The 60,948-nt window shown below is 44.1% G+C and overlaps 3 protein-coding genes across 3 annotated transcripts; 2 read left to right on the forward strand and 1 right to left on the reverse strand.

The window, feature by feature from the left end:
- Positions 1-4,781: 4,781 nt before the first annotated feature.
- On the reverse strand, positions 4,782-38,261 carry LOC146980510 (sulfhydryl oxidase 2-like). Its single transcript, XM_085787976.1, has 12 exons — positions 37,985-38,261; positions 24,414-24,514; positions 22,107-22,155; positions 21,891-21,996; positions 20,949-21,039; positions 18,295-18,440; positions 16,629-16,787; positions 15,267-15,396; positions 11,290-11,412; positions 11,049-11,199; positions 8,308-8,496; positions 4,782-5,555 (listed from the first exon to the last, which is right to left on the reverse strand). Exons 1-12 carry the CDS (start codon positions 38,259-38,261, stop codon positions 4,885-4,887), a joined length of 2,193 nt encoding a protein of 730 aa, XP_085644102.1. The 3' UTR covers positions 4,782-4,884.
- A 2,033-nt stretch (positions 38,262-40,294) lies between these two features.
- On the forward strand, positions 40,295-51,513 carry LOC146980511 (cilia- and flagella-associated protein 77-like). Its single transcript, XM_085785709.1, has 6 exons — positions 40,295-40,395; positions 42,073-42,179; positions 43,213-43,312; positions 47,705-47,957; positions 49,079-49,304; positions 51,384-51,513. Exons 2-6 carry the CDS (start codon positions 42,117-42,119, stop codon positions 51,483-51,485), a joined length of 744 nt encoding a protein of 247 aa, XP_085641835.1. The 5' UTR covers positions 40,295-40,395; positions 42,073-42,116; the 3' UTR covers positions 51,486-51,513.
- Positions 51,514-52,948: 1,435 nt separating this feature from the next.
- Positions 52,949-59,157, forward strand: LOC146980512 (barH-like 1 homeobox protein). The gene is made up of 3 exons (XM_085787977.1): positions 52,949-53,381; positions 57,262-57,475; positions 58,945-59,157. Exons 1-3 carry the CDS (start codon positions 52,949-52,951, stop codon positions 59,144-59,146), a joined length of 849 nt encoding a protein of 282 aa, XP_085644103.1. The 3' UTR covers positions 59,147-59,157.
- The last annotated feature ends 1,791 nt before the right edge of the window (positions 59,158-60,948 follow it).

Consider the following 60,948-nt stretch of genomic DNA (forward strand, 5'->3'; position numbering starts at 1 on the left):
GGACAAATGAACCACATGTTTGTTGTCATGCATTGCATTGACCTGGGCATTGTTTCTCAATAAATTAGGAAAACCTTTTCTATCATTCCCCTTTTCCGTGCATGGTTGAAGGAGATTGGCTCTACGCTCCACTCCCTCCTGCGCCGACATGTCCCCTTTAGTCACATAAACCAGTACGGGTGTGTGGAACATGTCCCCTTTAGTCACATAAACCAGTACGGGTGTGTGGAACATGTCCCCTCTAGTCACATAAACCAGTACGGGTGTGTGGAACATGTCCCCTTTAGTCACATAAACCAGTACGGGTGTGTGGAACATATCCCCTCTAGTCACATAAACCAGTACGGGTGTGTGGAACATGTCCCCTCTAGTCACATAAACCAGTACGGGTGTGTGGAACATGTCCCCTCTAGTCACATAAACCAGTACGGGTGTGTGGAACATGTCCCCTCTAGTCACATAAACCAGGTGTGTGGAACATGTCCCCTCTAGTCACATAAACCAGTACGGGTGTGTGGAACATGTCCCCTCTAGTCACATAAACCAGGTGTGTGGAACATGTCCCCTCTAGTCACATAAACCAGTACGGGTGTGTGGAACATGTCCCCTCTAGTCACATAAACCAGTACGGGTGTGTGGAACATGTCCCCTCTAGTCACATAAACCAGTAGGCTACGGGTGTGTGGAACATGTCCCCTTCAGTCACATAAACCAGTACGGGTGTGTGGAACATGTCCCCTCTAGTCACATAAACCAGTACGGGTGTGTGGAACATGTCCCCTTCAGTCACATAAACCAGTACGGGTGTGTGGAACATGTCCCCTCTAGTCACATAAACCAGTACGGGTGTGTGGAACATGTCCCCTCTAGTCACATAAACCAGTACGGGTGTGTGGAACATGTCCCCTCTAGTCACATAAACCAGTACGGGTGTGTGGAACATGTCCCCTCTAGTCACATAAACCAGTACAGGTGTGTGGAACATGTCCCCTCTAGTCACATAAACCAGTACGGGTGTGTGGAACATGTCCCCTTTAGTCACATAAACCAGTACGGGTGTGTGGAACATGTCCCCTCTAGTCACATAAACCAGTACAGGTGTGTGGAACATGTCCCCTCTAGTCACATAAACCAGTACGGGTGTGTGGAACATATCCCCTCTAGTCACATAAACCAGTACGGGTGTGTGGAACATGTCCCCTCTAGTCACATAAACCAGTACGGGTGTGTGGAACATGTCCCCTCTAGTCACATAAACCAGTACAGGTGTGTGGAACATGTCCCCTCTAGTCACATAAACCAGTACGGGTGTGTGGAACATGTCCCCTCTAGTCACATAAACCAGGTGTGTGGAACATGTCCCCTCTAGTCACATAAACCAGTACGGGTGTGTGGAACATGTCCCCTCTAGTCACATAAACCAGTATGGGTGTGTGGAACATGTCCCCTCTAGTCACATAAACCAGTATGGGTGTGTGGAACATGTCCCCTCTAGTCACATAAACCAGTACGGGTGTGTGGAACATGTCCCCTCTAGTCACATAAACCAGTACGGGTGTGTGGAACATGTCCCCTCTAGTCACATAAACCAGTACGGGTGTGTGGAACATGTCCCCTCTAGTCACATAAACCAGTACGGGTGTGTGGGACATGTCCCCTCTAGTCACATAAACCAGTACAGGTGTGTGGAACATGTCCCCTCTAGTCACATAAACCAGTACGGGTGTGTGGAACATGTCCCCTCTAGTCACATAAACCAGAATGGGTGTGAGCGCCACACGGGATTTACCTTTCAGGAATCAAGCGCTGCCTTCGTCTTTGTTAAGAACAATAACGCAAGACGCTTACGTCCATCTTCCTCAAAGTGAAGTCTCGTGGGGCGAGAATTATGGGATATCGCGAGACTAGATTACGGCTCATTCGCAAAACACCTTTCAATGGAAACACCCGCAAAATAGCAATTGCACTTTTTCTAAGTTTCAGAAATATCGCTTTTATTTTGCTAAAACCTGTAATGGAAACGCAGCTAATCACTGTTGTCATCATCAGTTTATTTACTGAAAATATTTATGTAAAAAAATAGACGTCACATTTTTTTTTTCCTGTTTCAACTGATTCTAATTAAAACATCTAAACAAAAAAAAACCTGATCAGTTTTTCATAATCAATAATACTTCCAATCAACCAATCAGGACGGTCCATGTTTCACAGTAAACACACACACACACGATGGAGGCGGAGCCTGAGAGGACGGGTGTCGTCTGTCAGCAGGTGAAACGTTTGGCACAAAGTGACTCAGAGACTCCACCCAGTCCGCTATCCGGTCCGTTCCAGTCCAGGTCTCACAATCCCATCTGGGTTTGAAGAGTTAAAGGGATAGTTCACCCAAAATTGAAATTTCACTCTATCTACTCACCCTCATGTCGACTAAGGGCTGGGAGAAGAACTGGTGTGTCTTCGTAACAAAAAGACACACCAAAAAACATCCAAATACCTCCATGCTGCTCGTCTGTAATGTCCGTCTTGTATTGAAGCCCCGACATGAGAAATTGTTCCGAAAAAAATTTAATAAGTCTATTTTGCAAGCTTGTTTTGTAGCGGAAGCTTCTCTTCCTGGTTCTTTTTGGGACAATTTCGCATTTCCTGGCTTCAATACAAGACGGACATTACATACGAGCAGCATGGAGGTATTTGGATGTTTTTTGGTGTGTCTTTTTGTTACGAAGACAGTTGGTATCCATTTGCAACCATCATATGGACATGCACTGCTCCTTAGTCCACATGAGGGGGAGGGGATAATGAGAATGAAATTTCAATTTTGGGTGAACTATCCCTTTAAAATAAATAAAATCCAGACCAGGTTCATAACGGAGTCTTTAGATTCATCAAATCCAGACCAAACACTACAGTTCAAAACCCGGACCAGTCCAGTCCAGTCCAGTCTGACGATGTGAGGTGCTGAACCTCGACCACGAGGACGGATGTGGTTTAGAGTCTTGGTGATGATCCCTCAGCGCTGAACTGATCCTGGGTTTTGTGTGTAAACCAGTCTGGTCCAATCCGGTCTAGTCCGGTCTAGTCCAGTCCAGTCCGGTCCGGTCCGGTCCGGTGTAGGTACCAGATCGGCTCGGGGTCCTGCACTTGCAGATGACGTCACGCATGTCACAAATCGTGATTGGTTGAAGCTCGGAAAGTTGGAAGAAACCATGGAAACACAAAATGTTTGTAGTAGGGGAGCGCCGGGTCGATTGATACACTTTTCATTTAAACGTCTTTTTCAAAGATGACGTTATGTAAACAAACATTTTTATCATGTGATCAACAACTCACATGTGTATTCTCTTAGTTACAAGTGTAATTTAACACATATGTTGGATGATCGCGCTGTTTTATAACTTTGAACGTAAGTTGACATTTGTCTCAAACGCCCCACCTATGCGGGTCGTTTGAGACACAGAGGAGGGACGGTTGAAACAGCGTTTTAAACAGAAACTACTGACATTACTCTAGTTTTTATGCAGCATATCGGACAACATACTAGTGTACTCGTTATTGCCAAAATGTCACATAATTTCTCACAATATAAATAGGTCAAATAAATATTTTTGTCCCGTGCGCAATTGTCAAGATCCGCATTTCGATTAAACTCGCCTTTCTTCTTTTGTACGAGTTGTTGGACGACTGCATTTTCATTTTATTTACTTATTTCCCTGTCCTAAGTCATGTTTATGGAGACACAGTTGAACATATTGTCATTTTACCCTCGGCATTTTCCCCTCACTTTGCTGAATATCTGTTGATTCATGTCATAAACACGTTTTGTTCATTAAAAATATGTGGTGTTTATTAAAAATACATGTTGTTCATTCAAATCAGTTGTTGTTCATTGTAGAACAATAGAGTATTAATACGGTGATTTATATACAGATATTGATCGCGCAGTGTGACCACAGTCACTACGCACGGAGGCGTGAGGGACATTTGAAACAGCTGCAGCGACTACTGACACTTCAACCTGTTTTGCCTCTAAACTTCAAAACTATGACATTTCATAGTTTAGGACCTGTTTATGTACGACTTCATCTGTTGTTAGGTCATATTATTATTGCATGAAACACACAATACAACTTTTGATCACAAAAAAACTACCGCACCTAACATTTTACTTTCCGTAGTAAAAAACAGGTTCGCGCTAATAACTTTTGAATGGTGTGACGTAATTTCACAAGCTTTCCCAGGATTGGTCGGTGTTGAGTGCTGAACATAGTGACAAAATCTGACGGCTCAAGCTGGTGTGGTTTTCGAGGAAATCGCTGTGTATCAATCGTCCCGTGTATCAATCGACCCGGCGCTCCCCTACTGTTGAACAATGTTTAATAAAGTTAGAAAAGTTCGGCTCGTGTCTATGCTCGTGGCTAGCACGAAGCTAACGCTACACGGACACACACACACACACACACACACACACACACACCGTACTACCCTTGTTCTTCGTGTATAATCATTTATGTGTGTGTGTGTGTCTGTGTTACTGTTAGCTCCGTGTTAGCACTAGCCCAACGTTAGCAGCGCTTAGCAACCACCGCTCTCCGACGATAATATAATACATCCATGCTCCGTCCACGAGCCAGTTTTGCCGAACATTTTGTGTTTCCATGGTTTCCTCCAACTTTCCGAGCTTCAACCAATCACGATTTGTGACATGCGTGACGTCATCTGCAAGTGCAGGACCCCGAGCCGATCTGGTACCTACACCGGACCGGTCTAGTCCGATCCAGTCCGGTCCGGTCCGGTCTAGTCCGATCCAGTCCGGTCCGGTCCGGTCTAGTCCGGTCCGGTCCGGTCCGGTCCGATCCAGTCCAGTCCGGTCCGGTCCGGTCCGGCTCAGACGTGGAGGCGGGAGTGTCTGAGCTTCCACCTCCGGGACCGGACTCTGAAGAAGAAGAAGAGGAGCATGAGGAAGAGGCAGGAGCAGACGTAGAGGACCACACACAGACTCATGTCCACGCTGTTGAAGCCCAGAGTACCCAAGATCCACACGCCTCCTCCTGCTGCTCCTCCTCCTCCTCCTGCTGCTGCTCCTCCTCCTCCTCCTGCTGCTGCTGCTCCTCCTGCTCCTCCTCCTCCTGCTCCTCCTCCTCCTCCTGCTGCTGCTCCTCCTGCTCCTCCTCCTCCTGTCACCTCCCCCTTCTCCTCCCCTCTCAGAGCCTGGTGGTGACGGTCCTCTCTTTTCTCCTCCTCTTCCTCCTTCCCCTTCTCTCCTCCTCCTCCTCCTCCTCTGTGCTCCTCCTTCTCCTCCTCCTTCTCCTCCTCCTGCTGCCCCTCAGGCCTCCTGGTCTGGACAGGATCGGGGTCAGGGGGAGGTGGGGGGAGGCGCGGGGGGGTGAGGGAGTATCTGGGGGACAGGTTGGCGGCTCCGTAGTGCTGCCGCAGGAACAGAAGGACGTTGTCGTAGTTCCAGACGTGGACGCCGTTCTTCTCCTCGTGGCAGGAGGCGCAGAGGGAGGGGCTCGGCCACGGCGCCTTCGGGAACAGCGGGTCGTCGCTCAGAGAACCTGGGGGGGGGGGGGCAGATTAGCTTCATTAGCTACGTATGTTATGTTGATTGTATAGCAGTTCACCTGTGCTACGTCACCAATGTTTTCATGTTTATCATGTTAGCCACATTAGCCTAGATTAGCTACCTCGGCCACATTAGCCTAGATTAGCTACCTCGGCCTCATTAGCCTTGATTAGCTACCTCGGCCACATTAGCCTTGTTGACTATTAGCTACCTCGGCCACATTAGCCTAGATTAGCTACCTCGGCCACATTAGCCTAGATTAGCTACCTCGGCCACATTAGCCTTGTTGACTATTAGCTACCTCGGCCACATTAGCCTTGATTAGCTACCTCGGCCACATTAGCCTTGTTGACTATTAGCTACCTCGGCCACATTAGCCTTGTTGACTATTAGCTACCTCGGCCACATTAGCCTAGATTAGCTACCTCGGCCACATTAGCCTAGATTAGCTACCTCGGCCACATTAGCCTTGTTGACTATTAGCTACCTCGGCCACATTAGCCTAGATTAGCTACCTCGGCCACATTAGCCTTGATTAGCTACCTCGGCCACATTAGCCTTGTTGACTATTAGCTACCTCGGCCACATTAGCCTAGATTAGCTACCTCGGCCACATTAGCCTAGATTAGCTACCTCGGCCACATTAGCCTTGATTAGCTACCTCGGCCACATTAGCCTTGATTAGCTACCTCGGCCACATTAGCCTTGTTGACTATTCTACCTCGGCCACATTAGCCGAGGTAGCTAATATAGTCGACAAGGCTAATGTGGCCGAGGTAGCTAATCTAGGCTAATGTGGCTGAGGTAGCTAATCTAGCTATATTAGCTACCTCGGCCACATTAGCCTTGTTAACTAGACTAACTGAACTGAATAAACTTTATTAATCCCGAAGGAAATTCTCGATGCCAGATGCCCTTGACAGGGCCCTCGAGTCCTCGACAGACTAAATAGATAACAAATACTTTAGAAATATATCTAAAATCGCTTGCTAATACTGATACTGATGGCTAAAAAGGTGCTAAAGGAGTGGATAAAAACAAAGTGCATAAAAATAAAGTTGAACAGTTTTGGGATCTCAGGCGCATTAGCTCCCTCGGCCACATTAGCCTTGTTGACTAGATTAGCTACTTTAGCCACATTAGCCTTGTTTACTAGATTAGCTACTTTAGCCACATTAGCCTTGTTGACTATATTAGCTACTTTAGCCACATTAGCCTTGTTGACTATATTAGCTACTTTAGCCACATTAGCCTTGTTGACTAGATTAGCTACTTTAGCCACATTAGCCTTGTTTACTAGATTAGCTACTTTAGCCACATTAGCCTTGTTTACTAGATTAGCTACTTTAGCCACATTAGCCTTGTTTACTAGATTAGCTACTTTAGCCACATTAGCCTTGTTGACTATATTAGCTACTTTAGCCACATTAGCCTTGTTTACTAGATTAGCTACTTTAGCCACATTAGCCTTGTTGACTAGATTAGCTACTTTAGCCACATTAGCCTTGTTGACTATATTAGCTACTTTAGCCACATTAGCCTTGTTGACTATATTAGCTACTTTAGCCACATTAGCCTTGTTGACTAGATTAGCTACTTTAGCCACATTAGCCTTGTTTACTAGATTAGCTACTTTAGCCACATTAGCCTTGTTGACTATATTAGCTACTTTAGCCACATTAGCCTTGTTTACTAGATTAGCTACTTTAGCCACATTAGCCTTGTTAACCATCAGTGCATTTACATGAACACAAAGAAACCTGGTTATTCTCGTCTGTCAAAATGAGACCACTGTAGCTTCTCGTGGGGTTTGCTACTTTTAAATTGTAAAATCGCGTTGCAAATCATTCAATTCATTACTGAAAGACAAAGCTCTGTTTCCTCCTCACTGCAAAAGTATGAACGGTTTGCTGCCGCCATGTTGGTTTTGGACACTAGTGTATTAGCTACCTCAGCTACATTAGCCTTTGGGTTTTCTTTAGTTTGTCGCCCGTGTGTGTGTGTGTGTCTGTGTGTGTGTGTGTGTGTGTGTGTATGTGTGTGTGTGTGTGTGTGTGTGTATGAATGAATGAATGAATGAATGAATGTTTTATTTTCGTGTCATGCCACCACTGTGGCCCATCCCATATGAGATTACAAGACACAATAACAAAAACAAAGACTAGACAGTCCTTCCTGTTGGTGTTACCTGCCACACAGGTGTGACATAAATAAACAGTTTAAGTTACTTTCAGTACTCATCTATACATCGCTCTTCGTCTCATTGCCCAAGCCTTTTCACGAAATAAAGAAAATGCAAAAATATTCAAATGGAAAAGAAGTTTTAGCTTCTCAGCATCGTCTAACCACACACATTTGTTATTTGGATCTACTTTACTAAACAGTTTTTGTCTTATAGAATCATAGAAAGGACAGTAGAACACAAAATTAATTTCATTCTCTTTAGGATGTCACATAAATTACAAATTCTATCATCTTCTGCTGTGCCGACACATCAGCCTGTCTCCATATGAAGACCAAGTTTACCAGCTCTCAATTGAGCACCCAGGGATCTTTTCTTTTTAGACAAATTATACAAAACATAGTTTTCTGGGCCAAATACCTGTTTTATTTCACAGTAAGTACGCAGCTTTGGTTTACCCCAAGTATCTAATGCCCATCTATCTTTACTTTGTTGAAAAATAATAATACATTAATCTCAACTTTCTCTCTATATGTGTGTGTGTGTGTGTGTGTGTGCGTACCGGCCAGTCTGTAGTTGACCATGTTGTGCTGGTTCCACAGCCACAGGATCTGCTGCTCGTGGTTCTGGACCCGGTCCAGTCCGGCCGCCGCCGCCTGCTCAAAGTGGCGACCGCACTCCTCACAGCCGAAGAACGTCCTGATGTACTGACGCATCACCTGCAGCACCGGCGCCGCCTCGCTCTCCAGACCTGAAAGTCAGAGGTCAGAGGTCAGAGGTCAGAGGTCAGGGGTCAGGGGTCAGAGGCGTCTCCACAGCAGCTGAACAGTTGTGCTCATAAGTTTACATACCCTGGAAGATGTTGTAACTGTGCACCATTCTTTAAAGGGATAGTTCAACATTTAGTCAAACTGGCCCATTGCCATAATCCCTATAGTCATAGCAGTAGGTTCGTTACCTTTAATTGTCGTTGCAAGCTGTTTTTAGAACGGCGGAGCAGAGCCGTGAGCTGCTCAGAGCTACGCTACGGAGGCTCATTATGGGATTTCTTGGTTTCCCTCATCAAACTCATCAAATACACAATCCAACAACTCCACAACGCTCTGGTGGACAAGTTGTGAGCTGCACATTCACCACGCTATGAGATAATAACACAACGTTACCACACAGAGTTGTTTTAGAGGGAAATTCATGTAAAACCGCTGATGCGCGTTGCCTTCAGGGACAGTTTTTCATCAACAGTCTCTGTATTTCCCTCTACAACAACTCTGTGTGGTAACGTTGTGTTATTATCTCATAGCGTGGTGAATGTGCAGCTCACAACTTGTCCACCAGGGCGTTGTGGAGTTGTTGGATTGTGTATTTGATGAGTTTGATGGAGGGAAACCAAGAAATCCCATAATGAGCCTCCGTAGCGTAGCTCTGAGCAGCTCACGGCTCTGCTCCACCGTTATACAATTAAAGGTAACGAACCTACTGCTATGACTATAGGGGTTATGGCAATGGGCCAATTTGCCAAAATGTTGAACTATCCCTTTAAGGAAAGCATGAGTGATCAGACAAAATAGATTTCTCTTATTTGTAAAGGGATTCAAAATAAACTGTTAAGACATCTAGAAATAACACAATCATTTATCATCAGAGAGTCTGACCAACAGATGTTTGATGGTACCAGACCGTGGCTTGGTGTCAACAGAACCTCAACTATAGGGGTGGGGGAAAAAATCGATTCATGTAAGAATCGAGATTCTTATTCTCTAAGATTCTGAATCGATTCATAATCTTCAAAAATCGATTTTCTTCCGTCTCAATACGCGCCCTCACAGCGCCGTACACAGCGCTGCAGCACGCCATGGCGCTAAAAGACGCTTGTTAACCGCCTACAAACGTTAACTGATCTTATTTAAATGCTCTATTGAATGTCTGTGACTAGGCTTGTGCCCATCAGCAACCGACCCTCTATTGAGGAGAGAGGGTGATCGCTGTTTTTTTTTGTTTTTGTTTTTTCCGTTAAACACACACGCGCTCCAGCTGAGCAGCCACATCCACTGCGCTGTGGATCAGCTGATCGGTGCTCAGGTGACGTTAGATCTTCACTGTTTTAAACTCATACAAAGTGCAGCCAAACACCAGGCTGAAGAGAGAGGACCAGCAGCAGCAGCTCCTCTGTGGACAGAGACAGGCTGCAGGTGAGCAGGCGTTTTTTTAGCAGCGTCTTTGTTACAGGTGATACATGTCTATGTGCATGTGCATGAGAACTGATTTTGAATCAAATAGACACCCAAATATTCACATCCCTTCAGTCCAGGCTTTTGAAAAGAGAGTAGCTTATAAAATCAGCTTCATGGAGCAGTTTTTTTTTAAGTATATATTTTTTGGCCTTTTCGCCTTTATTTGTGAGACAGTGAGATAGACAGGAAAGAGGGAGGCAGAGAGAGGGGGAATGACATGCAGGAAAGGTCTGCCCGACGCGGGATTCGAACCGGGGACACCCGCGTTGAGGACTGTAGCCTCGACATGGGACGGCCGCCTTAACCACTGCGCCACGCACCGCCCCATGTAGCAGTTTACTTTAAAATGGTTCAAATATATTGCTGCTGAATAAATCTGAAACATGTGATGTGCATTTTTTGGGGGGAAATATGGCTTCTGATATAATAGTCTGTAGACATCATCATTCAACTTTTTCACATGGTCTGGTGTTAATAAAGCAAACTAAAAATCGCAAAAAGAAAATCAAGAATTGGTTGAATGGAAAATCGATTTTGAATCGAATCGTGACCCTAAAAATCGGAATCGAATCAAATCGTGAGCCACCCAAAGATTCACATCCCTACTCAACTACCACTTTTATGAGGCTTGAACTCTGCTGATTGGCTTTCTCACATCTTTAGATATCTTATTTTATCCTTTTTCTGTTTTATAAAGTTGAACAACCTTCTCCTTCAGGACTTTAGACAGTTCTTTTGCTTTCCTCGTGGCTCAGAATCCAGCAGAGTCGTGCAGTGCAGCAGTGGAAGAAATGTGCAGGTGTTTGTCTCATTGACTCTTTATACACAGACACTAATGTAAACTGATGTAAACTTTTGATCAGGGCCATTAGGCATAATTAGGATTCAAAAAGATCAAACCCAGTTGTGTGATAATAAACGGCTTCGTCCAGCCACTAACTCTGAATAAAAAATGTTTTGTTGCATTATCAGTTATATTTTCTGAGATGGAGCCAGTATTTCACTAATTCTGTCAGGGTGTGTTAGCTTTAGAGCACAACTGTATGTGTGTGTGATTGTGTGTGTGTGTTACCTGTGTTTTCCAGTGCGGTGGGCGTGGCCTCATGTTGGACGGTCAGAACATGAAACAGAGTCCAGAGGGAACACGGGTAACCACGGAGACCAGGCCTGCTGCCCTGGCAACCAACCCATCGAAGCTCCGCCCCCAAGAACACACCTGAGATCTGCACAGGTGTCAGGGAGTTATTCAGCTGCTGCTCCCAGTGTGTGTGTCTGTGTGTGTGTGTGTGTGTGTGTGTGTGTGTGTGTCTCACCCCCATCTTGTTGTCCACCAGGTCCAGAACGGCCTGGTAGGGGATTCGCTGCAGCGGCAGACTGAGCAGCCAATCAGAGAGAGTCTCCATCAGCTTCACCACCGACCCTCCACCTGGATACAGCTGCACAGAGAGAGAGAGAACTTTTATTTATTTATGTTTATTTAGTCGGGACAGTGAGTACTAGAGTACCACAGTAAATACACCGGATTTAGCACTGCTGCTAAATTACATCCGTAGTCCCCAAAACAATACAACTATTAAAGGGATAGTTCAACATTTTGGCAAATTGGCCCATTGCCATAATCGCTATAGTCATAGCAGTAGGTTCGTTACCTTTAATTGTAGGTGTAAGCTATTTTCAGTACGGCGGAGCGCAGCAGCTGGCTGCTCAGAGCTACGCTATGGAGGCTAACGGAATTTCTTGGTTTCCCTCATTAAACTCATCAAATACAAAATCCCAAAACTCCACAGCGCTTTTGTAGACAAGTTGTGAGCTGCACAACCACCACGCTATGAGATAATGACGGAACGATACGAAACGGAGCCGTTTTCGAGGTAAATTCATACAAAACCGCTGATGCGCGTTGCGTTCAGGGACAGTTTTTCAGCAAGCAGTCTCCGTATTTACCCTGTATTTACCTCGAAAACGGCTCCGTTTCGTATCGTTCCGTCATTATCTCATAGCGTGGTGGTTGTGCAGCTCACAACTTGTCTACAAAAGCGCTGTGGAGTTTTGGGATGTTGAATTTGATGAGTTTAATGAGGGAAACCAAGAAATTCCCTTAGCCTCCATAGTGTAGCTCTGAGCAGCCAGCTGCTGCGCTCCGCCGTACTGAAAATAGCTTACACCGACAATTAAAGGTAATGAACCTACTGCTATGACTATAGCGATTATGGCAATGGGCCAATTTGCCAAAATGTTGAACTATCCCTTTAACATAAAGAGTCCATAAAGACGGAGGACCAGTAGATAACAGGAAGAGTACATTTACATAGTTACAGGGTTGGACATGATTCTTTCAATTGTAAAAAAATATATATATAATCTATATAGCTGGAATTAACATGATTCATTGAAATATAAAAATATATATCTATACAGTTGTGCTTGACATGATTTGTTGAATTAAAAAAAAAAAAAAATCTATATAGTTGTGACTGACATGATTAATTGAGCAAAAAAAAACATAATTCCACATGCTCGAGCTAGATTTACTTTCACCAGACCGAGCATGCTGACATGATTACACCCTGACTGATTAATGCACACATACCGGCCATAAACATTCACACATAGTAACTATACCTCCATTATTGCACACATACCGGTCATAAACATTCACACATAATAACTATACCTCCATTATTGCACACATACCGGTCATAAACATTCATGCATAATAACTACATATGCACATGTATGTTGCTGCATTAGCTCTGCTAGCTTCATTAGCCACATCGAGTGTTGAGTCACACGTCAACGTCGGCGCCATATTGGATGTGTCAAACTGGAGTAAATATAGACCAGGGGCCTCATGTATCAATGTTGCGTACGCACAAAAAAGTGGCGTACGTCATTTTCCACGCCAACGTTCAGATGTATCAAAAGTGAAATGACCGTGGAAAAGTACGGTGGCCCACGCCAACTCCATAGCTGGCGTACGCACGTTTCTACAGCAATTGTTCCTTTGGCGACACTTAGAGGTGAAGCTGTGAAACTGTTAATAATGTGAAAACAATTAGACCTCAGAGTAATGTGCACATCAGAGACATGAACAACTAACCCATCCACATGTTGCAATTAGATAAGTGGATAGAAAAGCATGCGCAAAGTGGTGCAGGAAATAGCATCAGCTTTAGTCTTAAGATATTGCAGATGGTGCAGTGCGAAGTGCACACGAGTCCCGGAGGGTTTTTTTGCACATGATGACTCTTTTGGTTTCCGAGGGCAATTCTCTTGGAACTGAGTGCAGTGCGCTGCGACCGGCCTGAGCGCGCGACACGTCGGGGAGCCATCGCCTCCATTCAGGTGCTGACCACACTGTGAACAGGAAGCATTTTTATACTATAAATGTACAGATCATATGTGATGCGTAAATGTATCACATATTAACAAACATTGTGGCGAGGTGGCTGGTTCAGCGCACGATTCATTCATTCAGCATAGTTGGGAACAGATTACAGGCTGGGATTTTATGCGCGCAAAGTAAATGTATTTGTTTAATTGTCCTATAACCCCCGATGCACACTGAGCATGTCCGCCCAGATATCACACTGTCAGTGACTTTCTTTTTGCTGGTTAAACTACACAGACTGTGTGAAGTACTTAATGTCAATAAACACATGCGTAAAGTTGGACATGTGTCTTTATCAGCCTCCCTGGCGCACTTCTGCATTTACTTACTACGCGATCTGTGTATAAAAAAAGGCAAATAAAATTGTAAAACCATTTCACATAATTTAATTAGAGTACATTGTCTGCTTTCATTTGGGATGACAGCGGTCCTCCGCTTCACGTTCACCTTTATATCACACACACACTCTCCCACCCCCTTTGTGATGGTGCCGGAGGACGGCAAAAAAAAAAAAAAAAAAAAGATGTTTACACGGCTCAACTTTATCGAGGAGCACCTTCAACTCAAATTTGGTTAAATTGCTGTTCCTCACAGTTTCTCATGGTGTTATCTGACCGTAAAGAGAAGGGAATCTTTGGTGCAGGCCTTATTTACATTGATTTTGCATATTTAAATGGAGGCGTGGACAGGGAGGAGATTACCACTTCTACATGTGCGCTCAATTCCACGTTGATTGGGATGTACAAAGGAAAAGTGCTTGGATCCATGCGTACGCACACTTTGATACATCAGATTTTCTTTGTGCGTACGACAGTTTCTGGATTTTGGCGTACGCCATGTTTCAGTATGAAATCCACGCAAGTATTGATACATGAGGCCCCAGGGCTTTAGGCTCATGTAGCCTGTACTGCAGCTGTATAGATACAGGTATCTACTGTGTGTTCTTCAGTGTGATTCTTTCCATACAGTCACTGGATATAAAAACAACTTATCTAAAAGGGGAACTATGCAAGTCCCCCCTTCCCTTAACTTTCACACTAAACCTCTGTAGTTCTGTTTGGGATTTCATTTCTGATGATGAAGAATTCCATAGGTGTGTATCTACCCTGCACTGAGAGCGATGATTGGCCAAATGTCGTCCTGCATCTTTGAATTTTACAGTTTTGCTTAGTCATGCTCCTTGTCTTTGTCTTACAGTCGTCTGTCTTAATAAAGACCTGAGACATCGCTTGTGGGGACAGTCCACTTAAAAACAACTTTCAGAAAAGAGAGAGTTGGTTTTAAGTGTGTAAATGGACCGGCCCCACATGGGTATTTGTTTTTAACAATGATGATGGTGGGAGGGCAGTGCGTGGAGCGGTGGATAGAGTTTTAAATACGTTTTATGACGTGTGTGTGTAGTCGTATGTGTCATAAACAAGGTTACAGGGCGGTGGGTCGGACGCTCTGATCTCCCATGGTTGGTTTTCAGGCCAAGGCAGAGAGCACGGATGAATGTGTGTCTTTGGTAAATGAGAGGCATTAAAGTAGCACTACTGCAAATACAGCAGTAATAGCAATAAAAAAACTTAAATATGCAATAAATAGGTCCAGGAGCCATACCTATCTGTACACAAGCCGGTATGGTGTTAAGGCGTAACGCTGTGTGAAGAGGACGAGGATGTTTAGATGTGATTCGCTGCACCACCGGCTCCATCTAGTGGCTGAACAAAGTACTACTACTGTAACTTTAACACAGTGTAGAAAGCTGTTTGCTACAGAGAGGGGGGGGGGGGGGGGGGGGGGGCATTAAACATTATTAAACAGGACTGAGATCTCACAGTAACCCTGTACAACTGTCTTTGTCTACATCCAATATGGCCGACACGCTGCCGTATCATAGCAACAGACCGTCTCTACCTTTGCCACCAACGTGACGAAGTCCTTGAAGATCTTCAGCTCCTCCCCCTCCAGTGCATTGTGGGTAGCCAGCTCCACCCTCAGCAGGTAGTGGAGGGCTGACTCCAGGTCAGCCGAGTACACCTTCGCCCTGCAGACACACACATTTATTTATTTTAGATTTTATTCATTTGCACAATTTAAGAAGAAAGAAAAACAGCATAAAAACAGCAAACCAGATGTGCAGGTGAGATTAAAGGTCTAGTATTATATTTATGAACATCACTATTAGTCAGAAAAAAATCTTTACAAGGTCTGGAGAATGATACAGGAATATAAACAATTTTATAAATGAAAGTACAAGTTTGATATATGTTTATAATATTAAAGACTGGTAAGATGTTGAGCTGTTTGAAGAGAGGAGCAGAGGGTTAAAAGTGGTTGCTATTGGTAGCAATTCTACAGAACTTTTTTTGTAGAATATAAAGCATGTGTAGGTGAGTGGGATAGGTAGCTCCCCAAATGACATTACAATATGTGAGGTAAGGATACATTAAGCTATAATAAAGGGTTAATAGGCACTTCTGGTGAACCAAACCTTTAATCTGGCCAATGACACCAACAGATCTGGATATTTTACTACAGACAGACTGAATGTGAGTCTTCCAGCTTGAGGTTTCATCAATTAAAACTCCAAGAAAGAGTGTAGATGAGACCTGAGAGACAGCGTTATTACCACTGGAGAGACAAGAGTTGGATATACAGTAGACCAACAGATCTTAATGTGGCCAGTTGAGGGCTGATTCTCCCTCTGGCAGTAGAAGTAGGAAGGTTTAACTCAGCTTTAACTACCTGAGGATGAAAGACTCTGCACATCATGTAATCTAAATGTAATTGAGGATGAACTGCATTCTGTGTTTCATTGTCCGTTATATGACGAAGCCAGAACAGGAAGTTTTTGGTTCAGAAAATGCGAAATGTGAAACCCGAGTTGTTTTGGGTTGATGATGATGATGATGATGATGATGATGATGATGATGATGAGGTAAAGTTGGAATGGTTCTTCAGAAAAGAAAAGAAGTCTTTACTAGAGCTACTTTCATAAAAAGTGCCTGGTCAAAAAGAAAAAGTGAATTATTGATGTGAACTCCACGTGGTTTCTGTTTCTGTTTGGTTTTGTCTGAGCTCTGATGATTTAGTTTGGTGTCTAAATATGATGATAATGTGTCTTGTAGCTAAGCCCTGATAGGCTGGTGCACGACACTTAAATAAATATAAATTCATTCATTCATTCATTCATTCATACAGTACACACAGTTCACTGACTAGACCGGATCAGACCGGATCAGACCGGATCAGACCGGACCGAGCTGAGGCTCTGACCTGTTGAAGTCCCTCCAGGGCTCGGTGCTGTGCTGGTTCTGGTCCTGGTCCTGCAGCGCCCCCCCCGGACCCCCAGAGGAACTGAGGGACGTGGTCCTCCGCTGGACGCCAGGCAGCGTCCTCAGGGAGGAGGAGAAGAAGAAACGCAGACGCTTCTCTCTGGAGGAGGAGGAGAAGAGGAGGAAGAAGAAGAGTTTTCAGAATAGATTTCATACAACTATGATCAGTTTCACACGGAGCTGCTGCTGCTGCCTCAGACCTCCATGTTTCTGTTGCTCCCAGGCACAGTTCTGTTACTTCATCCTGGTCTAGAATATAAAGTTTATTACCTGTACTCTTTTTTACTTTTACTTTTACTTATCTTTACAACACTTTAAAGTCCCTCCTGCTAACCAGTCAGTACTTTCCACATGGTCTGGATCTAAACTGGGATTACTTTATATTTTTTTTATCATATGTTTATCAAGCTTTTGTATTGTACAATGTTAAATCATGTTAAACCGTGTTTGTATTTATTATGTATAAACGGTTTATAAACGGTACTTCACAGATGTAGCTATGCTCATTAGCTTAGATCTGTAGTCGTAGAACGCCGCCCTACAAGCCTCTGGAGGAGTTTCAGCATTTCTCCTTCACAGTAGTTGCGTTTCCATCCACCTTTTTTTATTCGCATTTTCAAAAATTGGGAATAAATACTTGAATGGAAACGCCGGAAATTCGAAAAAAAAAGGCAGTAAATGCACATAAAAGTTTATACGCTTGGAGGGGGGGGGGATTTGTCAGCGTATCGATTAAAGGAAATGTGAGTTTTTGTGATGGAAACAGATGATGTGAATTGAGGAAGAGTTTGTGGTGAAGCTGCTGGACTTCACCCAGCGACGCCCCGGTCTCCCAGCTCTCCTCTCTGCACCGCAACACAAACACGCTCCGTAACCAGTAATCTTTTGTTTATGACGGTTAAGACGACACAATCACACGCCGTAACATTGTTATGTAACGTTATCCACCGCTACATTTATTGATTTTTCACCGGCTTCGTATGTAAACAGATGCACATGGAGGAGAGGAGCATAACCAAAACAGACTGTCACAGTTACACAGAAAGACAGTAGAACTACTGTCTTTCTGTGTAAATATCTCATGTTACAACATGAAAACCTGCAGCTTATATTCAAGTGCGGCCTATATATGTATTTTCTTTTAAAATGTAGCTGGTGCAGCTTATACAGGTGCGTCTATAGTCCGGAAAGTACGTAAATTGTCCATGATGTTGAGTGTCAGCTGAGTGTCAACTGTTGTCATGGATACATTCACGCTCTCTTATGACGTAATCTCACGGCGCACTCCTCCTAATCGCAAAACACTAATGAATGGAAACGGGCATAAATTTGCATTTGCTTTTTGCGCATTTTCACAAAATCCGCTCTCTTAAATTCGATACATTTGGATGGAAACCCAGTTACTGTCTTGGATTCTATTTGTTCTATGTTTTTTAACTATTTGATATGTGAAATAAACTAACAGACGACGCCACTGCTCTGTTTCCTCTCAAACTGATTCTGTGTCGTCAGGATTCAAGAAAAATGCAAAAAAACACATTTAAATCTGTGATTGTCTCACACGTGCAGGTGGACAGGTGTGTGTGTGTGTGTGTGTTTTAACTCACACGTGCAGGTGTGTGTGAGTCCCGTTGGGGTGCAGCAGGTAGACGGAGGGGAAGGTGGTGATCTTCATGGCGTCCAGCAGAGCAACGTCAGAGCTCAGAGCGCGTTTCACCTGCAGACCAGAGAACTGCAGCAGGTCTAGGATCACCTACACACACACAGAGACACACACACACACACACACACACAGAGACACACACACACACACACACACACAGACACACACACAGAGACACACACACACACACACACACACACACACACACACACGATGTCACACGCTGTATTCTCCAGTAGTGTAAAGCTGCAGTACCGGAGGCAATATTTTTTTCCGTAGGATAGGTCTGGGAAAGTCCCGCCTTCCCCGCCTCTGATTGGCTAGATGAGCTCTCCTCCGATTGGTTGTTTGATTTGGCCGTGTAACGTCATCTCACAACAGTACTGCAAGTAAACTAAAATACACACCAACTGAAGGTCTTAGTGTGACCAGATGTTATGGCGAAGCAGTGCGCATTTTCGCGTGCGGTGTGGTGAATCCGAGTTCGATCCCCGCTGGTTTCACATCCGAAAAATTTCGTTTTTAAATTTTATATTGCAAGTTTACATTTTGAGTTTGAGAGAAGTGTATTTGTGCCATTGGTTGGGTTACAGCCGTTTCACAGGCAAAACAAACAACCAATCAGGCGAGAGCCCTTCTAGCCAATCAGAGTCGAAAATGGAGCCCATCCAGCCAGTCAGAGGCGGGAAAGGCGGGACTTTCCCGGAGCTATCCTACGAAAAAAAATATCGCGTACCGGAGGCAACAGTTCTAGGACCGCAGTTTTAGGACCGTTCGATTTATGTCACAGGAAGTTGCTGCGTTACTATGGAAACGGTAGACTTGTAGTTCTTGAGACCGGTCTTGGTCTTGTCTCGGTCTCGCAATGTCTGAGACTGGCAGAACGGTCTGGAAGGGATTTGTAGCCTACAATATCCAGGCAGACATGCTGTTTTTTTTGGAATATCATTATTTATTCGCGCCCTTCAAGTGGAACCAATCACATGCATTTTGTGACACAGACACGTTGGCGCTCGTCCTCTCGCGTTCTACAACTCATGCAGAAGAGCAAAACATGGTGTTAAAAACTAGAAACTAAAACTAGTTGTTGTTTTTGGTCTCGTTCTCGGTCTCGGTCTTGAGCTCAACTGGTCTTAGTCTTGACTTGGTCTTGGTCTTGGTCTTGATACTCTCTGGTCTCGGTTCAGGCGGTCTTGACGACAAGTCTAGGAAACGGTCACCGCTCTGGAGGCGATTATTTGAAATTTATATTCCAAGTTCACATTAAAACTGCGGCCCTAGAACTGCGGTCCTGAAACTGCGGTCCCAGAACTGCGGTCCCAGAACTGCGGTCCCAGAACTGCGGTCCCAGAACTGCGGTCCCAGAACTGCGGTCCTAGAACTGCGGTCCTGAAACTGCGGTCCCAAAACTGCGGTCCTAGAACTGCGGTCCTGAAACTGCGATCCCAGAACTGCGGTCCTAGAACTGCGGTCCTGAAACTGCGATCCCAGAACTGCGATCCCAGAACTGCGGTCCTAGAACTGCGGTCCTGAAACTGCGGTCCTAGAACTGCGGTCCTGAAACTGCGGTCCTAGAACTGCGGTCCTAGAACTGCGGTCCTGAAACTGCGGTCCCGAAACTGCGGTCCTAGAACTGCGGTCCTGAAACTGCGATCCCAGAACTGCGGTCCTAGAACTGCGGTCCTGAAACTGCGATCCCAGAACTGCGGTCCTAGAACTGCGGTCCTAGAACTGCGGTCCTGAAACTGCCGTCCTGAAACTGCCGTCCTAGAACTGCGGTCCCAGAACTGCGGTCCCAGAACTGCGGTCCCGAAACTGCGGTCCCGAAACTGCGGTCCTAGAACTGCGGTCCTAGAACTGCGGTCCTGAAACTGCGGTCCTAAAACTGCGGTCCTAGAACTGCGGTCCTAGAACTGCGGCCCTAGAACTGCGGCCCTGAAACTGCGGCCCTGAAACTGCGGTCCTAGAACTGCGGTCCTAGAACTGCGGCCCTAGAACTGCGGCCCTAGAACTGCGGTCCTAGAACTGCGGCCCTAGAACTGCGGTCCTAGAACTGCGGCCCTAGAACTGCGGTCCTAGAACTGCGGCCCTAAAACTGCGGTCCGCAGTCCTAGAACTGCGGTCCCAGAAATGCTGTCACAGAACTGCGGTCCTAGAACTGCGGTCCTGAAACTGCGGTCCTGAAACTGCGGTCCTGAAACTGCGGCCCTGAAACTGTGGTCCTAAAACTGCGGTCCTGAAACTGCGGCCCTGAAACTGCGATCCTAAAACTGCGGTCCTGAAACTGCGGCCCTGAAACTGCGATCCTAAAACTGCGGTCCTGAAACTGCGGCCCTGAAACTGCGATCCTAAAACTGCGGTCCTGAAACTGCGGCCCTGAAACTGCGATCCTAAAACTGCGGTCCTGAAACTGCGGCCCTGAAACTGCGGTCCTAAAACTGCGGTCCTGAAACTGCGGTCCTAAAACTGCGGTCCTAGAACTGCGGTCCTGAAACTGCGGTCCCAGAACTGCGGTCCTAGAACTGCGGTCCTGAAACTGCGGTCCCAGAACTGCGGTCCTGAAACTGCGGTCCTAGAACTGCGGATGCGTTCACTGACCTCTCGGCCCACGTACGAGTCCGGCTCCTCCACGATGACGGCCGTGAAGTGGTCCGACCTCTGACCCAGCAGAGGCAGCAGCTCCGCCGAGCTACACACACACACACAGAGGGGTCACGACATCATCACCATGACAGCACTATTCTGCCCTTGTTGTTGCTGTTGTTAACTTGGCAGATAGCTAACAGGGATTTTCAATAAACACCGAGTCAGCAGGTAAGTTTTGGGATGTTTACTGTTGAAACTTATTGAAGATTATGATATGATCTGTATACTACCTACTGCTGTAACATGCTATGTCAAAATGTCATAAGTAAAAGAATGTTACATCAAAATGCATAAAAAAAAAAAAAAAGAAAAATAAGGGGGAAAAAAAATCTGAAAGAAAAGATTATGATAAATATTTTTTATTCTGCGGGTAACGGGGGCGGGACTAGATCAGCTTTTGCTTCTCCCGCTTTCCCTTTCGGCCATGTGTATTGTATTATTTGAACTAAGATGAAGTGTGATGATGATGATTTAAATTGACATGCCCGAAATAAACAAATTGATTGATTGATTGATTGATTGATTGATTGAAACTGCAATACAAAGATACAAAATAAAATGTTACATGTTGTTTGGCTTTGTTCTTTAACACAACAATTATCATACATGACACAAATACTCAGAAACAAGTTAAATTCTTAATTAACTGACCACAAAGAAAAATAATTAGCGATTAGCTTAATGCTAACGTTACATTGAAAACGCCATTGACAAGCTAGCGCATTAGCATCGCTCCGTTTTTAAAGTTTTCCCACACAAATATGAACTGTTTCTAAATGGAGAAGAACTACGGTATAGTCTAAAGAGACACACAGCACACCAGAGTCCACAATGCCCCTGTTCTCTTAAAGGGGCGGCACAAGCACCGTGACATCATCCCGTCGTCATGGTTACCTGTAGGGCTCCAGCGGCGGGCAGCGGTCGGGCCGGTCCAGTCTGGTGTGGTTCTGCAGGATGTTGACCATCAGCTGTCGCACCGACTGGACCTCTCTGTCTGCACCTGCACACACACACACACACACACACACCGTCACCATGACAACCACAACACATACACACACAGCAGCAAGCGTGTAACAAGCGTGTAACAAGTGTGTGTGTGTGTGTTACCTCTGTAAGTCGTCCCTCTGTCCGTCACCGCACTGTGAGCCTTGAAATACTGAAACAACAAGATGAGACACGTTACTATAGTATTTATTTTTTATTTATTTAACCTTTATTTAACCAGGCGAGCAAATTAAGAACAAAATTCTTATTTTATTAGTAGGCGTAGTCCAGTCATTTTATGAGAAAAGGTTGAACAAATTGCAACAGAATCAAACTCAACTGGTTTTGTTTCCTCAACATGTCCTGAGTGAGGGAGAAAAGCCCTGAAGAATCCCATTAGGGGAAAGTTTAGAAAAACACCCAAATATAGCCCATAATACGCCTATTCATTATTTTTCTCACATGAATAGGGTAACATTTTTAACCTTTAGATATCTCCATGAAAATTACTGAGTTGATTACTTACATTAAGACAAACAAAAAAAGTATTACAAGTTTTTTTAATTGTTTGTTAACATGAGCAAATTTGCATAAATCCCACCGTTTTGACAGCACATGTATATAAAGGTGCTGTGGTGGTACCGGCATGAAAACTGGGATGAGTCGACTCCATCGGTCAACCGACAAGAAACCACTTTAAATTTCAAGATGACTGCAATTTTTCAAGATAGCCACATCCTTAGAGCAGGTATGACATCATGTTCCTGTCTGCTATTGAGATCAGGGAGCTCCAGCAGAAGGACATTTATTTTCTGATGGTTGTTTTAATCCAACAGTTCTTTAAAATATATATATTCTTAGCATTTTCACCATTAATGATAGAGAGATATATGGGGCGGTGCGTGGCGCAGTGGGTAGAGCGGCCGCCCCATGTAGAGGCCAAGGGGGCAGTTGTGGGTCTGAGAAGTGAAGCTCACTTCCGCGTTCAAAAAACTGCAATCCCCTCGGATTCCTCTGGGGGCTGGTGTCAGAAAGCAGCATTCCCCATAGACCCCCATGTTAAAATCGCCGACTTTACATCCTCAGTAAACATGTTAAAAGCCTGGTGTCAGAACGTTTTTTTTTCTCAATCGATAGTTTCTACCCCCGCACACACTCTGAGGGGGGTGAATTTTTTTTTAACTCTACAGTTTTACTGTTATAAGGTTAAAACTCTGACCAATTAGGGCGCGGAAACGTTGAGTGACAGGTCCGAGCAGCTCCGTGGACAGCTGCTTCGAGGCCAGTGGGCGGGTTCTCGGCCGGCCAATCCAACATGGCGCTGTTCAGGCCGCCATATTTGAGTCACAAAAACGACTCCCCAAAACCAATGGGTGACGTCACGGATGCTACGTCCATTCTTTTTACAGTCTATGGTAGAGGCTACAGTCCTCGCCGCAGGCGTCCCCGGTTCGATTCTCGCGTCGGGCAGACCTTTCCTGCGTGTCATTCCCCCTCTCTCTGCCTCCCCATTTCCTGTCTATCTCTACTGTCATCACTATCAAATAAAGGCAAAAGGCCGAAAAATATACTTTAAAAAAAAAAATGATAGAGAGATATTAGTGAAAGGGGGATGGAGAGATGGAAGGACTTGCAGCAAGGGACGTGGACTGGATTTGAACCCGTCACTGCAGGAAGAACTCGTTTTACATGGTAGCCTAGCGCCCTAGCTCATTAAGCTACAGTTGTTTTACATGGTAGCCTAGCGCCCTAGCTCATTAAGCTACAGTTGTTTTACATGGTAGCCTAGCGCCCTAGCTCATTAAGCTACAGTTGTTTTACATGGTAGCCTAGCGCCCTAGCTCATTAAGCTACAGTTGTTTTACATGGTAGCCTAGCGCCCTAGCTCATTAAGCTACAGTTGTTTTACATGGTAGCCTAGCGCCCTAGCTCATTAAGCTACAGTGTGCCTGACTGTGATATGTCAACAAGACTGAACAAGACATTTACACCTGCTAAACCCGATGTTTACATCTGGTGTTGTATGTATGTATAAATTAGCCATACTGAATTAGACATGCCCTGTTTGCTCATGTTGATAAAGAATTTCAAAAAACTACAAAAAATGCATTTTTTGTTTGTAAAACTGGGTAATTTTCATGAAGATATCTAAAGGTTAAAATTTTGACCCTATTCATGTGAGAAAAATAATGAATAGGCGTATTATGGGCTATATTTGGGTCTTTTTCTAAACTTTCCCCTAACGGGATTCTTCTGGGCTTTTTTTCCCTCATTCAGGACATGCTGAGGACACAAAACCAGTTGAGTTTGTTGCAATTTGTTCAAGGTTGACCTCCATTTTGGCTTAAAATTACTGGACTAAGGAGGAGGAGGAGGAGGAGGAGAGGAAGAGAGAGGAGAGAGGAAGGTCAGAGGTCAGAGGTCACCTACCTTGAACGTTGGGTAGAACCTGATGCTGAACTCTTTACACACGTCAAAGTTTTCCTCCTGAGCGCAGTCCAGCACGGCCACACTGATCACCTGCTGCCAGTCTGAGAGACAGTTACCATGGTTACCACACACACACCACTACCAACAAACCATCTATAGATAATATTTATTGATCATCAATCAATCAATAACAGAGTCAGAAAACCAGTTTCCTGTCCGACCAATCACAGAGCTGCTTGTTGACGGGCTGAAGCTGCAGGATGAGATCAATGGATCAATCTGATCACATTGATCATTGATAATCACATCACACACACTGTTAAAGGGACAGTTCAACATCTTGGCCCTATAGGTTCATTCACCACCACGCTAGGAAATAATAACGTACACGTGAAGCAAATACTCTGAACTACTTTCTCTCCTGAAATCCCTCCGCCCAGCAGCAGCCGTGTCTGGAAAGTAGTTCCAGCTGCATTTGCCTCTAAAACAACTCTGTCTCCTCAACTTTTTCTTGAAATTTTTACCATTTTAAAAAACTTTTTTGGAGACATTTTTCCACTTTTTTTTCAAGAAAACTTTCAACTTTTATTTTATTTTTTAGAAATCTTACCACTTTTTTCCAGAAATTTCTCTACAATATTTCCAAGAAAATCACACCATTGTCTCTAATTTGAACGTACATTAGCCTACATGGACTTAAAAAGTAACAAAGGTAACAAACCTACTGCTGTGACTATAGGGATTATGGCAATGGGCCAGTTTGACTAAATGTTGAACTGTCCCTTTAACGTGTTAGACGGTTCATGGTCTGACAAAGACTCTGATTAACATGTGAATGTGTGTGTGTGTGTGTGTGTGTGTGTTCTCTCCAGCTGTCTGTCTCGGGGGTCAGAGGTCGTCAGGTCTTTGTGTCAGACAACAGGTCACAGAATGGGAGAGTGTGTGTGTGTGTGTGTTATTGTGTGTGTGTGTGTGTGTTATTGTGTGTGTGTGTGTGTGTTATTGTGTGTGTGTGTGTGTTACTGTGTTAGTGTGTGTGTGTGGCAGCTGGTTGAGTTGTTCCCCGGCGACAGATGGGGACCGGTTCCCACCAGCTGCTCTCTGTGTGTGTGTGTGTGTGTGTGTGTGTGTGTGTTCTTGTACATACTACATTGTGAGGACCGGCGAGAGTTTTTAACCAACACTGTGAGGACACTTTTGGGATGTGAGGACATTTTGGCCGGTCCTCACTTTGTCAAGCTTTAAATTAGCTCTAAATGCTATAAATAAGCTCCCCTCTGTTTTTCACAGAGGGTCCTCAGTTTGATAGTAAGTTAAGAATTTTTCGCCAGAATTTCACACACTTTTTGCTCTCTGCTCCGCCTACTGGTGAAATTTGGTACTGCACCCAAATATTCACCAAACGCTTAGGCATATAGGACTAATCTCCTGCTGCTGTACTAAGACATTACTAGAAATCATGTTTGTTTTGTTTTGCATGGCCATTTATGATTTTTTGAAAATTGTTTTAATTAATTCAATGGATAATTATTGAATTTGTGCTATGACAATATTTTTCCATGTGATTTGTTTAAATTTAAAAGGATTAACATTTAAAATGTTATTATTATTATTATTATTATTATTAATAATAATAATAATAATAATAATAAGCAAATTAAGGCTAAGTGCTGTCCAAAACCCACTGTCATATTTGTGAAACTTTTATTGTCGTTTAGACTTCATTTTACATGGTCCAGATCCAAAACTACTCTACTTAGACAAGACAGATCATTAGTTACATTACTAGATCATGACAGAAGCTGGAGACCTACCAATTTTTAGTTATATAAAACCTTTATTCTATTTATGAAAATGCAATAAAGAGACATTTTGCTGTTTTTCTTTTTCCACGTCTAGACCATTCATGTCCGAAATAGTGAAAGCTTTTTTTCTAGTTTTATAGTTCAGTAAGAACAGTTTTCTGTTTGACACGTAGACCACGTTGGACCAGGTCCATATCCAAAATCACCATACAGAGGCAACTAGTAACTAGGTACTAGATTAAATACTGTCTTTTTGGACAAATCATCTTCTTGCATGAGCACTACTGGTCTATGTGGTCTACATCTGGGGGAAAAAACAATTAAAATGTCTTTTTTTTTTCATTATCATAAATAAAGCACAGTGGTGGTGAGGCATTCCTTACTTTTACAATGTATGGCGTGCCATCACAACAGATGAGCAACAATGAGAGGACCACTGTTTGTTACCCTACAGTTTCCCCTCTACATCAGAGGCTGTGGACCAGAAGCCATCCTCAATGTCATCCATGACTCTACCTGCTGCATGCGGAAACTAATGACTTTTTTTTTTAAAGAGGGCAGTTAATGGCTCATTATAGTTAGGCCTATCTTCCAGTCGCCTTTAAAGCAGATATCAGGTGAATGTTTTTGTTAATATAAGTCCTAAATAGTCCTATTTTCTGTCAGCATCACTTCCATAGAGTGTTTGGTCTCTCCGTCACTCTGCTCTGCTGTAAACCAGGAGAAAACTTTCCTTGTAGGATACAAGTGTTATCCAATGAGGAGAGAGAACGGCATGAAGGGCTGTGTGTGCAGCCAAGGGATGCGCATGAATGTGGTGACGTAGGGACGAGGACCAATTGATGCCTGACGAGGGCGGGGGCTGCTAACTCATGGTGCGTTCAAGGAAACTCGTAACTTGTGTTTTTCCTTCCTGTGAAGTCATACCAGTTCGATCTGGTACGAGTTCACGGGTCGGAAGTTACGAGTGGCCGTTATAGTGACTTTCACAGGCAACAGGACGGTAAAAACACGAGCTACGGGTTGGAACGCTACAAAGTCGTAACAAAGCTGTAACTTACGGTTTCAAAAGCCTGGAACGCAGCATTAGACAAAACCACCGGATCGCTGATATCTGTTTTAATATGTGAAGTGGTCTGACTTCAGGAAAATGTTGATAATTCACGGTTTTATAATGATTATTCATTTTAATAGTTTTGGCTGATACAAAGACATGACATGGCCATAAATATGTGGCAAGGAAAATTTGATATTTTATCTTTTTCAATCATTACCTAGTTGAGTACTATATTCTTTATTTATTAATATAATATAAATACTTAAAGATTCCCTAAACCAAAAATCGTCTTTTTAAAATAATTAACATGTCAATTTAGTGTATGGGCTCTGCTACAAGGCATTTCAGGAGCAAAATTGCTAATCCACGCAATAACTGAGCATTTTAGACTTGAAAATGCAGTTTTAGTACCAGAGTCTGAAAAAACTGAATTCAATTTTTCAAATTGGAGTCCGTTTTCGTGCGTCACGAAACTATAGCAACCAATCCCGTTGATTTCCCCCCCATCTCATTATATAAATTACCCACAGGGTGTAAAGCTGGAGTAACGTACGTTAAACAGCGATGACGGCGACGTTGCTCTGTGCTCGGTGAGGAGCGGTTAAGGACGGTGATACCAGCCTGTTACCAGTAGCTCAGAGACTGTGGGCGTGGCCTCTGGATGCGAGCACCTAAAGAACTTTATAATTCACAGCAGCGGCGGCTCAGGAGCTCATGCCGCTGTTTGTTGTAGTAATTCACCGCGATAGCGGCACTTCACTCCTACATAACAGCTGGATGCACCACAAAATTATGTGTGGCAGCGGTGGCAATGTGGTAATGTCGCTGACTTATAATCTGTAGACTTGGGTTCGAATCCTGTGATCCATTTTCTTTCTCTGTCTTTAAACTTCATTCACTTTTCGGTTTACATTCAAATTTGCATTTTAATACAAAGACTCCCCAGAGGAAACACAAGCTTGCACTTGAAACCTGACGTGAGCTTCGTGTTTTCAAATCACCTGTCTGTCTTCCTTGCCCCTGACGCATTGACGCGGGGGGGGGTGGGGGGGGCAGCCAATGAGTGCTCGCGGCAGCGCCGCTGCTCGTTGAATACAGCTGTAATAACGTGATTTCAGGTCCTGAAACATTTGTAATATCTCTGGAAAAAGTCACTAGATTTGTCGCTAGTCGCTTTTTACAAAAGAAGTCGCCAAGAGGGTTTGGAAAGTCGCCAGTTGGCAACACTGCGCGCACCGCCGTTACCTAGCAACCCTGACCAAGCAAATCATGCATATTAATAAGATGTGAATTTTTCAATGAGGGAGAAATATGGACGTGTTGTTAGTGTCTTTGGAGATTTATTTTAAACAACTTTTTTTTATCAAAAATAGTCGGGCGGAGTTTAGCTCAGTTGGTAGAGCACCCGCCCCATGTGTTGAGGCTATAGTCCTCGCTGCAGGCGGCCCCGGTTCGAGTCCCGCGTCGGACGGCCCTATCCTGCATGTCATTCCCCCCATCTCTGCCTCCCATTTCCTGTCACACTCTCAACTGTCCTATCGAATAAAGGCATGAAAAGCCAAAAAAATATATACTTTAAAAAAATAGTCATAGCAGAGCATTTTTACACATTTTTTTACATGCACATCATGCCCATGACAATGGGACTTGAGCTTTCATTAGTTTTCACAGCACAAACAACATGATTTAAAGTCAACAGTGAACATTACGGCCCTTTCCTGTATGTCATTCCCCCCTCTCTCTGCCTCCCATTTCCTTTCACACTCTGAACTGTCCTATCAAATAAAGGTATGAAAAGCCAAAAATACTGTATATAGGCTACTTAAAAAAAAAAGACAGACGACAGTCGCCATGGTGGGGATCGGCCCACATAATAGGTGCCAGGGGTCTGCTGCACTTGACTCGTCTTGAAACACAAACCAAGGAGTCCGAAGGGACAGTGTTGTTGTGTGTCCTTGAGAGGGACAAGAACGACAAACACACGGTGACCTTTGACACGTCTGAGGGTCGCACGGAACTCCACACAGTTGATGGGCCTCACTTCCTGATACACAAACTCAAATGTCTGCCTCCTAGCTTAAAGCGTTAGTGAATTATTTGGTGTAGATTTGAATCAGCTGTTCTAAACCCTCTCACGCCTTCTCTATTTCCCACTTGCGCTGGTTGGAGGGACGGAGGTGGGAAAGAGGAGGATTTGCAGTAGGGTGCGTGGTGGACGAAAATTGCAAAGTGTGCCTAAACACGACAGAGACTGGGAGAGAGCTACGAAATTAGAGCCCTTAATGTGAAAAAGAAAATATATCTAAAGGCATAAAAAGTGATGCACTTTTTTTTTAATTTAGACTTTATCCAGTTAAAGGAATTGTGTGAAAATATGTTTGTGTTTTATGGTCAAACGTCTTCAGTAAGGCAAAATACTGAAAGGGTTAACAGGGTTTTAGTGAGGTGCTGGAGAAGCAGAAGCAGGACTGGGGCTCTGCTAATTAACGACCCATCAACTCAGCAGCCAGAGCACTCTGTGCAAGGTGAAGAGTTCACCGGCTGAGTGACACTGGCTGCCTCTCACCTGTTAAAGAGACAGATGGAGAAATTTAAAAGACTGCAATTTCATTATATAAAAACAATGATGGAGGCTCATATTAATTCAAAGGACTATGAAATTTTGATTTGGAAATTTTCAGGAAATGTAAAGTATTGATGCATTTTCTTCCTCCATCTGATTCAAATTTACCCATCCTAATACAGCTCCTGAAGAACGGTTCAGCTAGAGAGATGGCTGAGGTCTAATTTTCTTAGATTCTAAGAGTTATATGCTAAGAGTGCAAGGAGGAGGAAAATCAATATACAGATCATCTTTACAGTATATGGAACTGTACAGGACAGATAACTATCCCCTCAAGATTTTCTCCTCAATAACACAAAATTTTATTTACTCTGGGAATCTCATTTGAGACTTTTGCTGAAAGTATATCAGACAGACAGAATAGTGAACTCAAACAGTATGTCACAAAAGAACATCAGAGAAAGTTACAGATACCGGAATTAACTTTAACAGAGGTTTATCATATCATGTAGCTCGTGTTATGGTGGTGGAGCACTACAAGTGGGTCCACAGTCTCCAAGAGATAATAACAGACTGAGATCTGGAAAGTCTGTAGCTACAGAGTTAATTCATGTTATTTTTCATATTTATTAAATCATATGATGCAAAGCTAGTTAAGACAAATAACAGTCAGTCTTGGCTATGCTGCTGCCGACACTGCTGCTGCCCTGCTGGGACCCTTACTGCTTCTTCATGTTACTGCTGTTGCCCCTCCTACCCATGAGGTTTTGCAAACCCACCACCTCCCCAGCATCCACCTGTGGGCTCTGTCTCTATGATTTCCTGCGAGGCCCTGCTTTCATTCCCTGTAATGTCTGTCAAAGTAGATCATTATTCAGGGAATGAATATCTGAGACAGAGCCTGTTGCCTGCTCATTGTTATTAATTGTTCTAATTTTGAGTTGCCTGACTGAATTGTACAATTTTATATGTTTCTCCACTCATTTGTTCATTTCCTCAATAAATAAATCAAGAGGTTAAATCAATATTGACATAAATTTAATCTGAATTTTTTAATTAGGTGTCCCCTTGAGTTATGTGAAACTCTGATGCTCTTTATATGTCAAAGAGACCATGAAGTCACTTCACCGCAGTGAAAGTGTTCATCAAAATAAAACTTTAAATTCTGGCACAATAAAAGATAATTAATAAAGAAGATTATAATGTAAGGCCTCTGGTATTTTATCATAAATTATATTCTTTGAATTATGAGGTTTCACCGCATTTTTGCATTTTTCGAAGCTTGGTGCTTTTATTTTGACGGGAACGTTGGTCAGGAGAAGCACTGAACGACTTCCTGCTGCTGCGCGCGCCCATCCCCCACTCAGCCCGAGCGAGGTGAAGAGTTCAGCTCAGTACAGGCCACTTGCGTGCAGCTCGCTGGACTCTCCTCCACATTCGCCACCTTGAAAATGAAGCGACTTCGACGAAGACCTGCCAACGCTAGCGTAAGTATTTATTTTTCTTTGCACTTATTGAAGTTCAGTTTAAATGATTTTAAGGATGCTTTGTGTAGTTAAACCAAACCTAATGCCAGCCAGGCTGTAAAATTAACACTCCGCAAGCGCCAGTGAACCGTCAGGCTTTACCGCTCGTCATCTAGCTAATCAAGCGTTGTTGTTGTTGTTGTTGTTGTTGTTGTTGTTGTTGTGCATGTGGCGTTGTGCATGTGGCTCCACAGCTCCATCCATTCATTTTTTGACGGCTTTGTTGTAAACAAATGCACATGGCCATGTATTGATTTTTTTGACGGCATCGGTTGTCAACAAATGCAGGTGGCGATGTATTGATTTTTTGACGGCTTCTGTTGTCAACAAATGCACATGGCCAGGCAGAGGTGTAGCAAAGTAAAGGGCAATTTCCACTGGATGCATTTCAATTCTGTGTGAGTTTCATGCATCATGTGTTATGATTAGGTAGGCCTGCTAGGTCTGGTCTAAAAGTTGTTTGTCTAGAGATTATAACACTTTGGAGTGTTGAAAGTCCAAAGCGCCATATATAACATTTTTAATAGAGATTAATCGCGAGTTAACTATGGAAAAAATGGATTAATCGCGATTACAAAAATTAATCGTTTGACAGCCCTAGTTGAAACACATGTTTGAGCATATCCTGTGGCTGCTGTAACATCCACAGTCTGCACGTTTATTTATCTGTAATAATGACTGTTTTCACTCACTGGTCTTTTTTTTTTTCAACCTGTTGTTGCCTTTGGGGTGAAAATGGAGTGTTTAAAAAACGTTTTAGTGAGTTTCTACGGTTGTAATGTTGTAATTTTGCAACATTGGGTTCATGAGGCTTCATGAGGAGCAGAATCTCCTGTATTTCCACTCATTCGTTTTGGCTAATGCTGCGTTCCAGGCAGGCTTTTGAAATCGTAAATTACAGCTTCAAGTCACAACTTACGACTTTGTAGCGTTCCAGACAACCCACTCGTGTTTTTCCGACCTGTTTTACCGGTGAAAGTCACTATAACGGCCACTCGTAACTTCTGACCCGTGAACTCGTACCAGATCGAACTGGTACGACTTCACGGTCGGAAAAATACGAGTTTCCTTGAACGCACCATAACAGTCCTCGTCCCTACGTCGCCACATTCACGGCGTTCCTTGGCTGCACACACAGCCCTGCATGCCGTTCTCTCTCCTCATTGGATAAAAACTGTAGGATACGATGAATGTTTTCTCTTCGGCTCAGAGCAGAGCAGAGGGACTGAGAGACCCGTGTTTCAGACCAAACACTCTATGTAAGTGATTGCTGTCGGAAGATACAACTATTTAAAGGGACAATATGTGACATTTACCCCCATCTAGCGGTGCGGTTGCATGTCGGCACGTATTCTTGCTGTTGCGTTTACGTAAACTCGGGCAGAAGTCAGAAAAACAACACACGCTGCATGTATCAGGATAAACAAGCCTCTATGTAAACAAACGGTCCGCCAGCACGAGGCAAAACAATACAGGCGTGACAATATGTTGTCATGGCGATGTCGTATTGTTTACCTGACCCACGTTTTACCGGCTTTCTCTCGTCGAGTAAAATAACATCCAGTCGGTTTGCCGACGGCGTCACTCACGGCGTCATCCAGGTGTCTGACTGCACCTGAAGGCAACACCAGTGCCTCCGTCCTTCCTCACACTAGCTACACGGTGGTGACAGTTTTAACAGGCGCTGTCTGGAAAACTTTCTCCCCGAGCCGAGAAGCTCCGGCGGCCCGAGTTTGTGGTTACTTACAGCCACGGTGACACTGAACGTAAAACATGGCGATTCAACATGGCAGAGAAGGTTCGGTGAACCCCCCCCTGTATGTTTGTAACGACTTGTAACATCTCATTCTAAGGTACGAGAAAGCGCTCGTTTGTATGCGGGCGCGATTCCACTTCAGTGAAATACGTATTTATGAAAGCGATATTTGATTTTTGTCAATAAAAAGCCAATAAAGTCCCATACTGTCCCTTTAAGACTTATATTAACACAAATATATCACTTACTTCTGCTTTAAGTGTACTTGCTTTTAAAAAGGTAACCTTTCAGTCAACATTTGTTTTAAGATGCGTGCTTAAGGGGTGGTGTTTAGCTCAGTTGTTCGAGCACCTGTCCCATGTGTTGAGGCTATAGTCCTCACTGCGGACGGCCCCGGTTCGGGTCCCAGTTCAGGTCCCGCGACAGATGGCCCTATCCTGCGTGTCATTCCTCCTGTCTCTGTCTGCCATTTCCTGTCACACTCTTGACTGTCCTATCAAATAAAGGTATAAAAATAAAAGTCAATCAAGGTGGGATTCAGATGGTAATAAAACTTCTGTAAGGTCTCAGTTTATAATCAACTCACCTTCTAATAAACTCCTTTTGGTTTTTGTTTTGTCGATGCTCCAGAAATGGAGGTCAAGAAACAAGGTAAAAGACCCTGGACTGACCCTGAGAGAACTGCAGTCAAACGAGGCCTTGCCAAGTTCATCGCACTGAAGAAGGTTCCAGCAAAGCAGGACTGCCTGAAGTGTATTGGCAAAGAGTCTCCAGCCCTAAGAGCACGGACGTGGAAAGACGTGAAGTATTTTGTCTACAATGAAATTGTTAGAATCAAGCGAAAGCTTAAAATGTGAGCTTTTTTGTTTTTGAACCAAGTTTTTATTGGTATTCATATGTATTTCCACATCTTTTAGTTTATATCTAAATTTTCTTTCTGTGACATACATATGAAAAAGAAAAGTTCAATGTTATTCGTGAAACTGAAAAGTCAGAAAAGCAGTTTATAACATTCCTCTAAATTGCACAGTTCTGATATAGCATAGTTTGCTAATGTTTTACAATGGCAGGTTTAAATATTTGTATACCTTTAACTCCTGCCACTGGGGTATGGTGGGAGGGAGTAGTTTTTCAACTTTGGTCAGTCCCAGAATATGTGTGTGGTGACAATCCCTCCAGCACAAATTTGTTGTGTTACTGTAAAATCTGGAAGTTATGGAGGGGGTTCTAAAATATCTCACTTTCATTTTCCAATTAAATTCTTTCCACATTGGTTATTGGTTATTTTATGTCCCTCTTCACACACATCTCCCCAGCATGTATCTTCAATAATAACATTCATTTCTAACTCTCATTTCCCTTTATATCCAGAGAGCTCGCCGACATCAACAAATTTTAAAAAAAATTTTTGTTTATATATATGTTTTCATTTCCATTAGAGGTCGACCGATAGTGGATTTTTAAAGGCCCATATAATAACGATAGTTTGGAGCAGGAAAAAGCTGATTGCTTCCATGCTTGCTGCAGCACTGCTTGCTTCACGCTAAAGTACAAGAATCATACTATTATAGATCTTGGTGGAGCCATTGTCTTCTGTTTTGGGGCGATAGCTCTGTGTGCTCATTCCAATTTAATTTCCACATCATCTTTGATTGCCAGTTTTGTAAGCAGGGTTTCCACCGAATCAACTGCCTTTTTTTTTTTTTTTTACACACCGCAACATATGGTTCACGTCATAACTTCATATTTTGGCCATTCAAGCTTCCATAGTCCATAGTTCACTTGTTTGTTTGATAGTTCAAAGACTTTTGGTTAAGTAGCCATGGATAGCTACCCCGCCGTCATTGCGGCCATCGCCGGCCATCGCTGGCCAAGTGTGTTCTGTTTCCTCATGATAACAAGATAAATCTTATTTTAAGAAGAAAAGTTTTGTTATCCTGAGAGAGCAATATGCACACATCTTGTCACCTTTGATTTTAGGGAATTTCCATCTGTCATTTGAAGGGTTAAAATCCTGTTTATGATGATGGAGATTATTTTATGATCAAGACTGAATGTGGGAAAAAAAATATAAAAAAAATACACTCATTATATTTTTATTCATATTTATGAATATGTACACAAAATGTATATGAGGGTTTTTTGAGAATGCACTTGTTGGAACTGTGAAAATATGTTCAGGTGTTAGGGTCAGCCTTCATCAGAAAGGCAGAGCAGTAACAGAGTTGTTGAGAGCTGCTGGAGAAGCAGAAGCTGGGGCCTCTGCTAATTAATGGCCCATCAACAGCAGCCAATCAGAGCGCAAGGTGAAAAGTTCAAATCGGTCCTCACTCTGATGGTTAAAAACTTTTTTCCTGAAACTTTGTTTTTCACACAATCTGAACGAATGTATAGTTTGTTGGTTCCCCCTAGTGTTCAGACATATGTTTCCTGTGTTGACATGAGGTCTAGAAATGCCGGTCCTCACTTTGCAGGAAATTCACTCGGTCCTCACTATGCAGCAAGTACAAGAATGTGTGTGTGTGTGTGTGTGTGTGTGTGTGTGTGTGTGTGTGTGTGTGTGTGTGTGTGTCTGTCTCAGGTGTGACTCAGCCACCTGAGTGACCGTCACCTGTCTGCCTGTTGCCAGGCAACATGAGCTCATGTTTCCGTGTGGGAAAGCCACAGCTGGTTGTCGACGTGGTAACGTGGTCAGCTGTTTAACCAGACCAGACCGGTCCAGACCGGTCCAGACCAGACCGGTCCAGACCAGACCGGTCCAGACCAGACCGGTCCGGACCAGACCGGTCCGGTCCAGACCGGTCCAGACCAGACCAGACCAGACCAGACCAGACCAGACCGGTCCAGACCAGACCGGTCCAGACCGGTCCGGGTCCACCTGCTGCTCCGTGTTGAAGCTGCTACAGACTCTTCTCAGTAAAGTGTCAAAAACTAAACATGTGATTGTTGAGTTTCTGGTCCAAACCAGCGGTTCAGCTCAATAAACTACATCACCATGGAGACGTCCATCTCCACTAGCTCAAGTCAAACACATACAACCAACTACTGAGTTTTTTTAATTGGTCTTTTGTAATAATAATATATTATATAATAATAATAATTAATGTAATTAAAAATAGGCTAATAGATTAGATTAGATCAACTTTATTGTCCCCTAAAAGGGGAAATTTGTCTTGGGCAGTAAGCTGTGCGCATAGAGCCGTATAGCAACAATACAATCAGTACAGTGACAGACATCCAAGCAATAGACATAATACGACAGATAATACATTTGTATTAAATTTAAGCCATTAAATAAATAAAGACATGAAATGTTTCATCCTGTGTGTAATGGATCTATATAATAATCTATTAGTTTCATAACATAAATAAATGTTCCATCATATTGTGATGTGTTGATGCTCCTGTATCTGGAACTAACTGAGGATAAACTTTAAATTGTAAAGTGACTCTGTAAACTTTAGTCCTTTAATGTGAACTAGGCCTTTATCTTCTACTGAGCTGGTTTTATCTCTCTGGTATTGATCTGGTTCCTCTGATCTAACCCTCTGACCCAGATGGATTTCATTTTATTATTGACTTCAACTCATCGTCATGATCGTCTTTATTTGTCACTTGTTTTGTCTTTGATCTGCTGCTGCTAATGAGTTCCCTTCAGGACAGAACAACAGAGTCACAACTGGACTGAACTGGATCACACGTCCATATGTCGCCTCCAGCTGGATTAGAGCAGAGACCTAAACCTGGTCCTAGACCTAGACCTTCTTTTTTAGGAATAAATCATGTTTTTCAGAAAACACTTGATCAACTCAACTTGTTGACCCTTGTTGGACCAGGGTGACCTGGTTTTTATGAACGATCCGGATCAGTTTTTAAAGAAACTGGATACTGTGTAGGCTAACACTGTGCTGTGTGTTGTATCACTGGTTGCAGCTATCGTATATATCACTGTTCCTTATGCCGTCACACATCATCCATCTCTGTGTCCGTAGACTCTCTCATTGGCTGACTTTTATTTATAAATCTAGTCTTGGACTTTTGCCGACATATTTGTGTTTACACATGTGTAGAAACCTCGTTCTCTGGACATTATACAGATGTGGGACCCGAGTGAGAACTGAACTGGGCAAAAAGACTCTGGGTGAATTCAAGTCAGTTATAAAGACAGAGAACTGAGCTCAATGGGACTGTGTGTGACTGCGTTGTTTCATCATGTTTTCCTGAAATGTGTGATTGTATTTTATCTGAGTCTTGTGTGATGTGTAACTGAGCTGTTTGTGTGTGTGTGTGTGTGTGTGTGTGTGTGTGTGTGTGTGTGTGTGTGTGTGTGCTGCCATCTGGGCTGTTCAGGTCACTCTTGGAAAAGGCAAGCCAAGGTAATTTTATTAGTATAGCCCGTTTTTACCACCAGTTTGTCTCAAAGGGCTTTACATCCCATCATAACAACATCCTCTGTCCTTAGACCCTCACATCCACTGAGGAAAAACTCCATGGAAAACCCTTTTGAAGAAGAGGTTTTAAATCTCAATGAGGTTAAATAAAGGATATTGATTGATATTGACTGATTGATTGATTGGAGCTGTTAGGTGTGCAGCTATGTGGACTGACCGTGCACGTCTTATCTATCTATCTATCTATCTATCTATCTATCTATCTATCTATCTATCTATCTATCTATCTATCTATCTATCCATCCATCTATCTATCCATCCATCCATGTGGACTGACCGTGCACGTCTTATCTATCTATCTATCTATCTATCTATCTATCTATCTATCTATCTATCTATCTATCTATCTATCTATCTATCTATCTATCTATCTATCTATCCGTCCATCCATCCATCCATCCATGTGGACTGACCGTGCACGTCGTGCGCCAGGCTCCTCCAGGTGCTGGAGTACTGGATGCAGTGTCCGCACCAGGACGAGTAGAACTGGACCAGCCAGGCCGAGGAGGAGTTGGTGACGGCCGGCTGCAGGCTGCTGCTGCTCAGGATCACCAGAGGGTCCGAGTCCGAGTACAGGCGAGACGAGGCGGCCTGAGCCCCGCGGAGGACCGGGAGGAGCAGGAGGACCGGGAGGAGCAGGAGGACCGGGAGGACCTGGAGGATCTGGAGGAGCCACGTCCACGGCTTCATCCTGACGCTCCAGTCAGTCGGTCAGCGGGTCACTGGGTCGAGGCGCAGCCGGGAAGAGGCGCAGGAAGCCGGGGAGACATGAGGCTGACCCCCGCTGCTGCTGCTGCTGCTGTACGGACGGTGGAGACGGTGGAGACCATAGACTGTAGAAAGAAGTGGTGACGAGCTGCAGCCGGAAGTAGAGACGGAGCACTAAGACCACACTTCCGGGACCGGAGGAGGAGTCATCATCATGCTGCGTTCAAGACGACTCGGAGGTCGGAATTCCGTCAACATTTCGACAAAAACTTTGCTTTGGACTATCAAAATGTATGGTTTGGTTTCTTTTCAGTCTCGGCTTCCCAATTAAACCAATATTATATAATCAATTTTATATTACTTTTAGCCAAAGCTCATATTCACAACTGCAAATTTACAAATCAAATAGGCTACTTTGCACTCACCGTTTCAAAAACAAAATCAAACAATACATCAACCTAATTAGTCAATCTGAAAATAAGAAAGCCATAAAGACCATAGCACCATTCTCTCTGTTTCCACGTTTTTGAATAGACCTCTGTTTGCCTAACATCCTTTGTCTTCTCCTGCCTGTCATGATACTATGTAACTGAACCTGTTGACATTATTCCAATTTTATTTGTAACCCCCTCATCCCTCATTTCACAATGTACATCCCAACTAACAATTCTTCAATAAAAAATAAAAATAAAAATAAAAATAAAATTCCCAACTCGGAAATTTCCGACTTCCGACACAAGGGGGCAGTTGTGGGTCTGAGAAGTGAAGTCACTTCTGCGTTCAACAAACTGCAATCCCCTCTTCTTCCTCTGGGGGCTGGTGTCAGAAGGGAGCAACTCTCCATAGACCCCCATGTTAAAATCACCCACTTTACAGCTTAAAAAAACATATTTACAGCCTGGTACATTTCATTTTTTTGGTCTCAACCGATAGTTTCTACCCCCGCACACACTCTGAGGGGGGTGAATTTTTTTTTAAACTCTACCGTTTTACTGTTATTAGGTTTAAAGTTCTGGCCAATTAGGGCGCGGGAACGTTGAGTGACAGGTCTGGAGACCGCTGCTTCGAGGCCAGTGGGCGGGTTCTCAGCCGGCCAACGGCCGCACCGCTCCAAATATGGCAGTAGAATCCAACATGGCGCGGTTCAAACCCCCGTAGTAGCGGCACAAAACAGACTCCCCCAAACCAATGGCTGACTTCACGGTGCTACGTCCATTCTTTATACAGTCTATGCTCTAAAGGCCCCGTGGATGTATTATTTTTGAAAAAATATAGCTTTTAATAAATATTCTACATATTCAACCTTTAATGGCAAAAATGTCATATTCACAAATGCAAATTCATTATTAAAGGGACAACGAGGAGTTTTGGAAAAGCGAAGCGTTTCCACACTTATGAGCCTCCGCACCGTAAAATTCTTTTGACCGGCGCAAGACAGACTCATGTTTTCATTCATCAAGAATTAAAGTCAGAGGTACAAAGAGGATCACATACCGTCGTAGTTCTGACCATAAACGCCGATTCAGCTACGTTATTCTCATGACTCATTGCGAAACTGAAAGTAAAGAAACGCTGGTCGGCTCGCCCAGCATTTCCACCACCACTAATAAGAACAAAATAACGATAGAGACAGAACAATATATTTATCGAAAATGGGACCATTAACAAGTGTGGGTAGCGGAGATTCATCCACATTAACGTGAGACTTTTTTATAACCGATTAGAAACTCCTCGTTGTCCCTTTAAAAAAAACAACCTTAGGCCTATCCTATCCATAAATGTTCAAACAACCAGAAAGCGATTAAGACTGTGAGTATCTGTAAACTCTGTGGAAGATTATTGTTTTATAATGTGAAACAAAGTTCGAAAAAAAAGGGGAAAAAAAGTCACGTCAGTTTGATTTGTTTTCACGTTACCAAGGAAACGCGTCATTCAAACCGGAAACCGTCGCTTTCAGAGTAAAAGACGCGTCTGGTCTGAGGAAGCGGCTTCACTTTCACTCCGCTTACAACTTTTAATTTGAAATCTTTACACTTCCGGTGGTTAGGTTTGGAGTCATGTCGCCATAGTAACGGAGCAGCTCGACCGACCGGAGGACACGACGGACTAAACACAGGTGAGTCTGAGCAGGTGATGTACAGATCCATACTTTTGATTCTTCAGTCATTTGTGGTTATGTATCTAATCATTAACATGGAAAGTTACTAAACTATTCACATCTGGTCTAAATGACACGCGGTTGGTTGGTAGGAACTACTTTTTCTTCCGCCTAAGTGCGTATCGTGTAAGCACAGCGGCATGCAGCTCAGCGGAAAGGAGTCAGGTGTGGAGCTATTTCAGCGCCACAAACAGTGAAGATGAAGTCTGTAATATCTGTGGGAAAATTATGAATAATATTATAAATGGGTCATTATCAAAATACGGTGATTTTCCGAGTCAAAAAAGTTGAAAATTTTAATTCAGTTTTCACAAATTTAATTTAGTGGGAACTATTTATTAGCATGTTGACAATGTTACCAACTATAATGGACAACTAGAATATTTTTCTGTCAGTTTTCTGTCATTGGTGTTACCCATAGACTGTAAAAAGAACCACATGGTAACACCAATGACAAATATCTATAAAAGGCTAATTATACAAAATAGTGTCCAAGCTAGCTCAAAGCCAGCATGAGTCAGCACCTTAAAATCTATAAATTATACTTATTAAACTGTTTTTTTTTCCATAAAAATATTTCATTATAGCGCAAATCAAAGTAACACCAATGACACAAAAAAAGAACCACATTGAAAAATGACATTTTAATGTGAAATATCTTACTTTTTACTCATGAAAGAGACACTCACAATGTATTGTCTTAAATGGCTCTTTTTCTTCTTCTTCTTTCTGACCTTGGGAGTTCTCTTACATATTCTTAACCTTTCAAAATAATGGTCTGTGATACCAGTAACACCAATGACACCAAATCGAAGGACAGGTATTCTTTTAAAAATATTTTTATTATTAAATAGCCAATTTAGATTTAATTTTATTCATATATTAAGCCCAGTGTTTGCCCATTATTGACCACTTTTTCTTTTTTAAAGAAAAAAGAGGAAATATTTTTACACTGTCCAATAGCGTTGAACCATGGCAGTGGGACAAGTGTTTTTTTTAGGTACAAAGGAAATTAAAACTGAATAAAATAAAATAAAACAGTAAATATATAAACTGAAATTATCATCATCATCTAAAATGGTTTTAAATTACATAATTTTGGTTTAATGTGGATGATTTTTTTTAATTTTCAAGAATTTGTGTGTCTGGAAAGTGCAGGGACATGTTTTTCACCGTATTTTGATAATGACCCAAATGCATGAATTAAAAAAAAGATATGTTTGTTTATCATTTTCTTATTTAATTCATGGTTTTATTATTTTACTTATGTTCTTTTTTTAGTGTTTGAAACACTATTTTCGGCTATATTCTAAACGAGGCCACAACCTCAATATAGTTCAGAGTTTAAAATAAATACGTTACTCTGAAGTCTTGCATCTTTAGGAAGCTATGACTTGAAATACAGAACTTTTTATTTTATTTTATTAGATTCACCAGGCACATTAGGTGTATTTGCACAAAGTATCGGTATCAGATCGGTATCGCCGATACCAGCCTGAATTATACTCAGTATCGGATCGGAAAGGAAATTTGTGGTATCGAACATCACGAGTCTGAGTGGCACCTGGGGGTCCAGGTGTGACGTCATCATTACAGCTGCTGACATCTGTATCTACCTCTGCTCTTCATCATCAGCCTTCATCATCATCATCATCATCTTCATCGGTCAGACCGGAAACATGTCGTCACCCAGGCTGGGCGTGGTCAGAGACTCCATGACGACCAATCCGCTGCTCATCAAGGTAAACAAACAAACACACAAACAAACAACAACATTGTCTCACCGTTAAGTTTCTGTCTCGTCCGCTTTTCAAAATAAAAGAAGAGCTCTGCTGAGCTTTTATTGTGAAGCAGCTTCCTGTTGTCACTTTCAATAAAACACACTCAACATTCTTTAATTACGATCAGTGAAATATATGAAATGTAAAACAACAGTTGTTGTTGCTCTAGTTTATTTAGTTTAAATGGATAAAGCTTCATATTTAAAGGGATAGTTCAACATTTAGTCAAACTGGCCCATTGCCATAATCCCTATAGTCATAGCAGTAGGTTCGTTACCTTTAATTGTCGGTGCAAGCTGTTTTTAGAACGGCGGAGCGGAGCCGTGAGCTGCTCAGAGCTACGCTACGGAGGCTCATTATGGGATTTCTTGGTTTCCCTCATCAAACTCATCAAATACACAATCCAACTCCACAACGCTCTGGTGGACAAGTTGTGAGCTGCACATTCACCACGCTATGAGATAATAACACAACGTTACCACACAGAGTTGTTGTAGAGGGAAATACAGAGACTGTTGATGAAAAACTGTCCCTGAAGGCAACGCGCATCAGTGGTTTTGCATGAATTTCCCTCTAAAACAACTCTGTGTGGTAACGTTGTGTTATTATCTCATAGCGTGGTGAATGTGCAGCTCACAACTTGTCCACCAGAGCGTTGTGGAGTTGTTGGATTGTGTATTTGATGAGTTTGATGATGAGGGAAACCAAGAAATCCCATAATGAGCCTCCGTAGCGTAGCTCTGAGCAGCTCACGGCTCTGCTCCGCCGTTCTAAAAACATCTTGCACCTACAATTAAAGGTAACAAACCTACTGCTATGACTATAGGGATTATGGCGATGGGAACAATTTGACTAAATGTTGAACTATCCTTTTAAAAGCAGCCTCCTCTCAACACTGTGATGATGATGATGATGATGATGATGATGATGATGATGATGATGATGATGATGATGATGATGATGATGATGATGAAGATGCCCCCCCCCCCCTCAGGCTCCTCTGGGTCAGTCCGGGTCCAGAGGTTTGTTGGCTGTGGATCCAGATTTCACCTTTGGAACAAGCAGCTCGCTGAGGGACGGGGGCGTGGCCGAGGGTAAGCCCCGCCCACCTGACACACACACACACACACACACACACACACACACACACCTGACACACACACAGCTGACTGTAGTCTGAGTGTGTGTGTGTGTGTGTGTGTGTGTGTGTGAGGTTGAGCAGCAGTCAGCTGTCAGGTTGTGTTAGTGTGAAGGAGACATGCCTCCAGGCAACCATCACTGCTGTCACACACACACACACACACATGCATGCACACACACATCCAGACACACACGCACGCACACTAACACCACAAACACACACAAGTTCCAAAATTGTCATGATGTTATTCTAATATTCTATTCATTCTTAATGCTTCAATGTTATTGTTCATGAATTCAAATGTTATATAATAATATTAGGCTATATGTGGATTGTTTTATCATAAATGATAGTGTTTTGAGGGCATTGTTTAGCTCAGTAGATAGAGCAGGTGTCCATATGTCAAGGCTATAGTCCTTGGCCCCGGTTCGATTCCTCTGGTGGTCCTTTGCTGCATGTCATTCCGTCTCTCTGTCTCTCTACAGCTGCCCTATATATCACTTAAAGGCCTAAAAGCCCAAAACTAAACTTTAAAAAAGAAGAAGAAATGACTGTGTTTTGCTTGAGTGGCTCATTTTAGCTGAACAATGCTCATCTCAAAAATGTTGGACAGCCGATGCTGCCGATACACACACACCTGCTGTGTTGTAAATCTCCCCCCATCACGGATGTAGTGCACTATAACTCTATAGTGTGTTCAACATTTTGTAGTGTTGTTCGAATTCTCCGCGATTAATTTCATCTACTATGTAGCGGACGACAAAACACCCACAATGCACCGCAAAACTGAGTGAACAAGCGATGTAGGCTACACATAGGCTGTCTTCAAAATCATCCACTCATCCACTCCCTCTCCACTACATCATGTATAGACCAGAGCGGCTTTTTTATGCAAGTGAGAATGACTGAAGCATCCTGGGTAATTTAGGGGCAGCGTCCGGCATTTTTAAATTGCACTCAGTGGCTTTTTGTGTTTTGATGGAGCGTAGACTAACTAACAATCAATTTGAATGTTTTATTTTGTGTTTCTTTTGTAGCACTATGTCTCATAATTATTTTGACAGTCTCTTTGAAACCCACCGTTCACGCTATCTTGAAAAACTACAATGAATGAATCTACGGTATGCTCCTTTAGCCTCCCACAGTGGCCAGAAATGTCTGACCCAGACATCTACACGTATCTGGTGGAATCACCGGGAGGTTTTGGCTCAGTGTTGTCTGGAAACAGCCTGTTAATAGACAACTTTTTGTTAGTTAGTTTGTCAAGAAGCCAGTTAGGCTGAACTTTACAATGGAGGGATGCCGGGCGCTGCCCCTAAATTACCCAGGATGCATCAGTCATTCTCATTTGCATAAAAAAGCCGCTCTGGTCTATATGATCTAGTGACTACAGCATGTACACGATGTAGGAACGACGGGAGGAGGATTCAGACACTACACGGTGACTCTTTGGACGTGGTTGCGTGAGCAGATGCTCCAGCTGTTAGCGTGTTAGCGTGTTAGCCTACTGCTGTGACGTAGCAGACGCACCGAGAATCATGTAAACAAACCGGACACATAAAATAAAATAATAAAAACCGACACTTGCGGAACATTAGAGGATGTGATTCTGTGTGGTTGTGTTTCTCTGCAACTAACTGTTGAAATATGAAGTTTGGTTTGGTCGACTACTGTTGTGTGTCCCGACCGTGAGCTGTGGCTATTAGCTTAGCTCGTTAGCTGTGGCTATTAGCTTAGCTGGTTAGCTGGTATTTCCTCCATATTCTACTACAGTTTCTTTATCAGATTGATTTAATGCTGCCTGTTATTGTTGGGATGCTGCTGCCCAACTCCTGCTGCTCAGGCAAACGGAGCCAAGAACACGTCACTTTATTAATTTTAAATATTTTTTTAATGCGAGAAAGTCACAGTTTAGAGTCCTAATCTGTGGTCAGTTTATCCAACTGACGTCTGTTTGGAAGTTTGCTCCGGTTTTGGGAGAAGTGCAGAGCTACTGGGAGTAGCCACCGGGAGCTAACGTTAGCTCGCTGCTCGGCTCATCTCAGAGGCAGCAGCCGGCCGGCTGAGGGGATCGACCGGTCACCCAGACGTCGTCACGCCGGTGGAGAAAGCGAGCAGATTAATTGATGGTCTCATTATTGATTAGTTTGTGTAAATGAAAAGTGAAGCTTCAGGAGGAGCTGGTCAGAGGAGCAGTGCTGACTTGCTGCTGTCTGTATGTGCAGAAATCACCACATTTACATCAATAAATAAATGTTTTACAATTAACTGATCGGTCACATTACATTTAATTTAATCAGAAATAGAACAGAGGAGAATTCGTTGCGACGTGCTTGTGTTTTTCCTCATAGACCGTCTGTGTTTTCATCCATATCCGCGGTGTCGCCGTAAACTAAAAGAAGGGGGAAGTGCGCATGTGTGCGCATGCGCGCGCATGCACAGAACGGATCTGGAACGGATCGTGTTCTGGGTACGGATCAGGCACTGACAGGGAGTCGTTTTTGTGACTCAAATATGGTGGCCTGAACAGCGCCATGTTGGATTTACCGGCCGAGAACCCGTCCACTGGCCTCGAAGCAGCTGTCCAAGGAGCTGCTCGGACCTGTCACTCAACGTTTCCGCGTCCTAATTGGCCAGAGTTTTAACCTAATAACAGTAAAACAGTAGAGTTAAAGAAATCCCCCCCCCTCAGAGTGTGTGTGGGGGTAGAAACTATCGGTTGAGACTGTTGAGGTTGAGGATGTAAAGTGGGTGATTTTAACATGGGGTCGGGTCTATCAACCATAGAGAGCCTAAGCGGAAGCAGGAAGTAACGTCGCCATGGGAACTCAACTCTGAAAAACTCACCATAAATGAACGGGACTGAAAGTTTTATTTCGTGATCCGTTTGAATTGCGCCATGAGAAAAAACTCAGTCCTCTACCTGTTTAAAACATCACGTTTCATGAAGAGAAATCAGCAGTTTATCATAAAACGGCAACAGAAGAATATATTTAGTGTAAAGACGCTCTACGGACTACAGATCTGTGTCCCACAGAAAATACGTCACCAACTGACACGGGAAAGGGCGGCATGTGGTCGCCATGGTGACGTCACCTACGGGACTTGTAGTCTTTCTGGTTACGGACTCTTCTGAATTTTATTCTACAATAGTTTTACAACAAACGGCTGATTTCTCTTCATGAAACGTGATGTTTTAAACAGGTAGAGGACAGATTTTTTTCTCATGGCTCAATTCAAACGGATCACGAAATAAAACTTTCAGTCCCGTTCATTTGAATGGCGAGTTTTTCAGAGTTGAGTTCCCATGGTGACCGTTACTTCCTGCTTCCGCTTAGGCTCTCTATGCTGCTTTCTGACACCAGCCCCCAGAGGAAGCCGAGGCAAAGACGGTTTATAAACCAAGACCTTTCATGACGAGTCAGCTTCCTGTATGATGTCACTAGGCTTCTGCACGGCCACGCCCCTTTAGAGAGACCAGAGGCAGCTTGGAGTGTATTGATTCCTATGGGACAATTTAATGTGAACACAGATTATGGTCTGTCCTTTCTCCCCACGGTCACTGAAGCAAATGTTGGACTCATTTTTCACAAGCCACATCTCTTCTGAACAGTTTGACACCAAAATGGTAATTTTCAGACGGAGAGATCCGGAGAAAATCCACTTTGTTCCAGACCTGTCTCTGTCTCTACGACACACTCTCGCGAGATTTGGCACAGATCTCCATGGCAACGTCAAACAAACGGCCGCGAACTCCCGTGAAAATGATTTAAATTATTTTTGTCATGCTAAATATGACTGTTAGTAGTGTAAATATTTAATGTTATCATAAGAAAATATAAATATCTCACTTTCATCTACCTACAAATTGTATAAATCCACACACACGATCACAGACGAGGTGGTGACGGTTGGCCACGCCCACTTAGAGAGACAGGAAGTGTATACCATTTCATATCATTGGAGCAGCCTCTCATGGAGTATCTTTCCATTTATTGAATATCTTTGGCCGAGGGGATTGCAGCTTCACTTCTCAGACCCACAACTGCCCCCTTGTGTGTGAGCGGGCAGCAGTGGTGCATGCTGGGAGCTGTAGTCTCAGTCTCTCTGGTCTGGTGCATGCTGGGAGCTGTAGTCTCTGTCTCTCTGGTCAGGTGCATTCTGGGAGCTGTAGTCTCTGTGGTCAGGTGCATGCTGGGAGCTGTAGTCTCTCTGGTCTGGTGCATGCTGGGAGCTGTAGTCTCTGTCTCTCTGGTCAGGTGCATGCTGGGAGCTGTAGTCTCTGTCTCTCTGGTCAGGTGCATGCTGGGAGCTGTAGTCTCTATCTCTCTCTATCTCTCTGTAGTTCTGTCCAGCTGGGCGGTCCAGTCCAGTCGCGGCTGCTCGGCGCCGCGGCGACCGGCTCCTCCTGACTTCCTGTCCCTGAACCGGAACGCCGTGCGGAGCGGCCTGGTGACGGCCAAGGAGCTGAGTCGCTACCGGGCCCAAGGGGGCGGGGCCAGGACCAGACCCCTCCCCCCCGCCCCCGCCGGGCCGCAGGGGGGAGGGGCTTCACGCCGCCCGGCCGTGCCCGACATCGTCTTTGGAGTCACCAGAAGGTCGGTTCCTCCTCTTCCTCTTCTTTCTCCTCCTCCCTCTTTTCCTTCCTCCTCCTGCTCTCTCCTCCTCCCCTCTCTTTTCTTCTTCCTCCTCCTCCTTCCTCCTCCTCTTCCTCCTTCTCCTCCCTCTTTTCCTTCCTCCTCCTCTTCCTCCTCCTCTCTCTTTTCCTTCCTCCTCTTCTTCCTCCTCTCTCTTTTCCTTCCTCCTCTTCTTCCTCCTCCTCCCTCTTTTCCTTCTTCCTCCTCTTCCTCCTCCCTCTTTTCCTTCTTCCTCCTCTTCCTCCTCCTCCCTCTTTTCCTTCTTCCTCCTCTTCCTCCTCCTCCCTCTTTTCCTTCCTCCTCCTCTTCCTCCTCCTCTTCCTCCTCCTCCCTCTTTTCCTTCTTCCTCCTCTTCCTCCTCCTTCCTCTTTTCCTTCCTCCTCCTCTTCCTCCTCCTCTCTCTTTTCCTTCCTCCTCTTCTTCCTCCTCCTCCCTCTTCTCCTTCCTCCTTCCTCCTCCTCTCTCTTTTCCTTCCTCCTTCTCCACTCTCCTCCTCCCCTCTTTCTCCTTCTCCCTCTTTTCCTTCCTTCTCTTCTCCTTCCTCCTCCTCCCTCTTTTCCTTCCTCCTCTTCTTCCTCCTTCTCCCTCTTTTCCTTCCTCCTCTTCCTCCTCCTCCTCCCTCTTCTTCCTCTTCCTCTTCTTCCTCCTCCCTCTTTTCCTTTCTCCTCCTCTTCCTCGTTTCCTTCCTCCTCCTCCTTCCTCTTTTCCTTCCTCCTCTTCTTCCCCTTCCTCCTCCTTCTCCTCCCTCTTTTCCTTTCTCCTCCTCTTACTCGTTTCCTTCCTCCTCCTCCTCCTCCCTCTTTTCCTTCCTCCTCTTCCTCCTCCTCCTCCTTCTCCTCCCTCTTTTCCTTCCTCCTCTTCTTCCCCTTCCTCCTCCTTCTCCTCTCTCTTTTCCTTTCTCCTCCTCTTAACTCGTTTCCTTCCTCCTTCTCCTCCCTCTTTTCCTTCCTCCTCTTCCTCCTTCTCCCTCTTTTCCTTCCTCCTCTCTCTTCCCCTTCCTCCTCTTCTTCCTCCTCTTATTGATGATTGATGGGTGATGGCTGTGACTGTCCCCTGATTGGTCGGTTGGCTGTGTCCTCCAGGCCGTCGTCTCCTCTGTGCGACCTGCTGTCCCACCAGTACGGCCAGCGCTGGGTGCAGCAGCAGCTCAGCAGGAATCGAACCTGCGATCACAGGGAGCAGCAGAGGGCCGGAGCGGGATGTGTCCCTGACACCAGGACCAGTCTGCTGAGGAGGAGCAGAGCTCTGCCACACACACCTGCTGCAGCGCACACACACACACACGGAGCGCTGCCGCCACGCACACAGGTACACACACACACACACACACACACACACACACACACACACACACACACACACACACACACACACACACAGGTACACACACACACACACACACACACACACACACACAGGTACACACACACACACACACACACACACACACACACACACACACACACACACACACACACACACACACACACACACACACACACACACACACACACACACAGGTACACACACACACACACACACACACACACACACACACACAGGTACACACACACACACACACACACACATACACATACACACACACACACACACACACACACACACACACACACACACACACACAGGTACACACACAGGTACACACACACAGGTACACACACACACACACACACACACACACACACAGGTACACACACACACACACACACACACACACACACACACACACACACACACACACACACACACACACACACAGGTACACACACAGGTACACACACACAGGTACACACACACACAGGTACACACACACACACACACACACAGGTACACACACACACACACACACACACACACACACACACACACACACACACACACACACACACACACACACACACACAGGTACACACACAGGTACACACACACAGGTACACACACACACACACACACACACACACACACAGGTACACACACACACACACACACACACACACACACACACACACACACACACACACACACACACACACACACACACAGGTACACACACAGGTACACACACACAGGTACACACACACACACACACACACACACACACACACACACACACACACACAGGTACACACACAGGTACACACACACACACACACACACACACACAGGTTGTTAATGGCTCTATTTTCGATAAATATATCGTTTTGTCGGTCAAAGAATTTCACGGTGCGGAGGCTCATAAATGTAGTGTGGAAACACTTCACTTTAACTGCTGCAGCAGGAGGCTGCTTGTCTGTTCCTCTGAGCTCCTCTGCATGGATCTGTATGGGCTCCTACTCCTACAGGCCGGTACCGAGAATTAACGCGCCGGGCCTGGGTGTCGGACCACATCTGTCAGGGTCCGCGGTCCCATGAAAACCATTAAACACCGGACATATTCATGATTTCATTAAAAAAAAAAAAAAACGGACGTGTCCGGGCAAAAGAGGACGTTTGTCCACCTGCCTGATAATGTTGTTAAAGTTATAACGTCGGCTTTTAACCGCTAGCTGCGGCTAACGGCTAATAATAAGACAGTAGTGAAGAGGGAGAGGGTGTGTAAGTTAGTGACCTGCCCGCTGCTGTGTGCGTGTGTGAAGGGAGGGGGAGAGAGAGTGGCGGGGGGGGGGGCTTTTAACAGGGCTTTCAGTTGTGCTGGGTCGTTTGCTGGCAGTAACAGTAGGCCTAATCTGGATCCACCGTGGTTCAGAGCGATTGATATAACAGGGAGTGTCGCCACTCTGTTACTATATCAGTCGCTCTGCCGCGGTTGCCCTCTTCATGTCTCCATTCCATTGATCCATTCGAAGGCAGTCGTGGACGCGCTGACGTCAGGTCCGCCGGCCAGCGCGCGAAATTCACCCCCTGAATTGCAGCGCATTTTGCAGCACAGACCCCGTTCAGGGCAATGGAGAGATACGCGGATGGGCTCGTTCTTTTTGGTTTTGAACGCTTCCTCACCCATTATTATTTAAAAAACGTAAAACGCATGGGTATTTTCTCACGAATCCTGCCCTATGATCCTTTAAACTATAGTTATGGTACACGGCTACGCTTGCATTGTGGGATACAGTACGCAATGTAGACTGGTCAGATACTGGAGAGATTTCCAGAATCAGTACGACATCCGGGAATTTTTCGCATACTGCAGATTTAGCTTTTGTTTGCATACTGCATACTACATACTTTATACTACATACTGCATTTTGGCCAAATCAGTACGTACTAGCAGTATAGTATGTGGTTTTGAATACAGCTGTAGTCTCTGTCTCTGTGGTAAACACCTTCCATCATCTCCCTCTACTGTGTTTTCCTCCTCCTCCTCCTCAGGTTCCTCCCTCTCTGGACACCTTCAGGGACCAGGAGGCGCGTGCCGGTGCGTTCAGGGCCCTTCAGTCCGTCAGAGCGTCGAGAGTCAAGAGTCTGGACTGAGCCTTCGTCTGATAATAAAAACATGAAAACAAGAGCTCAGTGTGTGTGTGTGTGTGTGTGTGTGTGTGTGTGTGTGTGTGTGTGTGTGTGTGTGTATGTGTGTGTGTGTGTTGTACAATACTAATCATGATATTGTCCCAGATATGATTAGAATTAGTTTCCTTTCTTCTTTTCCAAGACCAGTAGTTTTCCTGATACCTTCTGGTTGACAGGTTTCCTCAGAACTGTCAGACAGTCGTCAGACCGTTCTGAGGAAGGAGGAAGAAAAAAAACTACTTCTGTCTTGGAAAAGAAAAAAGGACCAAACTAATGACTTCATACGGACATAATGAACTTCCATAGTAACCTATATGATTAGAATTAGAATGAGAAAACGTTATTGTCCAGCCAAGGCAGGAAACTCATCTACGGTCTCACTTACATAAGAAAAACACAAAGACTCACATGAGACAAAACACATCAACAATGATCACATAATAAAATACTACGTACAGGTGCAAATACATCTGCACTTCAAGATCTTTACTTTACTGTGTGTTGGTGATTATAGAAACGGCACTAGGAGGCATGAAGGAGAGGACCTTGTAGATCTTTATATGATACGATAAAATCACTGTTATCACCAGATCAATGTTTAAAATCACATTTTTACAACTAAAATAATGAATAAACAGAAGAAAAAAACACTGCTGAATAAATAGATGACTGAAACAACACACACACACACAGGAGGAGGGAGAGGAGGAGGAGAAGAGAGGGGAGGAGAAGAGAGGGAGAGGAGGATGAGGAGAAGAGGGGAGGAGGAGGAAGAGGAGGAGAAGAAGAGAGGGAGAGGAAGAGGGGAGGAGGAAGAGAAGAGAGGGGGAGGAGAAGAGAGAGGGAGAGGAGGAAGAGGAGCAGGAAGAAAGAGGGAGAGGAGGAGAAGGAGAGAGGAGGAGGAGAGAGGAAGAAGAGAGGAGGGGGAGGAGAAAGAGAAGAGGGTAGGAGGAGGAGAAGAGAGGGGAGGAGAAGAGAGGAAGAGGGGAGGAGGAGGAGGAAGAGAAGGGAGGACGAGAAGAAGAGAGGAGGATGAGGAGAAGAGAGGAAAAGGAGGGAGAGGAGGGGAAGAAGAGAGGGGGAGAGGAGGATGAGGAGAAGAGAGGAAGAGAGGAGAAGAAGAGAGGGGAGGAGGAGGAGAGAGGAATAGGAGGAGAGAGTTTAACAAATCTTTACATCTCTCTTTCCCCTCCTCCCTCTCTCTTTCTCTCTCTCTCTCTCTCCGTGGTGCTGAAATCAGCTGCTGATCAACTGATTCATTTTCCATCCGGATCAATAATCACCTGGAGGACTGTCCTTACTTTTACTTTCCTCCTCTACTTGCTCCTTTACTCCTCTCCTGTCTCTACTCTACTTCTCCTCTGTCTCTCCTCTCCTCTGTCTCTCCTCTACTCCTGTGATGTCTCTAACCCTCTGACTGGACAGAGATGGAGGTTTGTTCCTCCAGCTGCTCCAGGTTCAGGACCGACTCTCTGCTCTCCCTGAGGCCGACCGAGGCGCTCCTCTCCCGGGCAGCGGACCCTCCGGAGCTCTGCCCGGTAGACAGCGGCAGCTCGGCGCTCCTCTCCCCGCGCAGAGAGCCTCTTCTCCGGCTGCAGTCTCCTCTGCTGGCCGCTCGGCTGCGGCGGCTCCAGCCCCGCACCTCCTCCTCCTCCTTCCTGATCCGGGACATCTTATCGGACTGTCGGCCTGAGTCTGACCCAGAACCAGAACCAGGACCAGGACCAGGACCAGGACTAGGACTAGGACCAGGACTAGGACTCTCTGACCCGGGTCAAGGACTCTCTGACCCGGGTCAGGCTGAGCAGGATGGAGATTATCAGGACAGAAGTGTGAGCAGCTCCGACGGCGAGTGCAGAGGTAGGAGACTGGAGTAAACTAAACTAAACTAAAACTAAAACTAAAACTAAACTAAACTAAAACTTTTTTTTATTTTTTATGTTTGTATGGGTTTATTTTACCCAGGGCAGTCTCTCAAGGTACAGTAACCTATTATATCGAGCTATGAAGGAGTGGAATGACCTTCCGAATGATGTTATACAACAAAGAAACATGGTTAGTTTTAAAATGAAACTAAGAGATTATTATTTTGATCGCAATTGTGACCATTAGTAGCCTATATCTGTATATTTGTAAATTGGGTCCTGGTATCCTTGTTGTGTAGTGATTCAATAGGAGCGGGTAATGTCTGTTAAGTGTTTGTCTTGGATGTTTTGTTTTGTTTTGTATGCCTATGTGTATGTATTAAGTATGTGTTTTCTGTATGTATTTTAGTTTTGATGTATTAATGTGTTGTGTGTTAATGGTTTGTATTTGTCATTTATTCTGATGAAAAGACCCCAGGAAGAAGAACAGCTGCTGCTGCTGCTGCTGCTGCTGCTGCTGCTGCTGTGTGGCTAAAGCTACTGGAGATCTAAATAAACTAAACTAAATATAGGCTACAGATATTGGTGTTTATGTATTTATGTGTATATGTGTGCATGTGATGGTAAATGTATATACTGTATGTATCTATACTGCATGGCTACATAACAAAGCTGGGTCTGGACTAAACATGAAAACCACTTTTGACAGGGGTTTTACAAACATTTTAACCCCTTCCTGACCAGTTGTTTTAGCTGCAAAAACACATGATTTCTCACTAAACTATGTTTTTATTTCATTATTTAATATTCCTGTCTATGTTCTGAAGGTTTTTACTGAGGGGATTGTTGATTTTATTCCAAAAAAACATGGCAAAATTGGATTTTTTTTTATGGCTGCTGACAGTATTTTCCTCATTTACAGAGTGATAAAAAGAGATATCCAAAATCCTCCTCTGTAAAAACTAAAGACTCTAATGTGTTAACAAAATAAAACAAAGTGGCTTTATCCATTGTTCAGATTTCAGTTCTGGAAATGAATGCAAATTAGCGCATATTTCATTAGATATTGCCCATTTACATTTAAACATAAAATTTGACAAAACTTGTAATACAAGAAATATTTGTCTTAATGTGAGTGATAAACTTGGGACGTTACGGTGATTTCTGTTAGTGACATTTTTTATTTTTTTTTACCTTAAAATACATTAAATGGGGTCAGCTGATTGATTATTGATCAGAAAACCTCTGGATCTCTGGATCAGATTCAGTTCATCTTCATCAGACGGTTTAACCCTCCTGTCGTCCTTCAATCTGTTCCCTTCCTCCATCCTTCCTTCTTTCCACAATCCTTTCCCCCTTCCTTCCTTCCTTCCTTCCTTCCTTCCTTCCTTCCTTCCTTCCTTCCTTCTTTCCCTTCTTCCTTCCTTGAACAAATCTGTTCCCTCCTTCCATCTTTCCCTTCCTTCGTTCCCTCTTTCTTCCTTCTTCCTTCCTTGAACGGTTCTGTTCCCTCCCTCCACTTTTCTTTCCTCCCCTTTTCCCTTCCTTCTTTCCACAATCCTTTTCTCCTTCCTTCCTTCCTTCCTTCCTTCCTTCCTTCCCATCATCCTTACTTCGTCCTTCCTTTTTGACCCAATTGACCCAATCTCCCTCCTTCTATCTTTCCTTCCTTCTCTCCTCCCATCTCATCTTCCCCTTCATCCTTCCTTCCTTCCTTCCTTCCTTCCTTCCTCTTCCTTCCTTGAACGGATCTGTTCCCTCCCTCCACTTTTCTTTCCTTCCTTTTTCCCTTCCACAATCCTTTTTCCCTCCCTTCCTTCTTTCCTTCCTTCCTCTTCCTTCCTTCCTTCCTCTTCCTTCCTTCCTTCCTTCCTTCTTCTTCCTTCCTTGAACGAATCTGTTCCCTCCCTCCACTTTTCTTTCCTCCCTTCTTTCCGCAATCCTTTCCTTCTTTCCTTCGTTCCTTCCTTCCTTCTTTCCTTCCTTCCTTGAATGGATCTGTTCCCTCCCTCCACTTTTCTTTCTTTCCTCCCTTCTTTCCGCAATCCTTTCCTTCTTTCCTTCCTTCCTTGAATGGATCTGTTCCCTCCCTCCACTTTTCTTTCTTTCCCTTTTCCCTTCCTTCTTTCCACAACCCTTTTCCCCCTCCTTTCCTTCCTTCCTTCCCTTCATCCTTACTTCTTCCTTCCTTTTTGACCCAATTGACCCAATCTGTTCCCTCCCTCCTTCTATCTTTCCTTCCTTCTCTCCTCCCATCTTCCCCTTCATCCTTCCTTCCTTTCTTCCTTCTTCTTCGTTCCTTGAATGGATCTGTTCCCTCCCTCCACTTTTCTACCCTTCCTTCTTTCCACAACCCTTTTTCCCTCCCTCCCTTCCTTCGTTCCTTCCTTCCTTCTTTCCTTCCTTCCTTGAATGGATCTGTTCCCTCCCTCCACTTTTCTTTCTTTCCCTTTTCCCTTCCTTCTTTCCACAACCCTTTTCCCCCTCCTTTCCTTCCTTCCTTCCCTTCATCCTTACTTCTTCCTTCCTTTTTGACCCAATTGACCCAATCTGTTCCCTCCCTCCTTCTATCTTTCCTTCCTTCTCTCCTCCCATCTTCCCCTTCATCCTTCCTTCCTTTCTTCCTTCTTCTTCCTTCCTTGAATGGATCTGTTCCCTCCCTCCACTTTTCTACCCTTCCTTCTTTCCACAATCCTTTTTCCCTCCCTCCCTTCCTTCTTTCCTTCTTTCTTTCTTCCTTCTTCTTCCTTCCTTGAACGGATCTGTTCCCTCCCTCCACTTTTCTTCCCTTCCTTCTTTCCACAATCCATTTCCCTCCTTTCCTTCCTTCCTTCCTTCCTTCCTTTTTGACCCAATCTGTTCCCTCCCTCCTTCTATCTTTCCTTCCTTTTTCCCTTCCTTCTCTCCTCCCATCTTCCCCTTCATCCTTCCTTCCTTCCTTTCCTTCCTTGCCCCAGGAGGACAACAGGAGGTTTTAATTAAGCTTCAGTTTAATTAGAACAAATGATCTGAACGATGACGATGACGATGATGATGATGATGATGATGAAGACTGTCTGAAGCTCAGAGGTGACAGAGTATTCGCCGCTGCTGCAGCCAATAGAAGCTCTGGAACGAGCTGCCCTTTAATGTTCGACTGGCTTCCTCACTTCCTGTTTTTAAATCTCTTTTAAAAACACATTCTTACTCCCTTGCTTTAAACTCACCTTAATTTTATTTTTTTTTATCTGTCACCCCCTATCCACCACTTTATTTTCCCATGATCCATTGTGTCACACCACAACGGAAGTCGGTTTTCAACCCCGTAGTAGCATTCTAGCGAGCGGCTAACTGGTAGCGTTAGCCACCGGTGTAGGCACCAAATGTGGGGGCTCCGGGCTGCCAAAACCACCCTGACTAATCTGATGTTTGTTAAGTCTATAAAACTAATTACGAACAAACACCACCACTTCTGTGTGCACGTTTTTGTAATTAGTCATGGTTATCGTAGCCGTTAGCTTAGCTGCCGCTGACAGCTAACAGCAGCAGCTAAGCTAACAGCAGGACGTCAGCTGTTAAAACCCTCCCGTTGTGGGACACGACATGAAACTACTCCAGTTAGCTCAGTCAGACACTGCTAACGGCTAACGGTTAGCCCAGCTAACGTTAATCTAAAATGTAATGAATGGAGTGTCATGGCGACACCCAGCGTCGTTCTCCGGGAAGTGAGCCGGTCTGTTCGTTTGTTTTTAAAGTGACTTTGTGTTTATGTCTTTTACCTTTAATCTTTTATGTCCCAATGTGAAGCACTTTGGCTTCCCCTGTGGTTTTCTAAATGTGCTATATAAATAAAGTTGATTGATTGATTGATGTCATGTCCACCTGTGAACCACCAGGTGTGGGCGTGGCCTCTCTGGGGGGCGGGGCCTCTCCCTCTCTGCGGCTGAAGAAGCCCCGTAAAGCCCGGACGGCGTTCAGCGAGCAGCAGCTGTCAGAGCTGGAGAGAAGCTTCCACAAGCACAAGTACCTGAGTGTCCAGGACCGCATGAGGCTGGCTGCAGCGCTGGGGCTGAGCGACACGCAGGTCAAGACCTGGTACCAGAACCGCAGGTAATATACACACATATATATACACACATATATACACATATATACACACATATACACACATATATACACATATATACACACATGCAGGCACATGCACAGAGCTGGACAGAGTACTCGACCCCAGTACTTGAGTAAGAGTACAAATACTACTGGTCAAAATTTACTCCGTTACAAGTAAAAGTAGCTCAGTCGACATGTTACTCGAGTAAGAGTAAAAAAGTACTTGCTTTTAAAGGTAGTACTTAAGTATCCAAAAGTAGGCTACATGCTTTTAAATGTACTTTAAAGGGACAACCAGGAGTTTCTATTTGGTTATTTAAAAAGTCTGATATTAATGTGGATGAATCTCCGTTACCACTTGTTAATGGTCCATTTTAGATAAATCTATGGTTTTGTCTCTATGGTTATTTTGTTATTATTAGTGGTGGTGGAAATGCTGGGCGAGCCGACCAGCGTTTCTTTACTTTCGGTTTCGTGGCGAGTCATGAGAATAACGCCGCCGTATGAATCTCCGTTTATGGTGGGAACTACGACGGTATGTGATCGTCTTCCAACCTCTGACTTTAATTCTTGATGAATGAAAACATGAGTCTGTCTTGCGCCGGTCAAAGAATTTCACGGTGCGGAGGCTCATAAATGTAGTGTGGAAACACTTCACTTTTACAAAACTCCTCGTTGTCCCTTTAAGTAAAAGTAAGAGTCAGAGTAAATGTCTTATTGTTCACATCAATGAATGACTCTAATAGTTTGTAAATGAATGTAAGGAGCTTTTAACTCTTGTTAGTGAGAATGAACTCTTTGCTGCTCAGCTGCACTGATGTGCTGCTTTTAGGGGTTAGGGTTTCCTTCACAGACAAACACAGCTGGTGTCCAATAGGATTTTAGAAAAAGACCTGAAAGTAACCAGTACTTTTCAGCCTTCCTACTAATTAACTCCAGTACAAGTACTAATATTTGTCTTGGAAATGTATTCAAGTAAGAGTAATAAGTTCCAAAGAAATCTAATACTCAAGTAAATTTACTCTGTTACTGTCCACGCACGCACACTGATAAATAATTGACAGTGTGTTGTCAATAATTGAGGAGTGTGTTTTTGTGATTAAGGATCAATAATTGATGCAGAAACAAATCTGGAGCTTTTAGTGAGTTCAGGCTGTTTGTTTATTTATTGATTTATTTTTATTGGTTCACTCAGAACTCTGCGCTGTGATTGGCCGGAAGGGTTTGACCTTTGACCTTTAGACAGATTCTATTAATATAATATAGTTTGTAAAGAACAAAGTGAGACAGGAAGTGATGAGGTGTCAGCTGTTCATGGTCACTTCCTGTTTCCTCTCCTGGTCACTTCCTGTTTCCTCACCTGGTCACTTCCTGTTTCCTCACCTGGTCACTTCCTGTTTCCTCTCGTGGTCACTTCCTGTTTCCTCTGGTGGTCACTTCCTGTTTCCTCTCGTCTGTTTCCCTCTCAGGACCAAGTGGAAGCGCCAGTCGTCCGTCGGTCTGGAGCTGTTGGCCGAAGCCGGACGGATGTTCCTGCCCCCTCACTACCTGTACCCAGCTGCCCCGCCCACTCTGGACCTCTACCTGTACACAGGCCACGCCCACCAGCACACAGGCCACGCCCACCTGATGCCCCGCCTCCTCACCCACCCCGAGCCACAGGTGCGCTGACACGGCGCCCGGGGGAAACGTGACATTAAAGGGATAGTATCATTTTTTTAAAGTGGGGTTGTATGATCTACAAATAGCCCCTAAGTACTTTAATTGCAGTAGAAGACTCTCTGCACTCCTCCCGTTAGCAACGCCAGCCCATAATAGCCCTGCCCAGAGATTTACAACATACAGTGTTGTGAACAGACCCAAAGAAACGGCCTATTTTCACGGCCTAAAAGAGGTTTTACCTGAAAAAAATACACAGTTCCATTGTTCGCTATAATATAATTTTTTCCAGCCCCTCAAAGTGCAGGAAAAACACAGTTTTTATTTGGACCGAACCAACTCACGTATCCCTCCGCCCAGGGTTAGCGCCCGCCGATCAGCAGTTGGTTAGGTCCAAATAAAAACTGTGTTTTTCCTGCACTTTGAAGGGCTGGAAAAAATTATATTATAGCGAACAATGGAACTGTGTATTTTTTTTCAGGTAAAACCTCTTTTAGGCCGTGAAAATAGGCCGTTTCTTTGGGTCTGTTCACAACACTGTATGTTGTAAATCTGTGGGCAGGGCTATTATGGGCTGGCGTTGCTAACGGGAGGAGTGCAGAGAGTCTTCTACTGCAATTAAAGTACTTAGGGGCTATTTGGAGATCAGACAACCACACTTTAAAAAAATGATACTATCCCTTTAAGAAAAGTTGGTAACACTTTACTAGAATAGGTATTCATAACCATGACAACAGCTGTCATAACCATCAATGAATACTTCTGACAGCTGTGGTTAAGTGTCATTCAGTAAGTTAAGTCACTTTTGATGCAAAGTTGACATTGTTTGAGATGTTTTTGTTCTGACAACTTGACTTTGACTTTTCATACTACATTTACCATGAGCCTCCGCACCGTGAAATTCTTTGACCGGGTCAAGACAGACTCATGTTTTCATTCATCAAGAATTAAAGTCAGAGGTTGGAAGACGATCACATACCGTCGTAGTTCCCACCATAAACGGAGATTCATACGGCGGCGTTATTCTCATGACTCGCCACGAAACCGAAAGTAAAGAAACGCTGGTCGGCTCGCCCAGCATTTCCACCACCACTAATAATAACAAAATAACCATAGAGACAAAACCATAGATTTATCTACAATGGACCATTAACAAGTGGTAACGGAGATTCATCCACATTAATATCAGACTTTTTTATAACCAAATAGAAACTCCTTGTTGTCCCTTTAAAGTTTGTCCATTAGGTCTGCTATGACAGTTTAAATTGTCTTTATGTCAAGTTGTCAGAACAAAAACATCTCAAACAATGTCAACTTTGCATCAAAAGTGACATAACTTACCGAATGACACTTAACCACAGCTGTCAGAAGTATTCATTGATGGTTATGACAGTGTTATGTCATGGTTATGAATCTTATGAATACATGAATACCTATTCAGGTAAAGTAGTTACCTACCGAAAGGTTTTTATTGGCCGATGACGTGGAGATCCTGGACCTGGACTGAGCTCTGATTGGTGGAGCAGCTGTGACATCACAGGACTCTTTGATAAGGAACTCGTCTGTGAAGTCGTTTGGTTTCAGTTTTTACTTTTTCAATAAATAAATAAAAATAAAGAAACTTGGTGTTGTTTCTCTGATCCAGATCTACTAGTACACACCTGAGACAAACCGGTCCAGTCCAAACCGGTCCAGTCCAAACCGGTCCAGTCCAACTCTCTAATAGAACAGAAACACGTCATCAGCTGCTCCTAAACTTTCTGTCCAATCACTGAATGCCTCAGTTTCCTCCTCGGCCAATCAGAAGACAGGAC

This window comes from Trachurus japonicus, chromosome 9 (genome assembly GCF_045865225.1).
Source record: "Trachurus japonicus isolate A0001 chromosome 9, Traja_1.0".
NCBI classification, from domain to species: Eukaryota; Metazoa; Chordata; class Actinopteri; order Carangiformes; family Carangidae; genus Trachurus; species Trachurus japonicus.

What these genes read in the sequence shown, in the direction of transcription:
- LOC146980510 (XM_085787976.1), bottom strand. Translation starts at nt 38,261, where the DNA reads ATGAAGCCGTGGACGTGGCTCCTCCAGATCCTCCAGGTCCTCCCGGTC. An exon ending in CCTGGCGCACGACGTGCACG is followed by an intron (nt 24,515 to 37,984) that starts GTCAGTCCACAT and finishes ACTGTCTCTCAG; the next exon opens with ACTGGCAGCAGGTGATCAGT. An exon ending in GGTTCTACCCAACGTTCAAG is followed by an intron (nt 22,156 to 24,413) that starts GTAGGTGACCTC and finishes TTGTTGTTTCAG; the next exon opens with TATTTCAAGGCTCACAGTGC.
- LOC146980511 (XM_085785709.1), top strand. Translation starts at nt 42,117, where the DNA reads ATGTCGTCACCCAGGCTGGGCGTGGTCAGAGACTCCATGACGACCAAT. An exon ending in CCAATCCGCTGCTCATCAAG is followed by an intron (nt 42,180 to 43,212) that starts GTAAACAAACAA and finishes CCCCCCCCTCAG; the next exon opens with GCTCCTCTGGGTCAGTCCGG. An exon ending in GGACGGGGGCGTGGCCGAGG is followed by an intron (nt 43,313 to 47,704) that starts GTAAGCCCCGCC and finishes ATCTCTCTGTAG; the next exon opens with TTCTGTCCAGCTGGGCGGTC.
- LOC146980512 (XM_085787977.1), top strand. Translation starts at nt 52,949, where the DNA reads ATGGAGGTTTGTTCCTCCAGCTGCTCCAGGTTCAGGACCGACTCTCTG. An exon ending in CTCCGACGGCGAGTGCAGAG is followed by an intron (nt 53,382 to 57,261) that starts GTAGGAGACTGG and finishes GTGAACCACCAG; the next exon opens with GTGTGGGCGTGGCCTCTCTG. An exon ending in ACCTGGTACCAGAACCGCAG is followed by an intron (nt 57,476 to 58,944) that starts GTAATATACACA and finishes TTTCCCTCTCAG; the next exon opens with GACCAAGTGGAAGCGCCAGT.